Genomic DNA, 72,089 nt, shown 5'->3' with positions numbered 1-72,089 from the left:
AATAAACATCTGTCCCTCCTGGTGTCAGGGAACTATGGAGGGCACGTGGGGGTAGAAACAGAGGGTAAACACCTCCCTGAGACATGGAAGCCCCAAACTTATCCTTTAAAAACTATTTCAGATAATTGAAGGATAACTGAAGCTGGAAAGACTAGCTTCTTACCCTGCTTGGAGCTCACAGTGACAGCGAGGCACATAGTTTTCTGGAGCTAGCCTTAGCAGTCTTGATGTGAGCAGAGTGGTCTGCTAGAGGGGCATAATTTGGTGTTCTTGAATTACCTTTGTTTCTCTTTGGTCATGAGACATCTAGAGAGTCTTTCTTGTTCAAAATGTAGAGGGAAACTGCAGGTAAGTGAGGACTTTTGGGTATCATGGATGACCAGAGCAAAGGCTGCATGAGGATAGGCTGGGTACTATCGACATCTGTGGGACAGGGAAGAAAATGATATATATGGTATTTCAACTGCTAAGGATTGGGCTCAGCCATGCAGAGATTCTCAGTGAGATTCAGTTGATGGAGACAGCATCTACCAGCCAAATCTAGGAAGAGACTGGATAGCATACTGCATAAGCACAGGAACCTGAGCTACAATGCCTTAGAACTGTCAGCCTGTAGACACAAGAACAGAATCTGCACAAAGTAAGGAGCTTTGCTTATAATCAGTCTTCAGTAAACATGGGTGTCCTATTCCAGTAACATGAATAGAGGGGAACATTATTGAGACAGATAAGAGGCCATGCTTTAATGGAGAATAAGGTATAAACATTGAACTATGAAAAGCAAGTTATAACGTTGCCTATTCCCCTATTCAGTATGACATGGGCCACTCAGAAAATAAAATCAGTTATGAATAAAAGAAGATATACTTTCTATTCACATTTAAGTGCAGTGTACATAAATTTGTGACCCCATTAGAATTACCTGATAGCTTTTTGTCATCAGCTCTGTATCTACCAGTGGGATATGAATGACTTGAGGGTGTAGCAATGTTTTATTTTTCCTCAGTGTCTATTGTGGCTAGCATAATGCTTTGTGTAGGAAATGCTAAAACAATGTTTATGAGATTGAAATCAATTTATTGCCGGTAAGAGCATTTGCTTTGAAACCAAATTTCCCTTGTGTTTGGGCTGAATAACCATAGACTACAATTCTGGTATTTTACCAGAGGATTTTTTTGTTGAACCAAAGATATTTGCATAACCTGATAAAAATGGGACATGCAGTGTGTTTGCAAAATAGTAAGCTATCCAGATTGGTGGGTGTTTATCATTATTAGTGTTAAATTTCATTCATATTATTGACAGTTACAACTTACTAAACACTTTTACTATCAACATTCCACTGTGCTTTTCAAAAAAAAATTGTTTATTTATTTAAAAGAGAGATAGAGACAAAGACAAAGGCAGATAGAGGGAGAGAGAGAATGGACACACCAGGCCCTCTAGCCATTGCAAATGAACTCAGAAGCATATACCCCTTGTTCATCTAGTTAAGTGGGTACTAGTGATACAGGAATTTTGTATTCATTCTATACCAATGCACCAATAATTTGGGGTGTTTCCAGTTCCTCATCCTATTTATTTGAAGAATGAAATCCACAGTCTCAAATGTGGACTTTTTATGGGGAGTGGCTATGTGAGGAAGACCAGTTTGGCTGGTTACTATCGACTATGGACAAAGACCAGATTTCACAGTTTTGCCAGTAATCTTAGGTAAGGATCAGAGTTTTTGTCTTCTAGGAAGGGTGCAAGCTTAATCTAGAAACCTTTCATGGAGTGTGTAACACCCAGATTTCTGCAAGCTTGGGGACATTTCCTACTTTCATTCAAGAAATACAAAATCATTTCTTTTGGGGTTCTGTTACCCTGACTGCCTAGCCATTTTTTTTTTATCCCCTATCACTGAGGAATTGAACCCCAGGCTTTGTAGGCAAGTGCTTTAATCAAAGTCATCTCTCCAGCTCCCCAGTGTGTTTTTTTAATTTTTTTGTTTTATGTTTATTTATTTATTTGAAAGTGACAGACAGAGAAAGAGGGAGGGAGAGAAAAAGAGAGAGAGAGGTAGAGAGAGAGAGAGAGAATGGGCACGCCAGGGCCTCCAGCCACTGCAAATGAACTCCAGACACATGTGACCCCCTGTGCATCTGGTTAACGTGGGTCCTGGGGAATTGAGCCTCAAACCGGGGTCCTTAGGCTTCACAGGCAAGTACTTAACCACTAAACCATCTCTCCAGTTCCCCACTATGCTTTTTAATGTGTTTTTGAATTAGTGAAAACTCTTGTCAGTGGATAATACTTTTGTCTGAACCAGGTTCCAGTTAGGAGACAAATAACACAGTAATTTTAGCACAGCAAGTTAAGTATACAGGATTATGAACTATCATAGGTAGATGGCAAGTAAGGTGCTGGGATTAAAGAACTGAAAAGTAGCAGGCATAGAGACAATCGTTTAGCCCTGGCTACTTAGCAATCAGGAAAGAGGCAAATTTAGACGAAACTCCTCTCATCCAGGAAGGGTATGTTTTTATTTATTTATTTTTTGTTCATTTTATTTTATTTATTTATTTGAGAGCGACAGACACAGAAAGAAAGACAGATAGAGGGAGAAAGAGAGAGAATGGGCATGCCAGGGCTTCCAGCCACTGCAAACGAACTCCAGACCCGTGCGCCCCTTTGTGCATCTGGCTAACGTGGGACCTGGGGAACCGAACCTCGAACCCGGGTCCTTAGGCTTCACAGGAGAGTCCTTAACCTTTAAGCCATCTCTCCAGCCCCAGGAAGGGTATGTTGATGTCTCAACATATGCTGGAGAAGCTAGCTAGTGTCCTGCAAAAGCAAAAGTCGATGGGAATTCATTTCTTGCAGTAATGGTGGAAGGTGTTCATGAACAGTCCTGGGTCTTAGAACTGCATATGAGGGAAGCAGGACAGACAAATATGAGGGGAAAGTAGGATCCTCTGCAAAGGTGCTGCAATGAGTGCTGAAAGAAGCTGCACGCTGCTTACAGTAAGGGGCTATTCACTTACCAGCTACCACCTGCTGCCAGCCACTGTACTCGGAACCATGGAAGTGGGAGGAGCCAAAGGGAAACTCCGCCTCGCCTCCTAAACCAGGAATAGCAAATGGCCCTCTATTACCCATTACTCACGTAATGTAGTAGCTGGCCAAGGAGACTTCTAGGACAAGGAGCATGCAGTGAAAAATGAATCCATGACTAAAAATAAAATGTAAAAACCAATAAATAGCTGGCTGATTTATTTGGTTGCTCATTGCAAATCAGTAAATAGAGTTCCAGACATTTTGTTTGGAGGGGGGGGATTTCCTAGCACTCAATGGGGCAGAAAAGTTGAAATTCAAATCCTTGTATAATTTTCATTATATATTACTGCTTAAAAAAGACCCATCTTGCAAGTGTATAGGACAGATTGTGGGTGGAGTGAAGCTGAGGCATGAGTGTCTGGTGTGAAACTCTTGGAGTGAGTCAAGTTGAAGAAAGCAGGGACTTCTAAAATACCCAACTTAAACAGATATTTCTTGAATGGTTCCTTGATTTTATCCCCCAAGCTTAGCTTGTAAAAATAAAAATTCGTAATTTTTCAATTTTTTCTCAGTGAAGAAACTTATAGAAACATGTCAGTGAGCTCAATTTCAAAATATGCTTGTGATTTTTTACATTCTGAGAGCTTAGCAATGGGGAAGTCTAGAACAATCACCTCCTCTTTTAAATATATTTTTGTTCATTTTTAATCTATTTATTTGAGAGCCACAGACACAGAGAAAGACAGAGAGGGAGAGAGAGAGAATGGGTGTGCCAGGGCTTCCAGCCTCTGCAAACGAACTCCAGACGCGTGCGCCCCCTTGTGCATCTGGCTAACGTGGGACCTGGGGAACCGAGCCTGGAACCGGGGTCCTTAGGCTTCACAGGCAAGCGCTTAACTGTTAAGCCATCTCTCCAGCCCACACTTCCTCTTTTAAAAGTAGCTGAATGTCTTCTAGATAAGGCATCTTATGTCATGAAGATCACAACAGGTCTTTCAGCATCGGGCTTCCATTTCTTTCATGGGATTTTGTACTCTTAGTGTCCATCTCATCTTCTGTGGAGTCCCTGACTGCTTAGGAGAGGTCAGTTATGATTTACATTTGCAGCAGTCCCAAGGCTCTAGTAGTCAGGCCTACCTGAATTGTCTTTAAAAGAACTGTATATTATGTTAATTTGTAACGGGCCAATATTTTTTTTTCTTTTTCAATGTGTGTTTGTGTGTGTGTGTGTGCGTGTGCGCGCATGCACATGCGTACAGATGAGAGATCAATGTAGGTGTCTTTTTCAATTATTCTCCACCTTATTTATGGATAGGGTCTCTCAGTGAACCCAGAGCTCATTGATTTGGCTTGTTTCTGTAGCCAATTTGCCCTGGGCACCTACCTATTTCCATCTCTTGAGTGCTGGGATTATAGGTGAATGTTGACACACTCTGCATTAATATGACTGCTGAGGGTCCCCACTCAGGCTTTCACACCTGTGCAGCAAGCAAATCTTGATATAAACATCGTCTTGGCCAACTGGTTGACTTTCAAAGATAAATCATCTAGAACATAATTCTCAATTAGCAGCATCTGTAAGGATTTCTACAATCTGTATTGTACTGTACTTTGCTCATATTCCCTAAATTCATCTTAAAACTTTGCAATAGGACTGCTTTTTCTGATTTATCCTGCTGTTTCTTTTATACTAGTGGACAATACATTATGGTATTTAGAAACGTGTTAGCACTCTGGAGCATGTGCCATGAACTTGTGATAGGGACAAAACTCAACCAAATGCTGCATTTGGAATATGTGGCTGTGTATATACCTGCGCAGCAGAGTGATGAGGGGTAGCCAGTCCCGGAAGATGGGAAGCTCTTTGAACAGTAGCTTTGGCCCAAGTGCTCTATTGGCGTTGCCAAACATTCCTTAGACTGTTTTACTTTCCCAGAGACTTCCATTTAGTCCCTTTCATTGTTTTCACTTCACTGACCTAGTGGCTTATATAGTGGCATGATAGTTTGTCTGGCTTCTTTATTTCACCATAGCCATTTTTCTCAAATAAAACTCTCATATTTTAAATTCTGTCTTATTTAAAGCTCTTGAACTAATTTAGTTCTAGGTTCTGATCAACATGTCAAATCTGGGCTCTACCTCATGATGGATGCTTGGCCTGTGTGCTATTTAGCCTCCTGCCTCACAATTTATTCATATATAATATGTGGATAGCAATGGTTATCTACTGTATATAGTGGTAAGAAATAGCAAAATTCATCTATATGAAACCTATGTACTTGATATCACTGTATTATATGCTCACAGAAACACTTATAGTATAGAAATGTAAATGAGAAAATACCATATAAACTTCAAAAATATTTTTCAATATATTTTCTGAGGAACCTTTGCAATATAAAGTGGCAAAAAAGATAGACTCATTATATCTAAGAAACTTGAAGAGTAAAAGCAGAAAATAAGATTAATATTCATGTCTTCCATATATTGGTATTCCTGTAATTAACATAAAATTTTTCTACATGCATGTGCAACTTAAGAAACTCAATTTAATATAGTAAGCCACTTTAATGATAAAAGACAATAAATAAGAGAAGTCAGTGGGACACCATTGAAGACTATCTGAAAGGTAACAGGGAATATTAAGCAGACATCTACTTTCCAGTTTCTTATATGTGATTACCTTTGAAGCTGATATTTCACAAGCATATTTGAAAAATATATTAATTCTAGTTAATTGTTTTCTTAGTAAAATTTGCTCTGGGCACAATTGTCATGGAAAAATTTATCTTAAAATCATTGATTTCCCCTGTATTATGTTTTATAGTTTCTAAAGCATTGTTGCAACAATGCTTGTAAAAATGAGAGGTAATAGAACAAATAATTTTATATTATATCAAAGTAAATGGGTGAATGAACTTGTTCTGACCTTGTAGAGGATATGGCAGTTATTCCTCCTTAACAGATTAGATCTTAGATCTTATCAGGAATTGAATATGTTTTGTTAATAGCTCAACAGTAGGGTTTTGCAAAGAAACTTAGAAATGTCCCAGAGTTTTACAGAGTCTAATTTTCCTAATCTTTCTACAAGAAAATGGATTCCAGAAATGAGAACATTTTGAAAAGATTTTGATATTTTGACATTACTTCAAAATAATTGGTCAAATCACTAGCCTCCATAAGTCTGTATATCTTCAGCCTATCACTTGGTTCCCATCAGGATTATGTTTAAGAACAACAGTAAATGGACCACATGTTTTCCAGTCTCCCATGTTGGGTGAAAATACTTTTTGAGGACACAGCTGAGTTTCTTGATTGTCCAGCACATATGGAATAGATGCTAGCCCCTGCTGGGTCTTGCTATACTAATCTGCTTGGTTGTAGCTTGTGATGTCATTCTTATTTGTACAAAGTGGGCAGATTCCCTGGTCTTTGTAACTCTAAAACATACTGTGGCAGTTACCTTCTTCTCATTGATGGAAAAAATATGCAATCAGAAGCAGATTACAGAAGGAAAGGGTTTACAGCTTATAATTTCAAGGGGAAGTGTCATGGCGGCATTAAAAGCATGGTAGAGCAGACATCTTGTCACATTAGCAGGTAGGGAGCAACCAGAGGGAGCTTTTTGGCATAATAACTCCATACAGAAAAAAGGAAGCAGACTAAATACTGGGCTTGGAGCTGGGATGTATTACCCTAAAGCTAGCCCCCCGTGGTACATCATCTCTAGCAAGGCTACATCTTCCAAAGGCCCAACAACTTTCCCAAATATTGCCACCATCTTGGGAACAAGTATTCAAAACACCTGAGATTATTCGGGCATTTTACACTCAAACCATCACATTTACCTTTCAAATAAACTTTGTCTTCTGTCTTAAACTGGGGATATTTTACAGTATCACTGATCATAAATTTGAGGCCACTCTAAACTCTGTCATGAATTGGAGCCTGCTCTACAAAGGAAGATTTAAAACAAACAAGCACAGGCATGGCGTTATACATCGGTAATACCAGCATTGGAAGGTAGAGGCAGAAGATCAAGAGTTTAATGTCAGCCGCAACTACATAGGGTGCTTGAAGCCAGAAAACTGGCTACATAAGACCCTTTCTCAAAAATGAGTGAATGAAAAACAAAATGACTGAATGAATGGATAGATGAAAGAATAATGCAAGTATACAAGTATGTCAAAGAGGATTTTTCTGCCTCAGTTTTAGCTAAGATTCAAACAATATGGTTGGTAAATATATTCACAGTTCAAGTTGTGGTTTTAGAACACCTAATCAAAACTAACAAATATTTTGAAAACAACTTTATGACTTAAGAGTAAATAATTGCATCCAGCCAAATAAAGGCAGATACCAGCTGAATTCTCCAGCATTGTACCATGGACACAGAAAGTCATGTTTTCTTCTACTCTATAGCACAGGGCTTGGATTCTTCAAAATCATTAAGAAATCCTCATGAGTATTAAGAAGCTTTAGTTTTTATAATAATTATAACTTTCTATAAATGATATATTTAAATTTTGAGCATAAACTCAATGGCATCATGCAATGTGTAGTATGTTGTGTCCATTTTATTTTATAATGTAATTATTTTAAGGTTCAGTTATGTTGTAACATATATTACTTGTTTTCCTTATTTGTGTGCATTTTTTTCATCTAATGCATAATTCACCTTTTTGATTATATTTACCAGTGGATGGATTCCTAGTATGTTTGTACTTTGTGGTTCTTTTGAATAATGCTGCTAAATCCTATGTGTAAGCCTTTGTTGAAGACATTTGTTGTACCTTTCTTGGGTAGATACCTAGAAGTGGATTTGCTGAGGCATATCTAGTTTCCTTTATTCTATTATAGGAGTATTCTGTTCCTCCCACAACTTGTCAAACTAGTGTTGCCAGTTGTTTTAACTGAAGCCATTCTAGCTGGTAGTCATGGTGTCACACCCCATTCTAGTTGGTAGTTATGGTATTATGCCATGTGTTTAATTTACAGTTCCACAAGGAATACTTATGTTAACATATTGTATTGGGCTTGAAACATTATCAAATTATTTGGGCTATTCTAAAATTTCTGCAGTTCGTATATGTTTTAGAATCAGCTACAAAAAGATTCCTGATTTTTAAGTTTTTAATCACTGATTTTTGGATAAACAAGTTTATTTGTAAATTTAGTCAACATACATACATAATTCACCTAAAAACTTCAATAGGATATAAAAGCGATTTTCCCAGTACAGTTACCAGATATAACCCTAACCCCATACCATCTTAAGTGGCAGAGGTCCAATAACCTGGAGCTATGCTCATCCCTAACAGGTTCACATTAAAACTCCACAAGGAATCTTGCATTCCTTAGAAAGGGGGAAAAATAAACAAAACCCCTCAAATCTAGCTATGAGACAACAACACAATGAAAAGCTGTACTAACTAGTTAAGAATATTAGTAACAGATGCTGGGGTGAATAATTTATTTATTCTAGAGCCCTTATAAGTAAAATTTCCCTATTAGTGTATGCATTATCAGCTAGAGATTTAGTTAACATATGGTAGAATGAGGATTTATGCAAGGTATAACATGCATAGCATTTTTTTTTAATTTATTTGAGAGAAAGAGAGACACAGAGAGAGTGAGTATGGACACATCAGGGCCTCCTGCTTGTGCAAATGAATCCAGAATCATGTATTACTTTGTGTATCTGGTTTCGACATGATGGATAATTGAACCTAGTCTATCAGACTTTGCAAGCAAGCATCTTTAACTGCTGAACCGTGAACCCAATCCACTTCCTGAATTTTCATAAGGTTGCATTAGATTTATATGTTAATTTAGTCGACTTTAAATAAAAGATTGCATTTGAGTAAAGTTTAGAATTTTAAATAAATGTTAAGCAATAAGGATTATGTTAATGATTAAGCTAAAATGCTTTTGTGTGTATATGTCATCAATGAACATTCAATACCTATGAGTCACTAAGCAGTGATGGGATTGCCACTGAATCTCACCTAGAAGAGAGCAAATCCTATCTCACAAAGTGGGTTTCTAGAGGCCAGTAATTAATAAAGATCATGTCACAGGATACCTGTCCTTATTGGGCTTGTTTTAAAAGCTTATTCATTGAAATTTATTCAGAAATTTAATCAGAAATTCCAGTTGAGGACTGGAGAGATGGCTTAGCAGTTAAGATGCTTGCCTGCAAAGCCTAAAAGCCCATGTTCTGCTCTCCAGATTTTATGCTAGTCAGACACACAAAGGTAAAGCAAGTGCAAGTTTGCACATGTCTGATAGGTGGTGCAAGTATCTGGAATTTGATTGTGGTGGCTGAGACCCTGACACCAATTCTCTCTCTGTCCCTCTGTGTCTCTCTCTAAAAATAAAATAAAAAACAAACAAACAAACAAATAAAAAGCACTCCAGTTGGTACTTTTTCTTAGTCCAAATAAAAATAATTACTAGGGCTGGACAAATAGCTTAGTGATTAAGTGCTTGCCTGTGAAGCCTAAGGACCCCGGTTTGAAGCTAGATTTTCCAAGACACACGTTAGCCAGACGCACAAGGGGGCACATGTGTCTGGAGTTCATTTGTAGTGGCTGGAAGCCTTGGCGTGCCCATTCTCACTCTCTCTCTATCTGCCTCTTTCTCTCTCTGTCACTCAAATAAATAAATAAATAAAATAATTACTAAATAAGCTACCTGTAGAAGAATAGGGAATAATATAAATACCCCACATTTGCATATTCACCAATCTACATTTTCATTTTGTGATTATCTGTCAAACCAACAATATCCAGAAAGAACCAGAATTTTAAATTCAGCTAAAATCAGTCTTTAACAAACCTCAAGAAGTCACAAAGACACCAAAAATACCAAAGTCAAAGTAAAGGGAGTGTGAAAGTTTTGCTCTTCATATTCCTGGAATTGACTCTGGAAACATCAAGACCTTTAACTGTTACTTCCCAAGGAAATGGCATTGATTTAGTCACCATAGATTCTTAGGGAATGCATAGAAACCATTATTTTGATGATGGCATAAATCATCATATCTAAGCACAGTAGAATACACATATCAAAAAAAGAACATAAATGAAAAACAAAAATAAGTTTAATGGCATCCAGTTATGTTAGAGAAATAAGGCATAGGAACTAAAATAAGGGGCATTGTACCTATTTCAATATTTATTCATTTAGTTAGATAAGAAAATTGATAAGATGAAGAGAGAAAGAAGCATATAATAAGTGGATGGCATTTGGTTTTTTTTTTTTTTTTCTGATGCTATTGGTTTATTTTCTTTTAATCGTCAAGATGCCCATTTTTTACTTCTGGGGTACAGTTGAGAAGGAAGTTAATCAAGATCTAGTATTCAGAGAAAAATGAACTCTCCTTAAAGATGACCAAAGATAGCAGATAACTGTGTTGTTCCTTTTACTTCTGGAGGGCACGAGGTCTTGTCTCTGGTGGCAGTAAGTACTTTAGATGATTAACCTGATATGCAGTTTTTGCTTTATTTGTTTCGATTACAATATTGCAAGAGAATAGTATCTCCCTGGGAATACTTGGGCTTGCTTTTGTAGTCAGTGAAAGGTTTGCTAAGGACAGCAGAAGAGCTGTGAATAGTAATTAATTGTTTGAAAGCTAGTTAACTTCTCAAAAGATGGAGATAATAAATTATGGATTGTAACTTAATTTAATAGTCACAGCTCAAGTGGACACCACAAAGAAACATATGCCATTTAACATGGTTAATATACTGTTGAGGTTATGAAACCTGTCATTTTTCTTATCCATCCAATTTCTTTTTCGGTCTTAATGTGCTTTACTTTCTAAATTCCTTCTCTTCTCTCTCTCCAACAAAGTATCATCCCATCCTATATCTATAGTGGTCAGTGCTACAGCCCCTTCCTTGGTAGCATTCCAACTCAATACCATTCAGAACAACATTATTGATTGAATGAGAAAGCTCATCTGTAACTGCCTTGAAAGTCAGTAGGGACTTGCTAAGATTTTCTTTATTTGAAAAATTGGCAAGAATCATGGCTGGACTATAATTCAAGGTTGGCATCATAAAGCAAAGGAATGATAAGCACGTGATGAGGATACAATACAATTAAGTTCTCTGTATTCCTCCAGGAAGACCTGAAACTCACATATTCTGTGCATTTGCACATGGGGGGGGGCAGCAGGCTCAGAGCTGTTTGTGATCTGTTTTCTCCCTCTGAGAGGGGCACACAGAGTAGTATATTTCTTAATAAAGAAAAATTCAGCAATATATATATATTTTTTAATTTTTATTTATTTATTTATTTGAGAGCGACAGACACAGAGAGAAAGACAGGTAGAGGGAGAGAGAGAGAATGGGCGCACCAGGGCTTCCAGCCTCTGCAAACGAACTCCAGACGCGTGCGCCCCCTTGTGCATCTGGCTAACGTGGGACCTGGGGAACTGAGCCTCGAACCGGGGTCCTTAGGCTTCACAGGCAAGCGCTTAACCGCTACGCCATCTCTCCAGCCCAGCAATATTTTTAATCAGGAGAGAAATTAACAAAATTCTGCCTAACAGATTTTAAGAGGATTTGTGGTTTTAAATTTTCGTATTGCACTCTGTTATGATAATTGTGATATAATGGGGAAATGATTATTCTACTTTCCATTTTTTCAGTATTATGAGTGAATATTTGATAAATTCCAATGATAATTTATAACTTTAAAAGTAGCATCATAAGTCGGGCGTGGTGGTGCATGCCTTTAATCCCAGCACTCAGTAGGCAGAGGTAGGAGGATCGCCATGAGTTTCAGGCCATCCTGAGACATAGTGAATTCCAGGCCAGTCTGGCTACAGTGAGACACTACCTCAAAAAACTAAGAAAAAAAATAGCATCATATGCTTTATTTCACATAATTGTATATCACAGTTGTTATTGAATCAATTCCATCTCTAGGCAGTGAAGACTTGCTCTTGAGTTAGCTACAGCACACGTATGGCACCACAAGTCTTCTTGGTAAAGCAGAGCATCTTAGACACTCTTAGACTTTATGCAAGCCAGACTGATGCTCGCTGATTCTCCCATGAGCCTTGATTCCTTTCAGTAAAGAAGGTATTATTAGAGATTCTACAGTCTAGAAGTTGCCTGGTGTTTTAGCTGCTTTATTATTAGATAAGAGAACAACTGGGAGGAAATGGCCATGAGATCAGAGGACAGAAAATGGAACAAGAATGATGGCCATATTATTTTTAAAAATCTAGTTTTTGGGTTATCTTGAATATGTTTTTAAAACAATTTATCCATTTGTATTTTTATTAACATTGCCTCACTCATTACCTATCTAAACTAAGTATTACTATGTAGTATTATCTATTTTACTTGTTTACTGTCCTGGGAATTAACTTTATTAGCTATAAAATATAAAATTGCTATTATGAGTGACTTGAAAACACAGTCCAAGACGAAACTTTTTTAAGGTGGTTTTGTAATGTGCTGGGCAATTTGGGGATCTATATTCAGGCTGAAGATATGGCTCATTAATCAGCCACTATATTTCTCCCCCTAGCTAAGCAGTAAAGCTCTTGTTGATTAAATTGATGGACAGTGAAAAATACTTAATGAGTACTTCAGTTTTGTTTTACAGTATTAGATAACCAAAACAAATAGAGAATTGTTGTATTTTAAAGCTATTAGACTATACAAGTTCATTTTCTTACTTTACAAATAACAAACTGGAGATCCAATGAGATTAGATAATTTCAACAGACACCTGATTAGTGTAAGAAAAGAAAAATCCAACTTTCATTTAGATGGATTTTCCCTCTTGCACACCAACATTCACTTTACCTAAGAAAATCAGAACATTAAGTTTTGTTTCAAACTATGCTTAAATGAAAGAAAAATAAATATATAAGTCTCTACTTCAAATAAGTATGTACTTATATATAGATAAATATAGAGTTTAAATCAATTATGTAGTATTTTCCCCATGGAGTTCCTTTTAAAAGAATGTTTAGAGAAAAGAAAATATAGTTGCAAAATATTTATGTGACAATAGAAAATGCATCCATACTCAAATGACAGTTTGATTGTATGTAGCCAGGAGGGGTAGTACACATTTGTAATCCTAGTTAGAGGGAAGCTGAATCAGGAGCATTAGCCTAACTGGACTCTCAAGTGTAGGCAAGCAAATAATCAAACAAATGACAAACATGTGAAATCACAACTTACAGGTAAATTTATCAGTACTTAGAATGTTTTATCCTTCTATTTTTAGATAATATCAAGGTGATAGTTCCATTTTATGGAACATACCTATATGTTGTGTAAAACCTATCTAAACAAATACTATAACAAACAATGCAGGAGATACCAAGCAAGTAGATCTTGCCATAATTTCCCATCCTCCCACATGAAAAATGCATTTATCCTTTCTCAAGACCTCTAAAATTAAGATTTTAAATTCTAATGTGTTTCGCATGTAGAAATGTTGCTAAAAATTATGGTTAAGTATACAGTATGGTAGACTTAACATGACCCTAAATTCTTATATGTTTTCACAATCAGACATTGGAGTGGCTTTGTGACTCACATTACTTACTGTAATGCAGTTGCATTGATTTGTAATTTTCAAAGTTTTGGTTGGGAGAAAACTCACAGATACTTTACTTCTTGGAATGCAGCTTTGACAGCACCACATTACTCAGTCACTCTTGCCACTTTGACCATGGAAGAGCAGGCTGAAGCAAATAGAAGCATACCAACTGTAGCTATCACAAGCTGTCAGATGCAGATGACACTATTGTGACTTTCTTCCTGAGTTATGCTTTAAGTTGACCCAGAAATGAGTGAAGGCAATAATGAGCAGAGGCATCTCCTAGGTAATCCTCAGAAAAATGATGAGCAATAGTCACAACTGCTGTGATTTACTAACGTTTGAGGAGGGGTGGTTGTCCCAAAGTGATGAGAAACAAGACCCAGTGTTTTATACAATAGCAGTTATTCTCTACAAAGAACACCTACATTCATTTTGTTACAAGTGTGAAAATGGTGAAGGACATGATGCTTTGATTTGTTCTATATGATGTGCATGAAAAATGAGTTGAGGACAAGTAGTAGAACTTTAAGGTCAGTGTGAGACATTAATTTCCCCTCAGAAGGAAGTGGAACACTGTCAGGGGTTGTTTAGGGAAGTGGCATGAAGCCATGGCCATTCTAGGAACGCAAACAGGAGCGAGATCGTCGGAGGCAGTTTATCAATGACTGTTAGTGAGTAATGTAAACATTTTCTAATCTATCAGATATCTCAATCTATTGAAATCTGACTTAATATGTCTATTGTACTGTGAGAAAGTGACACTATGCACCAGAATATGTCAATTCATCTAAAGGCCTAAAAACAGAAGTGGAAACAATTTCTTAATGTTGAACACAATCTGGATATTGACATGTTTTTATAAGCTGTGTGGAAATGATTTGAACAGAAATATCAAATGTGTCACAGGTTTACACATGGCCACAGGGAACCTTATGATACACAGTATACAAGTGGAGAACATTTGCTTCCATTGGTAATCTGGTTTAATTTGTATCACAAATGCATCTTTTACCAGCCTGCTCCCATACTTATGGGCTTGATGCATGGCATTGTTTAGATCTTGATATTTTTTATCTTAACTTTCTCTGAGACATTGAATGTGACCATTCTGATTGATGGCTAGTCTCAGAAGGAATGACCTTACCAAGTGTGGGTATGGACAGCTTTATGGTGCATGGCTCTCTGGGAAGGTTTCCTGCCACTTCCATTTTGTTTCCCCTTTTCTCTGTGTGGAAGAGGGAAGTCAGCTAGCTCTCTTACTTTATATGACTTTGTCTTATAGAGTATGACTCTCAAGTCTGGATTTCAGTGACTATTCTTTACTGAGCTTGTCTTTGTGACATGGAGTAGGCACTTTGCATGGCCCTGTATATGTGTGATTGTCATTGCTTGTGTCTCCTGCCTCTCACGGCTTTAAGTTCTGCAGTGCATTATTGGGCATGCTCACTGCATCTTGGTTGTACTAACTGGATGCTGTCACACAAGTGTGTATACTCAGAGATTTTGTTGGTATCACAACGTGCTCTGCTTTAGGCTGTGCTATCTGAATTTACTGAATTTGAAGAATCCTCAGTGGTAATTTTTACCACTACATTATTCATTGCCTAAGCCCCAGCTCATCAAAACTGTCCATGTTCTCTACTTACATAGGATGAAATCGGTGCTCTGCCAGCCAATAGGTGGAGCAAGTCAGTTATGACCTAGAAAAGGACCAAAAGCTTTTGACTTGTCATAGTCCTAAAATCTACCTTTTTTATTTCTCCCTCCCTTTCTTCCTTCTTTCCTTTTTCTCTTCCTCATCTTGTATTCTCCACACAATTAATGTTGAATTACTGGTGACCTAAGTGTTATAGCGCCACTAAAAATTAGTTTGATTGATCATTAAAAAAATACTCCTAGGTCAACCCCTCCTCCACAGGGACTACCAAACTCAGCTTTCTTCAAAGTTTCTCTGCACCTAAAACCAGACACTAAGTCATATTCACTATTATATAATCGCTATGTTGCCTGATAGTAATTTCAACCCCATAACAGTATCAGTATTAACAAAATGGGGCCAATCTTGACTTTGCTCTTATCACAGATAATGAAATTTAATCCATCTTCCCATTGATGCTTGGTAACTACATCTATGGTCTCCTTACAATTCATCGAAATGAGGGAGCCTTCATGATTTTGGATTTCTCCACCCTGTATGGTTTCTCATTGTGCTTTGCTAACAAGAAACATTTCTGCTTGATTAATAAGGCTTCAGGAGGGAGAAGTTATTATTCTCTGAAAGAAGTTTCAGTCAGATGCTGTGTAGATGATAGAGTCACACTGGCTTCCTGGTCAGCTCCTGAGAACTACCTTTACTAGTGCAGACAGAGTCAATGGGACATTCTTTCCGCAGAGACATTTATCGGACCAATAACTGTGGGCTAACTCCACAATGCACGACCCATTTACATCAACAATGAGGGTCAAATGGGAGGGGGTAGATCATGGATGAGCCTAAACAATGGTACCAAACTGCCTGTATTTGCTGAAAAGAAAACTAATAAATTAAATTTAAAAAAATTACATACAGAGTCAATGGGAGCTGGTGCCTATTCACAGGAGTTGTGACAGCTTCCCTGAGAGCTTCTGAGAACTCTTAAGGAGTGTTTAATTCTGAGAGCATAGGGCTGCCTTTCCAAATCTCCACTTCTTCCTCTTCCATTGGTCAACTAATTCTCTATGTTCAATCTTTCATGCTCACACTACATAAAACAGCTTAATCTTCCTAGCCTAATTCTAATATACAACTCAGACTTGTGTTCTTCAGATAAAGAAACTGAGCTCATAAGTGTAGTGAGGATAACCTGTCCTCTGATATCTGTGACTCTCTGCCTCCCTCTCTCTCTCTCTCTCTCTCTCTCTCTCTCTCTCTCCATATATACAACACACACACACACACACACACACACACACACACATATGTATACACACACACACACATATATATGTATGTATAACTTTGTATGGGCACATCACATGTTGATGCCATCATTTTCCTCCTCCCTGCCCAGATTCTGCTGAGGACCCTCCTCAGTGGGATTGCTGTTAATCACCATGGAGTTGTGTGTTATGAGTTGAGAGAGTAGCTGTCAGTCCTTGGTGGTGGTGGGGAAATGCCTCTGGATATTCCAGCCTACCCTGTGGCTATTACAATCTTTCTACCCTTGCTTCACAGAATTCTCTGAGTTTTGGTGGGGTCTTAAGTCTACTTTAGTGTGGAGCCATCTTTTCTTGTCTTATTGATAGAGGCACATGCAATATAGCAGCTCAATTTGTAATAGCTAAGAGCTGGAATCAACCCAGATGTCCGTCATTAGAAGAATTGAAAACTAAGATGTGGTAAATCTACACAATGGAATTCTAAAAGGCATAAGAAAAAATGAATGGAATATGAAGAAAAATGGTTGAACCTGGAAAATATCATTCTCAATGAACTTACCCAATCACAGAAAGATAATTGCCACATAGTCTCACTCATCTACAGCATGTAACCTGAATCTACCCAAGGGAGGGGAGGAGAAAGAAGGGGATGGGGGACACAAAACTAGACCCAAATGGCAATGGTACCATAAAGTTGTACATCCTAAAAGGCAGACCAAAATGGTTTAACCTTCACTAGGCCCTTAGAAGGAACACCTGAGTCACAAGGCAGTGGAGAGGGTATGATGAAGACCAACTTTAATCTACAGCTTTTCTCTCTCCTATCTAACTCTTTTATATTAGTTATCTTTTACTGTAACTCCAAGTACCAGCAGGTGGCTATCATCCACAATGAGCTTTTGATAAATGAAACCTACAAGGTTTCCTAAAGGAAAGACATATTTTTGTAAGAGTTCTTAATGACCCACCAAAGGTTAGTGGTAAGACCCTACTGCTGAAGACACCCTATGCGGTTGACATGTAACATGGAGTGACGTGGCTAGAAGCTGGAAGAGAGCCAGTCCCCAGTCAGTGCCTTTTAGTGCCAGCCAGAAGGTGCTACATGGGTGACTGGGGGGAAAATGACCAATATCTGTCCAAGTAACTCATGATCTAACCTACTTAACAGCAAATAACATGTTGTGATGCTCACACAAGTGCAATAGTTGTGCACAACCATGGTGGGAAACCAACTGCTCTTGCTTTGGCTAACTGTTCTGCTCAGTGGAATAGGAACCATAGTTGGAGCTGGGAATCATGTCAGAACCATATCCAGACATGAGCCCACTCTCCATTATCAAGCTACCACAGATCAAGGGCTACAAGAGGGCCTACACCTATTAAGTTATCTATTAAAAATGGGTTATCCCATTTATCTGGTGCTAACTTTACTCTTCATTGGAGAATCTGCTCCTCTTTTTCAGATAGACACACATACTAAGGAGAGAACCACCCCATCATACCTCAAAAGGGCCCCAGCTGAAACTAAAAATAATTGGTGAAACAAGCAAGGGTGCTATTTTCTTGGTTAACCCAGTACCAACACAAAGGGGAAGGAGATTGACACAGAGAACAATCAACTCCTACCAAATCAGATATCCAGAGACACAGTGGCTCCCAACACCTCATCATAGAAGCAGACCCAAAATGAACCCAACATTGCTCAGGGAAATTTTGAGGAAGAGGGGGCAGAAAGAATGTTAGAGCCACATTTGGGGCCATGATACACAGAGACATTTATTCCTACCCCTAAATTTGGGCTAACTCCACAATGCATGACCCATCTACCTCAACAATGAGAGGCCAGGGGGAGGGAATAGGACATGGACAAGGCTACCAATGGCACAAACTTGACTGTATTTACTGAGTACAAAACTAATTAATAAAAAAATAAATAGAAGAAAAGAAAAAAAAAACAAGCAGATTATACAACAGAGAGTGAGTTCAGATTAGGTTAAAGAGGATAAATATTATTAATTTAGAGAAATTCTGAGAGGTGTAGCCTCCCTTGTTGCCAAAGTCTAGTGGGATCTTCTCATTGGGGGTTCACAATCTTGGTCTCCATAGGATTCTGACTTGGTTCTCAGTTCAAGCTATGAGTTTCTTTCCATTGAGCAGAGAATCTTTTTCAGCCAATCAGAAAGCCATTGTTTACCCATATACTCTAGGCGTCACCGTTATGCAGGTGTGTACATCTTGTCAGGATAGTTATTTCCATATATCAGTGTCCCCTACTTGCTCATAACTTTGTTGGCTATTTTCTGCCCTTAGTTTATGTAGTGCTATTCAGCACTGTACAGGCAGACAATCTGGGAACTAGCTTCCTTCCAAATTCGTCCAGATCCCCCAGTGTTCTGTGCCATCCATATGTGGTACCTTCAGCTATTGGGTCTTACCTTTCACCACAAGTAGGTAATCAAGTGCTTTGACAGAAGCCTGTCTTATTTTGGGGAGCTCATATATCTCACTCACCAGCAGCTCAATGTGGGTTGTATCTGATTTTTGGTACTGGGAGTTACAAGACATAGCCAAATGTTTTTGGGATAGGCTTCACTGCACCCTCTCCAGGGCCCCTCTTAGCAGACGATGTCCCTCATACTCCTATTGAGGGTATTTTCTTTTTATTATTCTACTGTCCAGGAGGAAAGGTTTTATGGTACCAATTCATTTTGTATTTAGTTTTGTATGTTTGCCTCCACCCTTCCATTCCCCTTCCATGAAAATCTTAACTCCTTACTATATGACCAGAAAGTTACCTGTCAGGTATAACTGCAACTCAAGGTGTTCCAGGTTAGGGAACCATGGATGAGGGAGAACATAAGGCACTTGTCCTTCTGTGCTTGTGTGAGTTTGCTTAGTGTGATATGTTCTAAGTCCATTCATTTTCCTATAAATTTCATTATATCACGTTTCCTTACTGCTGAGTAAAATTCCATTGTTTATATATGTACTACATCTTCACTGTCCATTCATCAAATGATGAGCATGTGGGTTGATTACAATTCTTAACTATTGTGAAATGAGCAGCTATAAATATTGTGGAACAGATATCTCTGTAGTGAAGAGTGGAGTCTTTAGGGTAGATGCCCAGAAAAGGAATGGATGGGTCAGTTGGTAGTTCTATTTTCAAAAGCTTCCATAATGATTTCCTTAATGGTTGTACAAATTTTCACTCCCACAAGTAGTGAATAAGGGTTCTTCTTTCTCCACATCCTTCCCAAGTTATTGGTGTTAGATGTTTTAATGAAGGCCATTGTGACTGGACTAAGGTGGAATTGCATAGTTGTAATTTGAATTTCCCTGATTTTTACGATGTTGAATATTTTCTTGAGTATTAGTCATTTGTAGTTCTTCTCTTGAGAATTTCCTATTCTGTACTCTGATCGTTTTTTTTTTTTGAGGGGATTGTTTGACATTTTTATTGATTAGATTTTTGGAGAATCTAGATATTAGGCCCTTGTGGGTAGTCTGTTGGCTCTGTTTATGGTACGTCTGTTATAGTTTGTTTGTGCAAAAGCTTCTTAGTTTCATGAGATCCCAAGGGTTGAGAGATTATTTAATTTCCTGGGCTATTGGGGTATTGTTTCTATTTTTTATTTTCCTGTCCTGAGCCCTGAATATAGAAACTAAAGGGTATTCCTTTTATTTGTGTTCTAAGAATAAGGAAACTTTGCTCCTATTTTCTAACTCCTGAAGATTTTACAAAATAGTGAATCTTCCCTGAGGGAAATGGCTTTCATCTCAAGCCTCATGGCTGATGGTAGAAATAGGATGATGAGTTTCTTTCCTGCCAACAGATGGTTTTCTTTTAGGTAAGCAGTCTTAGCATTTTTATTTGGTATGCAGATTTTGTACTCATGATTTTGAGAATCTTTTACCCTCTTTAAAAAAAAAAAGAATCAGGGCTGGAGAGATGGCTTAGCGGTTAAGCACTTGCCTGTGAAGCCTAAGGACCCGGGTTCGAGGCTCAGTTCCCCAGGTCCCACGTTAGCCAGATGCACAAGGGGGCGCACGCGTCTGGAGTTTGCTTGCAGAGGCTGGAAGCCCTGGTGCGCCCATTCTCTCTCTCTCTCTCCCTTTACCAGTCTTTCTCTCTGTGTCTGTCGCTCTCAAATAAAAAAATTAAAAATTAAAAAAAAGAACCAAATACCTGAGATTATTTTTTTACCTTATCGTATTTTTTATAGTATAGTATTTTTATTTTATAGTATTTATGACTATTGTTCCCTCCCATATCATTTTACTACATTGATCTTATTAACTGGTGAGAAAAAAGAAAATTTTTAATGTTTTCATTTATAGTATGAATTTCAAAACCTAATGATGCTGCTTTTAATTTTCACTTTGTGACTTTCTGTATAACTAATTACTCAGGGCAAAAGTCTATATATTTATAGTGAACATTTTAACTAAGGCATAAATTTGACATTTTTGATAATGTCATAACTAACACATCAAAGTTATCCAATTTTTCTTGTCAAAGATTTAAATTATGTGTCAGTTAGCTGAGAATTAATTGCTAAATGGCAATGCCATTGTTCTTTAAAGATAAGTGATTTATGAAAAATGTACAACAGGGTTTCAGTATGTATTGCTTTATTTTACAGGGATTCACAATTAAAAAGTGGTTTTATATCAATTATCATAGGAGAATAAGTTAAATGAACTCAATTAACAGTCACTTTTGAAGTTTCTGTTTTCTCATTTTGACCTATGTGCTTGTTAACTTAGCTTGATTTCCAAAGAAATAGTAGTGATTTATTTAAGGATAACTTTCATTAGTGTGAATAGTGAACATATTTGACTATGTCAAGAAAAGATAAAGATATTTTGCAAAAAAAGAATCATTGTTGGACTATGATAAGCATAATCTGCTATCATGGGGTCATACAGATGCTTTACAAATACCTATATTTCAACAAGCTGCATATAGCCCAAGAAGAAATAGTTCATTTAATTCCCTCATTTGCACTTACTATCACTCACCAGATTTTAAATATGTTTTGAAGCTTTATCTCATTGTTTACTTTAGACCCGTCACAAATGTTTGTTTTAAGTTGTCAGTAAAGCCACACCTCAGTCTCCCAAACAATATTGTCTTTTGCATCAAGGATTAGTATGGGCAAATACGAATAGTGACCAACCACATAAGAAATTAGAAAATCTTGAAAAAGAGATATGATGCCTTCAGTAACTATGGGATAAGTTGCCATATTTGGTTCAGTAATGTACTAAGATCATGTGTAAGAGCTAATATATTGGCCAGGAGTGAAGCAGTATGAACAAGAATTTCTTGAGCACAAGAAGTGGGCTAGAAATTTGACTGAAAAATAGGAAAATGAGTACCAAGCACAGAGACAGGTGCTATACATAAAATGTCAGAAATAACAGCATGATCAAATTATTCACAAGTTTCATATTTGACACTTGTAGTCAGATTTAATTTAAAACAATATACTCATAATTTAATATTTTATCAGTAAAATGGGTTGCTTTGGAGAATATCTCCTTAAGTGAAAGCTAGTCAATGCTGTTTTCAAACTAGTTAATAGAAACATAAATTGGATTATTTTAGGGTTATTCTAGAAATTCTTCCTGTCAAAGACTAATTATACCTTCAAAGATTGGACAAGAGATTGATTTAATTTCAGAAGAAGGGTTATTTCTTTAACAGAGAATATGTATGTGGAAGCTACATGGGTGCCTTTTCTTGTCATGCGCCCAGTCTGTTTGATACATAATCCCATTGAAATAATGAGGTGTTAATGCTTCTTTACCTCACACTAAACCCAGAGGACTTATAAGATAAACTAGTGCTGACACTTCCTAGCAAAATGGTCTTGAACAACTTATTTTATTTAGAAGATCAACATTTTTTTTTACCTGTAAAATAAAGGTTACAGTGTGCAGCTGGATGTAAACATGAAATAATACACTTAGGGAACATAAACTACACAGTACTTCGTCAGTGTCCTAGACATTGCCAGCTCCTAGCTCTTCATGACCATGAGAAATGAGCAGCAAGAAAGGACAGAAAGAAAGCATAGGACACAGAAGTGAATCAGACATTGCCAGGTATGGACAGGGCTTGTATCTGATGTCTCTGGATTTAGGGTTCTTTCCAGTGCAGAATGTTGGGCTTCTTTGTGGTTTTGCGTTAGATAAATGAGCCCACAATATTGCTGTGTTAACAGTTTTCAACTAAAAATGACCACTTAGGGAAAGTATATTTGTGGCCCATCTGCTTTCATTGAGGGAGCTGTAAATGTAGAAGGAGATAAATTACTTCCCATTAATCCATGCCTACGAGTGCATTTCTTTTAAAGTTCTTGGAAGTATCTGTCATTTCATACTTAACACTATACTAATTCACACTAATGATTTGAGAATCCCTGAGAGATAACTAAATTGTGCAAATGAGCAGTGATGAACATTAAAATGCAACATTATAAAATCAGGGATGTGCAATCCTAGATGTACTTGCTTTATTTATTTTGACAAGGGCAGTTTACTTTCGGTAACTCATAATAAAATACTACTGTAGAGTAGTAAATGTACTAAAGTTGTTTTATTAAAGTCATAAAATCTGGAAGGGAGGCTTCACTAAAGCCCACTTTACATCGTTACTAAATAGTGAGTCAATGATGCTGGTTATTGTGCTTTCAAATTTTCTGTGCAAAATTCTAGTTAGAATTGCACAGATTCCAGTGAAAATATGGGGTTTGGTGGCTACTCTTTTTTTCCCTACTTGTCTTTAGAATGAAAGTATTTGTCTATCTGAGCAATTTCAAGCAGATTATCTATTTAACTAGGATATGACCAGTTCACAGAAAAATTTTATGCCTTGTATACAAAACTGGAACTCAATGAGATCAAATCTGAGGTAGAAGAAATTTTAGGCTTCAAAGATGAATTCAAGGGGGGCCCTAACATCTGTGTGCACGTTCACCACTGAGCTCAGTGTGGTCACAAGATTCTAGTGGTCAGAGCACATATCTTTTGCCTGCTCAGAGTCCACACAAGGCAAATTATTACACATACAGAAGCTGAATGGATGCTGTTGATAGTAGTAATTTTATCAATTTTATTTTTCACAGCTAGCAGGGGAACCATATTTTCTCATTGTTCATGTGGGTACTGGGGAATTGAACCTAAGTCCTTAGGATTCACAGGTAAGAACCTGAACTGCTAAGCCATCTTTTCAGTTCCAGAATTTTCTTTTACTATTTCTCCCTGAATGAAATACCACTATGCATAAATAGGGTTGTTATTTGTGTCTCAAAGCTTCCAAAGGGCCTTAACTCATAAAAAAAAAAATCAAAATAGCAAGCCCACAATATATTTTGAGACCAGTTTTTCTCCTTTTCTTTTTGTTGTCATGGAAATAATAAAACAGTGGAACCAAAATATATGCTTATGGGTGTGTGCTTCTGTTAATAGCAAATTTTGTTTAACCTTCTTTTTGCTAAATTGAATGTATTAGTAAACTGCAAATTTTGTTTCACCAAGTTACAAAGAGGGGCCATAGCAGATAGAAATGAAATACAGTGAGCTGATGTAATACATTTCCTCCATGTGCCTTGCTTTGGCCTCATCACCATCTTTTTTTGATTGGTCTGGTTCATTGGGTATTAGGAATTTAAAAGTTGAAGAAACAAGCAAAGGTGCTATTTTCTTGGTAAACCTAGTATCAGCACAAGGGTGAAGGAGATCGACACAGAGAACAATCAACTCCTACCAAATCAGATATCCAGAGACACAGAGGCTCCCAACACCTCATCACTGAAGCAGACCTAAAATGAACCCAACATGGCTCAGGGAAATTTTGCAGAAGAGGGGGCAGAAGAATGTCAGAGCCACACATTGGGTCATGATATGCAGAGGCATTTATTCCTACCCATAACTGTGGACTAACTCCACAATGCATGACCCATATACCTCAACAAGGAGGGGCCAGGGGGAGCAGGTAGGACATGGAGGAGGCTAACATTGGTACCAGCTTGACTGTATTCACTGAGTACAAAACTAATTAATAAAAAAAATAATAAATATTTTAAAAAGCTGAAGTACATTGGCAGCTTCTAAATTTTGAACCTGAGAATGAAATCTCAATTGCCATTTATGCAGTGTGAAGGAATACAAGGTAGCTAGGAAAACAAATGCCAAAGTTCACAGGGGAACAGATTCCCATGCTCTGTTAAGTATGAGCTGTAGGATAAGTGATGAGGCCTGAAACATCCCTCTCTATAGTTAGATTGTCATGGTCTCAGGCTCAAACCTATCTGAGGTCCCCATCTGATTCAGACTTTTCCCTTGGCCAAGGTTTTCTAGTCCTTGCAATACAAGATGCCTGAATTCCTATTGTAGTTCATTATTTATTACATATGTATTCAGATATCTTAATGAAACACTTTCATCCTTAGTTTCCACATTATTTAGATTAAGTAAATAAGCATACAGTTTTCTAGGAAGCATACTGGAGACTGTCAGTTATAATTGAAACTCAGATGTTAGTATATTTTAAGTGTTCACAAAGTCTCATTAAAGCTATCAGTCCTTCACATGCAATGTAGGAAGAAGCCATGTTGTCTATGCAAGCATCATCATATAATCTATACTGAAGTCAGCTAGTGAACAAGGTACAAGACAGATTTGGGCTGGTCTTTAGTCACTGCTGTTGTGGTGTTTGGGGTCTAATAGGGAAAGTAGATATTAGGAAACTCATTATATATATATATATATATATATATATATATATATATATATATATATATATACACATATATTTATACACATGTATATGTGTGTGTGTGTCTGTACTCATATCTATCTCTATATTTACCTAGAGATGATAGAAAGACTGTATCACTGTGGCCAGAGGAAGAAAGAAAAATGTAAGTTGACATAAATAATACAGAGAGGCCTCTTACAAAAGTGGTGCTTATTCCATGTAGAATACAAAGAATGAATCAAGAGAAGAGTCTGTGGTGTTCTGAATGTTCCTGTAAAACTAACCTGCCAAAATATGTCCAGCTCTGTGCTCAGTTCCTACAACTGAATAGAGCTGATGAAATACTGAGCACTTTCTCTATGGCCAGAATAGATTTCTGTTGGATAGGCTTAACTCTTACTTTTTGAAATATTGTATGTATGTATGAGAGAGAGAGAGAGAGAGACAGAGAGCAGAGAGAGAGAAAGAAACAATTGGTATGCTAAGGCCTCTACCACTGGTCCACTGGCTTTACATGGATACTGGGGAATCAAATCTGAGCTGAAAGACTTTGCAAGCAAATGCCTTTAACCACTGACTCATCTCTCCAGCCCTAAACACAGCTTTTATTTGTGTGTATGTTTAAAATACTTTTTAAATTTTTTAAGATTTTATTTTTATTTATTTATTGGAGACAGAAAGAGGGAGAAAGAAAGAGACTTGGGGAGAGAGTGACAGCGAGAGTGAGAATTGGTGTGCCAGGGCCTCCAGCCACAGCAAACTCCAGATGCATTGTGCAACTATGTGCAACTGGCTTAGGTGGGCCCTGGAGAATCAAACCTGGGTCCTTAGGCTTCACAGGCATGCACCTTAAACACTAAGCCATCTCTCCAGCCCTGTTTAGAAATTATTATGTGTTTCTTCGAGAGGGAGGAAAAAGAATGGGTCTCTTTCCATTGCAAACACATTCCAGACACATATACCACTTTATGCATCTGGCTTTATGTGGGTATTGGGAAATTGAACTCAGGTTGGCAGACTTTGCAAACCAGTGCCTTTAACCACTGAACCACCTCCTAAGCCCTGGACATAGCTTTTAAATAGAAACATTTTGTGACATTTATATTGTTCACAAGGGTATAGCAACAGAAAAGGAATCCTCTTCTCTCTAATGTATAACCCTGAGCCAGCTATGAGCTCCCAAGACACCATTGGTTCCTTCTTCCTGAAAGCATTAGCACTAAAATAGACACAAACCACTACAATAATTGTGTCTTCTTTTATGTGCATGAAAGTGTGTGACACTTGTCACCATTGAAAATTCTATGTCATAAGCAAATACCTAGTGAATACTCTGTCTTGACTGTGGCAGAGGACATGCTTTGTATTTTCTTTTATTAATTTTTAAAAACACCGCATTTATTTATTTATACTTATTTATTTTTGAAAGGGAGTTAGAGAAAGAGAAGAAGAAGAAGAGGCAGATATATAGAGAGAATGTGAATACCAGGCCTTCCAGGAAACTCCAGATACATGCCCTACCTTGTGCATCTCACTTATGTGGGTACTGGGGAATCAAACCTGGGTCCCTAGGTTTTGTAGGCAAGTGTTTAACTGCTAAGCCATCTCTCCAGTCTATGCTTTCTATTTTCTATGCCTGATCAGAAAATTTACAAAATAATCCATTTTTGTTGTCATATTGCTATGGAATTGTCATGTGGGGTTTAGAAAAATGTTGTTTTCATGTTGTTTTTCTAAAAACATTATTTGCATATCAACACTGAGGTGAAAGGTCCAGAGGAGCTATTAACTGCTACATAAAGTGGTAGGACACATTGCTATGTTCAAATGCCAAGGAAGTGCTACACAATTTTAATTTTCTTAAGGGTGTGATTCAATAACCAAGAAAAACATATGTTCATATCATTAGTGATCTAAATTGCTATATTTTATACTAGTATCTACTTTTATGTTTTAGTATGTATTTATTGATAAATTGATTTGCAAATTTGTGTATATGGGCACACCAGTCTCTTCCTACTGCAAATTAATGCCAGACACACATACTACATTTGCAACTGGCTTTATGTGTATAATGGGGAATTAAACCCAGGCTTGCAGGCTCAGGAGCAAGTGCCTTTAACCACTGAACCATTTACCCAACCCCTTATATCTTTTATTCCATTTTTAATTGTTGGGCTTTTCTAACTTCTTTATATGATCACAAATTTAAGATAATTACATCTGAAGTGACAGTGGAATTTCTGGAGAGTTCTATGGCTTGAGACATTGAAAAAAAACTTAATCCTTATATATCTCAATTTTCTAATGATTCTCAGCATTTTGATGGTGAAGATTCATTCAGGCAGCATTTACCATCAAAATGCTTTCTTATTCTTGAATGTCTCTTCTGGGAAATTGCTCTGAATTCTATGAGAGCAAGTCTGCATTTCCAATGTTTATATTACTAAAAGGAGGTAGAAGAGTCAAGAGATTCTATTCATAGAATTCACTATATACCTAATACTAAGGTTAAAAGCATGACTAAAATACTCTTATTTATAGATAGAGATCAGTGCTATGAAGTTTCTGTAGGTATTATATATACATATTTTCACATATCCTCATAAATTTTTTGAGTGACTTCCCCCACCCCCAGCTTGTATTTCTCTTGTCATTCTGGCCTTTCAACCTCCCACTAGCATGCTTCATTAGACTCTTGTTTCAGTACTCTAGGATTTCTCTAGTTCCGTAGCTCCAGCCTCTTTTGCTTTCCTTCTAGAGTCCAGTTCTAAAACCCTATGAATAACATGGACAAGTTTATCAAAGCAAAAGTCCCTCTCCCTGGCATTCTGCATTAGTTATATTTCTCTTTGCTGTGACATAGCATCTGAATAAAGCAACTTACAGGAGGGTTTATTCTGGCATATAGGTTGTGGTTACAGTCTATCATGGTGGGGAAGTCATGTCAGTAGGAATGTTAGGTGGCTGGTCACACTATAACTATAATTAAGAAGCAAAGAAGAATGAATGCTATCGCTCAGCTGACTCCCTGTTTTATTCAGTCTGAAACCCTAGCCCATGGGATAGTGCCACCCACATTCAGGGTACGTCTTCCCTCTTCAGTTAATGCCTTACTGGAAACAACCTTTTAAACACACTCAGAGGTATGTTTCCATGGTGATTCTAAATCCAGTCAAGTTGACAGTGGATATTAACCAATACAATTGGGTATTAAGAAAACATACTGTAGGAAAATTAAAAACATAGCAAGATAAAGGCATTACGAATCCCTGGGGTGGGGAAGGGGTTGCGATTTTAGGTGGAAGGATACAGGTGGGTTCATCAAGGTATGATGTGAAGGGAATGAGAGATGGAGACATCGGATATCTGAGGCAGAGACTTCTCGATAGAGAATAAGCATTTTAAAGCCACCATGGCCCTGCCATGTGCGTGATTATCTATTTCCATTAGCAGGCCTAAAAAAGAATAGGAGATAGGACTAAATAGGAGACAGGGGCCTTTTTTTGTGATAGAACTTGGGAGGTCATTTTATAATCCCCAGTGAGCCTTAAAGTGAATTCAGAACTAACTTTCCTAGATTTTTACAGTGCTTTTTTTCCCCTGTTACCACTTCTTTTTTTTTTTGTTTGTTTGTTTGTTTGTTTTTTCGAGGTAGGGTCTTACTCCAGCCCACTGACCTGGAATTCACTATGGAGTCTCAGCGTGGCCTTCAACTCACGACAATCCTCCTACCTCTGCCTCCCAAGTGCCAGGATTAAAGGTGTGCGTCACCACGCCTGGATGTTAACACTTCTTATATTTGATTTCATGTCTTCTGATCTACCTCACCTTATTGTCCCAAGAAATATTTTTTTCATTCTGTTCACTTTTTTATTTGATTAGATTTATCTAGTTTTGTACTTATTGCTAAGTGGAATTATTTTGTGTATGTGTTATCTGTCATCTGCATGTTCACAGATTTGCATCACTAGGATGCAAAATCCATGGGGACTTGGCTTCTGTCTTTTCCATTTCCATAGTTCCAGATCTCAGAACAGAGTTGTCATATGGTAGACAAAAATATTTACTAAGAGCATGGCTCTATTGAAATGGTAAATAATCAGCTTACACACATGTGTTACCCAGAAGGATTCAGCTATTCAGAACCAGGCTTAGTAGAATAGCAAGTAATGGAGCCCACATACTTCAGGATTTTGTGTTTGAAGGTAGATAGGTACACACAAGAAGACAATGTTTCAATTCCTTCAGCTCAAAAATTTACTTTTTTTTTTTAGTTGTTGTGTTAAATTATTTTGTTATAGCATTATATTTGGTTGTATTTTATTGATGCTTATTAAATTTATTTATACAAGTTATTTTACATTCTCCATCCAAGAATTTTCTCATACTGCTCCTGCTCCATTGACTGAGATTGAGGACAAGGTGACAGAGGCAGTCTTTGCCAGTTGGCCAACTGCAAGTAAATGTTGTATTTGAACTTGGAGTGCCAAACATGGGAGATGAGATATTTGTTACGATTCATCTTGTTTGTCAAATTTACAGAACTTAGAATCACCTGGGAGTCACACCTTTACAATATCTGTGATGACTTTTCAGAGAAATTTAACTGGGATGAAAAGACCCATTCTTAATGTAAGGAGTGCAATTTTATGATCTAGGGACTTGAGCTGAAAAAAAATGAGAAAGAGAGTGGAGACCCTTTCTATGCTTCTTGACTACAGATGGAATGTAGCAAATGACCTCATTACCATGCCTCCTGAGCCCTCTTACGCTGCATCTCTCAAACAGTGAGCCCAAATAAACCCTTACTTCTTTACGTTATTCTTGTCAGATATTTTATCACAGCAACAAACAAAAATTGGTAACTTTGGAGTGGGGCCCCTATTGTGACAAATCTTTGGATCTGGTTTGCAGGAGGAAGGTGGATGAATTTAGAGCTATATGCTAAAGGAATACTAGAATTCTGTAAGCAGAACTTAGAGGCCATTCTGTTGAACTTTTTAAAGAAAGAATGATAAAAGAAGTGTGCATAGTGAAGGTCCTGCTATTGAGGTTTCATTCAAAGGGGAATAAGAACTCTAATAGGAGCTGGCATAGAGGACAATCATGTTACATAATGTTAAATGATATGTATTTATTTGCCCTGTGTTCTGAGAAACCGAGTGACACTCAATTTAATCTAATGGACTAATCCCTTGTAGAGGAAATTTCAAAACAGCATAGTGTTCATGGTGTATTAAGGTTCCTGCTCACTGCTTTTGCCTAGTTTTACAAAGAGAGAAAGAGAAAGGAGAAAGACAGATGGACACACACACACACAAACAGGGAAGGGGGGAGCAGGTGGAATAGAGATATCTGAAAAGTATAAAGTTTGGTGAGTAAGGGAGCACTATAGTGATTAAAGGATCAGAAAAAGAGAGTGCAGAGAAAGCAGTGTAATTGTATACAGTTGAATATAATTAAAGAAAAATTATACACTCTGGACACAAACATGAAGAAAGGTACCATGAATATCAAAAACGCTGGTTCACAGCTGGAGAGATGGATTACTGGTTAAGGAACTTGCCTGCAAAGCCTAAGGACCTGAGTTCTGTCCCACAATATACATGTTACAGTCAGATGCACAAAGTGGCACGTATGTCTGGAGTTTATTTCCAGTGGATAGAGGCCATGCTATGCCCAATCTTTCTGTCTCTTTCTCTTCTCACACCCACTCTTTGAGCATGAAGCATATATATGTAATTTCAAATTATATATATATATATATATATATATATATATATATATATATATGATTATATACACTTTTCTAATTGTATGTTTTCTTTCAATATTTATATATATGTTTATATATAATATGAAACAATAATTAGGATCATAAAAGTACATTAACTTGAAAGAGAGATTGAACTAAGAATACCATACAAAAGAAGTTTGTACTTGAAAACAAACTTCCAGTAGTAGCCAAGTTTGAGGTCTCATATTGAGGTCTTTGATCCATTTGGACTTGAGTGATGTGCATAGTGAGATGTGTGAATCAAGTCTCAATTTCCTGCATATAGTTATCTAGTTTGTCAAGCACCATTTGTTGAATATGCTGCCATGCTCCCAGCCTATACTGTTGGGGCCTTTATCAAATATCAAGAAGCCATAGTTGATTGTCCCAAAGACCAGATTCTTGATTCTATTCCATTGGTCTATACTCCCATTTTTACACCAGTACATTCCATTTTTATTACTATGACTTTGTAAGATAGCTTTAGATCAGGTATGGTGATGCCTCCAGAGGTATTTCTTTTGCTGAGGATATGCTTGGATATCTGAGGCCTTCTGCTTTTCCATATGAACGTTGAGAACATTTTTTCTTTCTCTGTGAAGAACAATGTTGGGATTTTAATTGGAATTGCATTAAATCTGTATATTGCCTTTGATAGGATTGCCATTTTCACAATGTCAGTTCTGTCTATCCAGGAGCATGGAAGATCTTTCCATTTCCTCAAGTCCTCCTCAATTTCTTTTTTGAGTGTTTTTATGTTTTCATTGTATAGATCTTTCACTTCCTTATTCCAAGGAATTTTATTATTTTGTTGTTATTGAAAATGAGATGATGTCCCTTATTTCATTCTCTGTATCTTTGTTTATTTGCATATAAAAAGGCTACTGATTTTTGTGAATTAATTTTGTATCCTGCTAATTTGCTATACGAGTTAATCACCTTCAAGACTTTTGGGATAGAGTCTCTCAGGTGTCTTATGTTTAGAATCATGTCGCCAGCAAATAGAGCTAACTTAACTTCTTCTTTTCCAAATTATATCCCTTTTATTTCCTTCTCCTGTCTTATTGCTTGAGCTAGGACTTCCAGTACTTTATTGAAGAGCAGAGGTGAGGTGGACACCCCTCTCTTGTTCCTGATCTCAATGGGAATTCCTCCAGTCTCTCTCCATTAAGTGTTATTTGGGCCTTAGGAGCTTTGTAGATTACCTTCATTATGTTAAGATATGAACCGACCATGCCAATTCTCTCCAAAGTTTTAATCATAAAGTGATGTTGTATTTTGTGAAAGTCCTTTTCTAGGTCTATTGAAATGATCATGTGTGTTTTGTGTTTAACCTTGTTTATGTAGTGTTACATTGACAGATTATGTATGTTGAACCACCCCTGCATTCCTGGGATGAATCCCACTTGATCAAGGTGGATAATGCTTCTGATGTGTTGTTGGATTCGGTTTGTATGATTTTGTTCAGGATTTTTGCGTTTAAGTTCATCAGGGAAATAGGCCAGTAGTTTTCTTTTCTTGTGGCCTCTCTGCCTGATTTTGGAATTAGGGTGAAACTAGCTTCATGGAAGGATTTGGGGAGCTTTCCCTGTTCTCCAATTGTGTGGCACAGTTTGATAAAGATTGGTTTCATTTCTTCCATGAAGGTTTGATAGAATTCAGCTGAGAAGCAATCTGGTACTGGACTCAACTTTGGGGGGAGGATTTTGATTACCTTTTCAGTCTTGATGAGTGTGATAGGTTTATCTGCTCTGAGTTTAGCTTTGGGAGACGGCATGTGTCCTGGAATTTATCTACTTCCTCCATATTATCCAGTTTTGTGGAGTAGAGGGTTTTGAGATAAGTCGTGATGATTCTCCCAATTTCACTGATGTCTGTGGTGATCTCTCCTTTTTCATTTTGAATTTTGTTAATTTGAAGTGCCTCTATTTTTGTGCTTGATCAAATTGGCCAGGGGTTTGTCAATCTGGTTTATTTTTTCAAAGAACCAGCTCTTTGTTTTACCAGTTTTTAAAAATTTATTTCTTAGTTTCCAATTCATTAATTTCTGCTGTGATCTTAATTATTTCTTTCCATCTGGAGCTTTTGGGTTGAATTCTTCTTGCTTTTCCAGTGTTTTTAGGTGGATGGCTAGGTTATTGATTTGGGATTTCTCTGTGTTTGTTATGAAGGCATTTAGTGCTATGAATTTTCCCCTGAGAACCACCTTCATTGTGTCCCATAAGTTTTGGTACGATGTGTTCTCATCATCATTCATTTCCAGAAATTTTGCAGTTTCTTTTTTGTTGTTGTTGTTAATTTTGTCCACTATCCATTTATTGTTTAAAAGTGTGCTTTTCAGTTTCCAGGTGCTGTTGGGATTCTTCGTGGGTCTTTTGTTGTTAATTTCTAGCAATATAGCATTGTGATCTGATATCATGCAGGGAATTATTTCAATCTTCCTAAATATGTGGAGGCAGGTTTTATGACCCAGTATATGATCTATTTTAGTGAATGTTCCATGGGCTGCTGAGAAGAATGTGTAGTCTGTGGATTTGGGATGGAATGTTCTGTAGATTTTCATTAGGTCTAAGTGATGTATGGTTTTGTTGAGCTCTCTTACTTCCCTATTGAGTCTCTGTCTGGATGACCTGTTAATTACTCATAATGGTGTATTGAAGTCACCAACTATGATAGTGTTGGTAGTTATTTCTGTTTTATCATCAAGTAGGTTTTGTTTTATGAACTGTGGTGCCCTTGTGTTTGGTGCATAAAGATTTATGATTGTGACATCCTCTTGATGAATCATTTCATTGATAAGTAGGGAGTGGCCTTATTTGTCTTTTTTGATTATTTTTGGTTTGAAGTCTATTTTATCTAATATTAATGTAGCTATGCCTGCTTGTTCCTTATTCTCATTTGCTTGGAATATTGTTTTTCACCCTTTCGCCCTGAGAAGGTGTCTGTCTTTAGTGGTAAGGTAGGTTTCTTGAAGACACAGATTGAGGGGTCTAATTTTTTTTTTTTTTGCTTCAAACTTCGTTTAATTTCAGTAGAGTCATGCTTTATGAAAGCATGGACAATAGTATTTTCACACATAGATGACCATTCATTTACTGATTAAGATGCGTGTTTGTAATCATGTATGTATTCTCAGATATAAATACCTGCAAATAAATCAAAACTACAATGAGATATCACTTTTCCCAAGTTAAAACAATTGCTACTGTCAAAAAGGCTAAAGACAAATTTAAGTTAAGGCATTAGGGGGAGTGGTAAGACTTGTCAATTCTTGGTGGGACTGAACACTTGGGGGGACATAATGAAACAATATGGAATCTTCTCAAACTATTAAAAATAGAGCTACATTATGATCCAGAAGTCTAAGAACATATTATATAGAGTAAGGAAGTGAAACCAGTATTTCAAAGTGGTACCAACACCCCCATGCTCATTCCAGTATTTTTCATTGTAGCTAAGATATCAAAAAACCCAACTGTCCATCTGCTGGTAAATGGATAAAGGAAGTGTGGACAAAAGAAATAATGAAAAATGGTATAATATTCAGCTATTAAAGAATTAAACCCTGGGAAGGAGAGATGTCTTAGTGATTAATGTGCTTTCCTGCAAAGCCAAATGACCCACATTCAATTCCCCAGGACCCACATAATCCAGACACACAAGGTGGCACATACATCTGGAGTTTGTTTGCAGTAGCTGAAGGCCATAGCATGCCCATTCTCTCCCCCTCCTCTTTCTTTCTCTCAATAAATACAAATTAAATAATTTAAAACAATTATTATGCCTGGTATTTACAACAACATGGAAGGAGCTGGAGTTCAGTGTGTTAAAAACAATATGAAAGATACAAAAAAGTGAATATGAAACCTGGTGTGGTAGTACATGCCTTTAATCTCAGCCCTCTGAGACAGAAGTAGGAGGATCCCTCTGAGTTTAAAGGCCACACTGAGACTACACAGTGAATTCCAGGTCAGCCTCAGCTAGAGTGAGACCCTACCTCAAACAAACAAACAAAAAAAAGTGAATGTGAATATCTCCTGATCTCTCTTATCTTAGGAATCCAAAAGTGCTGAGGTCATAGAATTTAAGAGTAAAATAGTGGTCATTAGAGGCAAAAGGGAGAGGGAATGTGGAGAACAACTGATACCAATTTACCGTTACATAGGAGCTGTAGTTTCTAATGGCTACTGCACAAGAGGGTGACTACAGACACCCATAATGTACCATGCATCCCAAGAACCTAGAAGAAGGACTCTTAAAGGTTTTGTTTCTTTGTTTTTGTTTTTCAAGATGGGAACTGGTTCTACCCCAGGCTGACCTAGAATTCAGTATGTATTCTCAGGCTGGCCTCAAACATACAACAATCCTCCTACCTCTGCCTCCCAAGTGCTGGAATTTAAGGTATGCACCACCACACCTGGTTGAAAGTTTTAATCATAAACAAATAATAAGTGTATATATAATGAGCATGTAATTAAATATTTTAATTTATTCAAACATACAATATATGCACATTTATTTGTTCGCTTTGCGTCACCATGACCAAAATATATGAAATAAGTAACAAAAGAGAAAAAAGTGTTATTTTGGATCACAGTTCCAATGGGTTCAGTCAAGGGTCACTTGGCCGCTTACACTGGGGCAGAACATGATGGTGGGAGGAGCTAATGGTGGAAGAGAGTTGGTCAGTTCAAGGCCCACCAAAAGGCAGCATGTGATAGTAGTTCACCAGTAATAATTGACCTCAAAGAGTAGATCCCACTGTCCTCCCTTTTCTAGGTAGGCCCTATCTGCTGAACCTTTTGTAAATTCCTAAAACAGCACCACGAGGTAGGAACCAACCATACAAAGCAAGTCTGGCAATATTTCATACTTAACCATACAGTGTGAATTGATATGGTATAAAGTAACCAATTTATATGGAGGATTTTTTAATAACATTCTTTTTTTTGTTCATTATTTATTTATTTATTTATTTGAGAATGACAGAGAGCAAGAGAAAGAGACAGAGAGAGAGAGAGAGAGAGAATGGGCACACCAAGGCTTCCAGACACTGCAAACGAACTCCAGACGCATGCACCCCCTTGTGCATCTGGCTAACGTGGGTTCTGGGGAAATGAGCCTCGAACTGTGGTCCTTAGGCTTCAGAGGCAAGTGCTTAACCGTGAAGCCATCTCTCCAGCCCTATATGGAGGATTTTTATGCTTTTAACATTTACAAAAACATAAATAAATAAAATTAAAATAATCTACATTTTTATCATAGCAATATATAACACATATTTAAACATTTGAATAGCATAAATATACTTTATGAATAGTATATGTGTGTGTGTGTGTTCAGTGTGATATTCCATAAGAGTAATTTGTATATTTATACAAAATTATTTTTGTATACAGAAGATATTATATACTATGCAAAGATTAATTAATATCTGTTGGAAATTTCCCATCAAAATTTTTTTTAATTTAATTTATTAGTTTTCTTTTCAGTAAATACAGGCAGTTTGGTAACATTGTTTAGGCTCATCTGTGATCTATCCCCTCCCATTGGACCCTCCTTGTTGATATAAATGGGTCATGCATTGTGGAGTTAGCCCCCAGTTATTGGTATGATAAATGTCTCTGTAAATCATGACCCAACAGGTGACTCTGACATTCTTTCCGCCCCCTCTTCCGCAAAATTTCCCTGTCCATGTTGGGTTCATTTTTGGTTTACTTCAGTGCTGAGGTGTTGGGGGCCTCTGAGGCTCTGGCTCTCTGATTTGGTAGGAGTTGATTTTTCTCTGCGTTGGTCTCCTTCCCCTTTGTGCTGGTATCCAGTTCACAGGTAAACATCACCCTTGCTTATTTCGCCAGTTGTCCTTAGTTTCAATTGGGCCCCTTTTGAGGTATGTTGGGGAAGATCTCTTCTTAGGATCTGCATCTATCTGGAAAAGAGAAGCAGATTCTCCAACAGAGAGTAAGTTAGCACCTGGAAAATTGAGATAACACTTACTTTTTGATAGACAGTTTGATAGGTGTAGGCCCTCCTATACCCTGTGATTGATGGTAGCTTGATATTGTAGAGTGGGCTTGTGTTTGGGTATAGTTCTGACTTGTTTCCCAGCTCCAGCTATGGGTCTAGTACCACTGAGTGGATCAGTTAGCCAAATCAAGAGCAATTGATTCCTCACCATGGCTGTGTACCACTATTGCACTTGTATGGGTATCACATCCGGTTAATTGTTGCTAATTAGGTTAAACAATGAGTTGCTTGGACAGATCTTGGTCATTTCCCCCAGTGGCCTTTGTAGCACCTTCTGGCACTAGACACTCTGACTGTCTGGGGAATGACACTCTCCTGGCTTCCAGCCATGTCATTCCATTTTACGTGTCAGCTGCATATGGAGTCTTCAGCAATAGGGTCTTACCACTGGCCTTTGGTGGGTCATCAAGTACTCTGACAGAAGTTTGTCATTGTTTTGGGAAACCTTGTAGGTTTCTCTGATCAAAAGCTCATTGTGGATGGTAGGCCCAAGCTGGAAGTGGGGGTTACAGGTCAGTGTCCACTAAGAAATTGAGGAAGAACATAACTAATATACAAGAGTTTGAGAGGAGAGAAATAGAGGGGATAGGAGGAGAGGGAGGGAGGGGAGATGTAGGAGATTTAGGTTAGTCTTGATCCTACCCTCTCCAGTGTCTTGTGGTTCAGGTGTTTCCTGTAAGGGTCTAGTGAAGGTTCAGCCTTTTGGTCTGTCTATTAGGAAGTAGAATTTTATAGTACCATTGCTGTTTGGGTCCGGCTTACTGTTTTCCACCCTTCGATGCCCTCCCCGCCCTCCCATCCATCCTATTGTCTAGTCCATGAGGTGCTTGCTGGGTATGTAAAGTATCTTGGGTAGATTCAGGTTAGGTGCTGTAGATGAGTGAGACTATGTGTCGATTTTTTTTCTGTGATTGGGTAAGTTCGCTGAGAATGATCTGTTCCAGTTTCAACCATTTTTCCTCAAATTTCTTTATGCCATTTTTCTTACTGCTGTATAGAATTCCATTGTGTAGATATACCAAATCTTTGTTATCCATTCTTCTAATGATGGACATCTGGGTTGATTCCAGTTTTTAGCTATTACGAATTGAGCCGCTACAAACATGTTTGAGCAAATCTCTCTGGCCTTTGGTTGGAAGGTTTTAGGGTAGATGCCCAGTAATGGTATAACTGGGTCTGTTGGTATTTCTATACTCAGCTTTTTCAGGAGTCTCCATATTGCTTTCCAGAGTGGTTGTACCATCCTGCATTCCCACCAACAGTGAATGAGTGTCCCTGCTTCTCCACATCCTTGCCAGCATTTATTTTCATTTGACTTTTTAATGTTGGCTATCCTTATTGGGGTAAGGTGGAATCTCATAGTTGTTTTAATTTGCATTTCTCTGATGATTAGGAATGATGAGCATTTTCTTAAGTGTGTGTTTGCCATTTGTATCTCTTCCTTTGTGAATTGCCTGTTCAACTCTGTGCCCCTTTTTGTGTCTTCTTATTGTTTAGACTTTTGAGTTCTTTGTAAATTCTAGAGATAAGGCCTCTATCAGTTGGATAACCTGCAAATATTTTCTCCCATTCTGTGGGTATTCTATTGGCTTTGCTTATTATATGCTTGTGTGTAAAGAAACTCTTCAGCTTCATATGATCCCAATGGTTGATTGACTGTTGAAGAACTTGGGCCACTGGGGTTTTGTTCAGGAAGTCTTTTTCCATTCCTATATCATGGAAAGTACTTCCTAAATTTTCTTCTAGTAGTTTTTGAGTTGCTGGTCTTATGTTGAGGTCTTTGATCCATTTGTATTTGAGTGTAGTGTATGGTGAAATGTGTGGATCAAGTTTTAGTTTCCTGCATGTGGTTATCCAGTTTGTCCAGCACCATTTGTTGAAGATGCTACCTTTTTTCCAGTCTATATTGTTTGGGCCTTTGTCGAATATCAAATAGCTATAGTTGCTTGACCCAAAATCCGGGTCTATGCCATTGGTCTATACTCCTGTTTTTATGCCAGTACCATGCTGTTTTTATTACTATGGCTTTGTAATATAGCTTTATATCAGGTATGGTGATGCCACCAGAGGTATTTATTTTGCTGAGGATATGTTTGGATATGCGAGGCCTTCTTCCTATCCATATGAAATTTGAGATCATTTTTTCTATCTCTGTGAAGAACACTGTAGGGATTTTAATTGGAATTGCGTTAAATCTATATATTGCCTTCCATGGGAGGTCTTTCCATCTTTTCAAGTTCTCTTCAATTTCTTTTTTGAGAGTTTTTATATTTTCATTGTATAGATCTTTTACTTCCTTGGTGAAGGTTATTCCAAGGTATTTTATTTTTTTTGTTGCTATTGAAAATGGGACTATGTCCTTTATTTCTTTTTCTGTGTCTTTGTCATTTGCATACAGAAATGCTACTGATTTTTGTGCATTGATTTTGTATCCTGCTACTTTGCTATAGGAGTGAATCACCTTCAGGAGTTTTGGGATGGAGTCTCTCGGGTCTCTTACATATACAATCATGTCATCAGCGAATAGAGCTAACTTAACTTCTTCCTTTCCAAATTGTATGACCTTTTATTTCCTTCTCCTGCCTTATTGCTTGGGCTAGGACTTCCAGAACTATATTGAAAAGCAGAGGTGGGAGAGAACATCCCTGTCTTGTTCCTGATCTCAATGGGAATTCCTCCAGTCTCTCTCCATTAAGTATTTTTGGGCCTTTGGAACTTTGTATATTGCCTTTATTATGTTAAGATGTGAACCAGCCATGCCGATTCTCTCCAATGTTTTGATCATGAAGTGATGTTGTATCTTGTCAAAGGCCTTTTCTGCATCTATCGAAATGATCATGTGGTTTTTATATTTAAGCTTGTTTATGTGGCGTATTACATTGACAAATTTTCGTACGTTGAACCACCCTTGTGTTCCTGGGATAAATCCCACTTGGTCAAGGTGGATAATGCTTTTAATGTGTTGTTGGATTCGGTTTGCAAGTATTTTGTTGAGGATCTTTGCATCTATGTTTATTAGGGAAATAGGCCGATAGTTTTCTTTTCTTGTGGCATCTCTGCTTGGTTTTGGGATTAGGGTGATACTAGCTTCATAGAAGGAATTGGGTAGCTTTCCCTGTTCTTCAGTTGTGTAGCACTGTTTTAGAAAGATTGGTTTGAGTTTTTCCATGAAGGTTTGATAAAATTCGGCTGGGAGTCCATCTGGTCCTGGACTCTTCTTTTTTGGGAGGTTTTTTTTTTTTTTTATTTCTTTTTCAATATCCGTGAGTTTGATGGGTTCATTGAGGTGATTAATCTGCTCTGAGTTTAGCTTTGGTAGATGATATGCATCCAGAAATTTATCCATCTCTTCCACATTTTCCAGTTTTGTGGCGTAGAGGTTTTTGAAATAAGTCCTGATGATTCTGCCAATTTCACTCATGTCTGTTGTGATCTCTCCTTTTTCATTTTGAATTTTGTTAATTTGGAGTCTCTCGCTGTTTTGCTTGATCAAATTGGCCAGAGGTTTGTCAATCTTGTTTATTTTTTCAAAGAACCAGCTCTTTGTTTTGTCAATTGCCTTAATTGTTTCCTTGGTTTCCAATTCATTAATTTCTGCTCTGATTTTAATTATTTCTTTCCTTCTGGAGCTCTTTGGGTTGGATTTTTCTTGTTTTTCCAATGCCTTTAGGTGGATGGTTAGTCTATTGATTTCGGATCTTTCTGTCTTTTTTATGAAGGCATTGAGTGCTATGAATTTTCCCTTGAGGACTGCCTTCATTGTGTCCCATAAGTTTTGGTATGATGTGTTCTCATTGTCATTCAATTCCAGGAATTTTGCAATTTCATTTTTTATTTCATCCACTATCCATTTATTGCTTAAGAGTGCGCTATTCAGTTTCCAGTTGCCGTTGGGGTTCCTGTTGGTTTTTTTGTTGTTGATTTCTAGGAATATAGCATTATAATCTGATATCATGCAGGGAATTATGTTGATTTTCCTAAATATGTGGAGGCTGTCTTTGTTACCCAATATATGGTCTCTTTTAGAGAACATTCCATGGGCTGCTGAGAAGAATGTGTAGTCTGTGGATTTGGGATGCAAAGTTCTGTAGATGTTTGTTAGGTCTAAGTGCTCTATGGTTTTGTTGAGCTCTCTTACTTCCCTGTTGAGCTTCTGTTTGGGTGATCTGTCTATTACTGATAATGGTGTGTTAAAGTCCCCAGCTATGATGGTGTTGGTGGTTATTTCTGTTTTATTGTCAAGTAGGTTTTGTTTTATGAACTGTGGTGCCCCTGTGTTTGGTGCATACAGATTTATGATTGTAATATCCTCTTGATGGATTGTTCCCTTTATAAGTAGGAAGTAGCCTTCTTTGTCCGTTTTGATTGTTTTTGATTTGAAGTCAATTTTATCTGATATTAATATAGCTACAGCTGCTTGTTTCTTATTCCCATTTGCTTGGAATATTTTTTTCCACCCTTTCACCCTGAGGAGGTTTTTTCATTAGTGGTAAGTTGGGTTTCTTAAAGGCAGCAGATTGAGGGGTCTAATTTTTTGATCCACCCTCTTAGCTTGTGTCTTTTGATGGGTGAATTAAGGCCATTAATATTTAGGGTGATGACTGTGAGATTTGATTTGATCCCTGTCAAGTTGTGGTGGTAGAGGTGTGTTGGTATTTCCATGGAATTTAAATTTTTTTTCTGTCTACTCTGGATTTGGTTGCTGTGATCTGCTTCTTGTAGGCATTTGTGTTTGGTTATTTGTTTCTTCTCTGGGTGAATTAAGGCCATTAATATTTAGGGTAATGACTGTGAGGTTTGATTTGAGCCCTGCCATATTGCATTGGTATATGTGGTTTGCTGGTATCATGGACTTTTTTTTTGTGTGTGTGTGTGACATTCTCTGATTTTGGTTATTGTGATCTGCTTCTTGTAGGCATTTGAGGTTAATTATCTGATTCTTCTGTATGGAGAATTTCCTGAAATACTCTTGGTAGGTTTAGTTTTTTGTTTATTTAATTGTAAAGCTGAGTTTTGGCATGAAAAGTTTTTCTTTCACCATCTATACTGAGGGATATTTTTGCTGGGTAAAGTAGTTTGGGTTGGAAGCCATAGTTTCTTAGAATTTCCAATGTTCCATTCCAGGCCCTCTGGCTTTCAGGGTTTCCATAGAGAAGTGAAGTAATTGATGACTGGGAATAAATCACCCTATTTGCTGCAGGAGCTGCTTAAAAATGATTACATTTCTCTTGGTTTTAGAAAGTGTTATCACATAGAAAAATATGCTTTCAGAAGGTCTACTGAATCATGTATATGCATTTCTAAAATATGTCAAAGAAGGAATATTGGCTGATGTGTGTGAAAGCAGAGAAAAACATGCAAAAATATGTTTTTCTATGTTATAGAACACAGGCAAATATGACATGTTTTGAATATGGTAGTTCAGGGTAATTTTAGTAAAATCATCTTTGTAAATTCAGTGAGTCATGATTCTATGAGAAAAGATGCCATAATTGTGTGACTATGTGAAAAGGCAATAACATCTAGAAAGCTTAATATAGAAATGCTCAAGCAATCTGGATGGAGTCCAGTCATGAGAATAACATCGTCTCTTTAAAATGTGTTCTTTGCCTAACTCACCTGACTTTTCAGACTTTTTGTCAAACATCATGCCCTCTCCATCTAACAACCAAAATGGAGATTTTAAATGTGTGTCAACCTGAAAATAAAATTAGCTTACTTTTTATGTAGCTGCTACTATTAGATTTTACTTTTTTTCAACAGAAAAGAGATTACTCAGCATTCTGGAGAAATTGCTTTAGAACTGGGATACTGAAAGCTGAGCATGGAACATAAGGTAAGGAGAATGACAGCATTGCCTGTCAGATCAGAGAAACAGAACTTAAAGATCATGGGTAAATACTATTTTTTTCTCCCACATTTAATTCCCCAAATAGAAAATGTTAGTGTCCTATTTCTGTTTTTTTTTTTGAAAGATTTATTTTTATTTATTAGAAACAGCAAGAGAGAGGGAGAGAGAGACGGGGGGGGGGCGGGGGGAGAATGGGCACACCAGGGCCTCTAAGCCACTGCAAACAAACAGCAGACACATGAGCCACCATGTGCATCTGGCTTATGTGGGACCTGGAGAATCAAACCTGGGCCCTTAGAATGTGCAGGCATGCACCTTAACTGATAAGCCAACTCTCCAGCCCTAGTCTCCTATTTCTCAGAATCCAAGTGTTTAGTAAAGCAAATTTATACATGATGATTCTCATGAAATAATTAATTAATAATAAATAAGATAATTTAAATAATAAAAATGTTGATACTTAAGGGATATAAGGAGACCAAAAGTGACAAAGGACAGCATTTCAAAAGTGCCACAGCTTGATCTGTGAAGGATCTTGGCTCTGTTTGATGCATCCTAATGCAGATACACCTTTTTAGTGGGGCATAGAAATTTTGCTTTACTTGGACCAAACTCTTTAAAAGGCCTAGAGAACCAGAAGTAATATTTTTAATGATAGAAAACTATAGGAGGTAGGATAATATTAAAGTTTATTTTCGGTTACTTGGAAATGTACTTTGTGGGAGAGATTTTTCTTTAACAGAATGAAGTTTCTGGTATTGAACTGAGCACTGTAGGGCAATGCTCATGGTTTACCCTTTTAAAATACCGCTCTCACTTTGGGACTTTTCACCCCCATTAATCTATTCTTCTACTTACACATATACAGTACCATCCTATTAAGTACCCCCTCCCTTCCTTTCTTTATATCTCTTTTCTACTTTACTGGCCTTTGCTACTGCGTTTTCTTCGTACTCGCACAGAAGTCCTATCATCTGTAGCTAAGATGCACATATGAGAGAACATGCAATGCTTGGCTTTCTGGGCGTGGGTTACCTCATTTAGTATAATCCTTTCCAGGTCCATCCATTTTCCTGCAAATTTCATAACTTCATTTTTCTTTACTGCTGAGTAGAACTCCATTCTATAAATGTGCCATATCTTCATTATCAACTCATAAGTTGAGGGACATCTAGGATGTTTCCATTTCCCAGCTATTTGAATAGAGTGGCAATAAACATGGTTGAGCAAGTATGTCTAAGGTAATGAGATGAGTCCTTAGGATATACGCCTAGTAGTGCTATAGGTGGGTCATATGGTAAATCTGTTTTTAGCTGTCTTAGGAACCTCCGCACTGATGTCCACAATGGCTAGACCAGATTGCATTTCCATCAACAGTGTAGAAGTGTTACTCCTTTTCCACATCCTCGCCAGCATTTATAGTCATTTGTTTTCATGTTGGTAGCCAATCTGACATGATGGTTGAAATCTCAACATAGTTTTAATCTGCATTTCCCTGATAATTAGGATGTAGAACAGTGGTCAGAGGAAGCAATTGAGTAAAGGAAAGGTGGAGGGAGGGCTAATTAAAATCTAAGAGGATATAAACAAATCATAGGGAACCCTACTTTTTTGGACAATGGAACACTCAGGAGCAGTAGATTGTTGCTAGAAAATTTTCAGTGCTAGGAATGGGATACCTTCTAGTGAGTTGTTGGCCAGGGAAGTCCCTGATGCCCCCAAAACATTATATGTCATTGCCTAGGCCCTTGGTTTCCCACCAGGAATAGATGGTAAGACCCTATTGCTGAAGACTCCACATACTTGGGCTGCAAGGCCACTGAGAAATCCTGCTGTAACTGAGCAGATAACCTGCTCCATGTAGACCAGCTGACAGAAAGCTGGAAGATGCCATTCTGCATGCAGTTCAATGGGAAAAAGAGAAATCACCAGTGAAGATATTCAACAGTGGACACTGCAAGCCTTATATTTGGCCAGCCAGACCAATGAACCAACAGGTGCAACAGTGGCACATCTGTCATGGTGGAAACCAACTGCCCTCTAATTGGACTGGAGGCCTGCTCCATGCTGGGGGTGGGGGGATACATCCCTGATACTGAAAACTTAAAACAGGGGTAGTTGTGTGCCCTAGGGGTGTAACATCTGCTGCTGTCTGGCTAAATGTATAGACTAAGCTTATCAAACTGCTCAGTAAGCACTTCTCTTAATGTTCATACCCTTATATTAATGCTACCCTCACTTTTGATAGAGAATCTTCTCTTTTCAGATGGCAGTGACCTTGGGATGACGCAGAAGGCATCATGGTGCTGGAAAGAAGTGACTGGAGTACTCAGTACTGTAATATCTCTATCACACCTTCCAAGGCTCAGAGTCTAATGCGGAAGAGGTGGCAGAAAGAATGTAAGAGCAAATGGAAGGGTAGGACTCCTTTCAAAGTGCTCCCCCAGACACAAAATGGTATGGATATCCATTACCTCACAGTGCCTTACCCTACCTCCAGAAGACCATCATAAGAGGAGGAAAAGATCATGATGTCATAATAAAAGATGTAAGTACAATGATTGAGATGGGGAGGTAATATGATTTAGAATGGAATTTCAAAGGGGAAAGTGCAGAGGGGGAGAAGGGAGGGTATTACTATGGGATGTTTTTTGTAATCATGGAAAATGTTAATAAAAATTGTGAAAAGAAAAAAATAATAAAAATAAAAATTAAATTAAAAAAAGAGACTGATTGAGATGGGGAGGGGATGTGATGGAGAATGGAGTTTCAAAGGGGAAAGTGAGGGGAGGGTGGGTATTAATATGGGATAATTTTTATGATCATGGGAGTTGTTAATAAAAATTTGAAAAAAGTACTGCTTTCATTATAGGTAGCATAATAAACATTTTCAGTGTTTGCCATACCTACATCTCCCTCATTGAGATAGCATTCTTTTCTACTCCAGAGTGTTTATTCAGTCTATTAGTCATAGTACTTTTGTCCTACATGGATGAGAGAACAGATAATAGTGTCAGGTTAGCCATGCAGAGGCAATGTCTAAAGAGAAACTCTACTACATTTCTCTACTTAATGTTTCCTGATTGTTTTTCCTGTGGGCTGTGGTTTATCTTTTGTGGTTCCATGGATTAGTCTATGTATTCAGCACTTGTTATTTCACATGCTGTAGTTATCAAATGCTCCTTGGAAAAGTAATGAACATTAGGATAATCAGAAAATGCTATTGTTTTTTGAGAGTGGCCAGATCTTAGGAAAGGGCTCAAATCTACTTATGATACAGACTCACCTATAACCTGTTGGCTCTATCAAGTTACTTTGGGATTTGCTGTCTGAATTGCTCATGATCAATTTATACAGTCATTAGGACATCTTGGTTCACAATTCTTCTGAGAAGGATACAGAGTATATATATATTCTTTACTAAAATTATACTTTCTCTATTGAAGCTGGTGTTCTGTAATGCTAAGATCACACTTTTACCCAATGTGTGCGATTATCTACCACAAGATCTGTATAATTATTGAATGGATAAATCCATTCCAAGATGTGAACTTTAGAGTTTTTTTAGATTCCATCAAACATTACTGTTTGTTTCCCCTCTCATATATGGTAAATTGACATTTATAATTCAGACTTCTTGCCAAGGGAAAGTAGGGTTATTGACTCAAAATTCTTTATGTATACTTTATTATATAAAATCAGTAACTTTCTGTGGCATTTCTTACTAATATTTCCTCACAAAGTGAGGCATTGTGTATTGCTTTGGCTATATAATATCAATATTGGAACCAGGCTCTCAATTTTTCTTCAGAGTTTATTTAAAAATATTTAACCACTAAGAAATCTATCCAGCCCATCTTCTATAACTTTTTAAAAATTATTTTTAATTTTAGTTCTTATTAAGTAAAAGGCACAGAGAAGTGGTGGTCTTCTACAACTTTTAAGGGGTTTAAGTACTTGTCTACAGGTTTAGCATAATGTTCTATGTACTGGAAGATAACTTGTGTAGTCTTTCTCAGCATCTACTTCCTCTCTGGACTTAATATATTTAGAGTTATTGGCTTCTCTAAGGAATATTCCTTGAAGTCATCCTGCGTGATTGGTCTGGTTTTCAGTTGGAGGATGAACAGGACACAGTGTTTGTGAGAATGGGAGTCATGACTGAATACAGCACAGAGTCCATCATGGCACTGCAGGTAAAATAAGCATACTGTCAATCAAACATGTATATAGCCCACATATAAGGAATTAGCAGGTGTGAGAGAAACATTACATAAGGAGGAACACTTCATATTTGGAAACAGAAACTTGATTAAAATATAAAGGTTACTGGGTAGACTTCTGACTTTATTCCACAGTAAGAGAATGGTGGGGAAATTTGTCCTCTGTGATTAAGGACTAAATTACTCTTTCTTTTTGAAATACTTTCAAGTATTTTTATTTATTTGGAAGAAGTGACAGAGGAGAGAGAGAGAGAATGGGCACACTAGGGCTTCTTGCCACTGCCAACCAACTTCAGATGCATGTGGCACTTTTTGCATCTGGATTTACATGTATAATAGGGAACCAAACCCATGCCATTGGGCTTTGCAAGCAAGTTACTTTAACTGCTGAGCCATTTCTCCAGCTTTAAGGTACTCTTTCCTTTGAACTCATCAAAGCAAAAAATCATAAGTTACAGAGATCTTAAAATTAATAGAAACTTATAATACATCACCAAGGCTCAGGGAACATTTCATAAGAGGCAGGGGGTAGCATGATTGTAAGAGACACAGGGTAGGAAGGAGGACTCTGAGGTACTGCGCCCCCTAGAGAGACTGACTGATGCATTTATGACCACAGAGTGAGTACCAATAAACCCTCAGTGGAATGGAGGTGGGGGAGAGGGGATGTAAGAATATAATCCAATGGGAGCATGACTAACATGCAATATGTTCATATGGTAAAGTGCATGTTAAATGAAAAAGTTCCTCTTTATTCAGATTTCAATGACTTTTTTTCTGTCTTATGGTTTTACTCCACTTGATTTGATATGGAAGGATAATTTTTAATAAAGTGTTATTTACTGTGTGTTTACTTCATGCTAACATTGTGTTCAGTTCTGGGAGCATAGATTCAGGAAAATATGACCCAATGTCTTCCTTCTTAGTTATTAGAATTTTAAAAAACATTATTCATATTACATACTTCTCAATAAAAACATAAACAGTCCTAACTTTTCCACGAAAAGATGAAGAATGAATGAGTGAATTAAAAAAATGTGATTTGATTGTTTGCTGGATCTAAAAAGCTCATTTCTCTGTCAAGGATAAGTACAGAAAAAAAGTGAAAAGATAGAAAGTGATAGTTTAGTCAAATATAGTCAATGACTAAGTGGGATTGGCTATCCTAATAGCTAATAAAAGACATTCTCATTCTCAGAATTAGGCAAAAGAGAAATGTCATCAGTAAATACTATTAAAGGGAACAATCAATCAGGAAGTTATAGTGATCATAAATAGATAATTAAAGGACACTCCCAAGTTAACAAAATAAACACCACTAGCCTTACAGGGTTAGATATTCATTCTGGGCGATTATAACAGGCATCTTCAATACTCCATTCTTATTAATGGATATAACATTCAAACCAAAATTTTCAATAAAAATAGTTTACAGTCAACTGCAGCATAGATCAAATGGATTTAACAAAAATCTACAGAATGGTCTATAAAATTAACACATAATACACATTTTTCTCAGCTTCATGGTTCTTGCTCCATAATATATCCCCATTTAGACCACAAAATAACTCTAAACAAATAAAAAATGAAATTGTATGCATTTTATCAGGCTATAATGGACTTAATGGAATAAAAGTAGAAAACCATAACAAAAATGACTAAAGGAGACATATTTATAGTTATTGTTATTAGTCCACCCACTATGGGAACCAATGGAGAATTTCATCAAAATGCTAAAAGAAGAACTACCATCTAATTTATCCGCACAATACCAAAGGATAAGCCAGAAAGAATCTAAGCAAGCATGTATACAGACACTACCCGTCCATGCTTATTGCAACACGATTCATCATAACAGCCAAGTAACAGAATCAGCCCAGGTGCCTTTCAACAGATGAATGAATGGATGGAGGAAAAATGTTTATGTTTTTTACTCAACCATAAAAGTCAATTTGTGTCATTTGTATAAAAGTAGGAGGAATAAAATCCATATTTTGTAAAGCCAGACTGAGAAAAATATTACATGCTTCATCTCAGCAGAATTTTTTTAAGACATGAATGCATAATGTGAACTATCTGTGAAGAAGAAGAGTATCAGTGGGAAGTGGGGGGTGAGAAAAGAGGGTACTGGAAGATTGAATAACATCAGAGTAGGCTATATATGATAATATCATAATCACATTTGTCAGTTTATGTTATTAATAAAAGTAAAGAATATAATTCAGATCAGTTTTTTTAAAAAAAAACTTCTCAAACTGATCTGTAAATAATTCTTGACAAAAGAAAGATGAGAGCATATTAAAAGAGTTATTTTTCTGACAAAGAAATTAGGTTAAGACTTCTCAGAATAAATTTTCTGAGAAACTGAAATGTGAAGAATTTTGGGGGATGAAGGATGCTGTTTACATACTAAAAATGTCCTTAACTAATAAAAAAATATATTTTAAAAGGAGTATTCCAGGCAGTGCAAGCAGAACAGGCCAGGGAAACATGCAGGCTGGAAGGATCTACTGATCTGACCGAAGGTGTCAAAGTCCAAGTGGGATGCGGGGAAAGAGGCAAGGGAAACATGGTACCAGGTCACATGGGGCTGGTAATGACTTGAAGAAAGGGCACTGTGGACCTTTTGGACATGTTGTAGAATATAGATTTACCCCAAAAATATTGAGTGTCTGTCAAAGTAATTAAATAGCTGGGTGAAAGAATAAGATTTTTTTTTAAGTTTAGCCTCATTGTGAAGTGTGACCTGGTATCAGAGTAGGCTATATATGATAATATCATAGTGACCTTTGTCAGTTTATGCTAATGCTTAATAAAAAGTAAAGAATATAACTCAGATCAGGTTTTTCTAAACTAGTGGATGTGTTAAAGATATCTTGCTTTAATACTCTCCTAAAATGTGAAATTATGACTATAAGTACTGAGGGAAGTATTCTACTTCAAGGGTTCTGTGGCTTTCTATCCCAAGCATTCGTAGCTATATTTTTTTCTGCTGTGGTCAGCATTTTGGACTCTCTACATGAGTTACGTCAAATATTACAATAAGCACATAATGCAACAACCATTTCTCCTATGTGTCCTAGGGAGGTTATAAAATCGACCTTAAAAAAAGTCATTGTAGAAACATTGCTGTGACATTTGAACACATTTTCTACCCAGTTTTTAAATGCTGTCTTTGTATTTATGTTGTGCCTTAAAAGACAATTTGCATATCTATACCTTTAAACATAAAGCTGGCTTTTCTATAGAAACAAGCTTTTCACCAGGGCTTCCAGCTACTCCAAATTGAACTCCAGATGTGTACACCACCTTCTACATATGTACAATCTTATATGCTTGCATCACCTTGTGCATCTGGCTTATGTAGGACCTGGAAAGTTGAACATAAGCCTGTAGCTTTCACAGCCAAGTGCCTTAACTGCTAAACCATCTATCCAGCCCAGAAATAATGATTTTCTTAACACATTGGCCAATAAAATTTAAGTAAAAGAAAGAAAAATAAAATAAGATATACCAAAAAGATTAAAAAGCCGGTAAACTAATAGCAAGAAGGCGATTGGTTATTAGGGGAGAAATTAATGTGAGTTTGAAGTGAATTTTAAGGGGGAAAGGATGCAAGATACTAGTCTGGTTTACATGTTTCTTACTGCTGCTAGTGCTAAGTCATTACTCATAAAAATTTTGGAGAAAACTCTAGTAGGATTCACCATTTTATCTGTATCTGATGAGTAGAAACTCATGTGATCATCTAGATGATGGTCATTCAGGGGAAAATATATAACAGGATAATCAGCGACAGAAATATGTAAACTACAGTGGACTTTTTGATAATTTCGTATGAAATTCTCCTCCCTCTCTGTTACTCTATGGTAGAACTGGTTACAGCTCATGTTTCTACTATTTCTTTTCCCATCTATGGCAGACAGCAAAGGGCCTCTGAGGATCTCCTGCATAAGCTCTGTTGATCATTTCTATTTGAGATGAAGTCTCAGCAGCACATGCTCAGTGGAAAAACAAAGTGAAGCCTAAAGGCATGTGGCAGAAGCTCCTGTTAGGCTGAGTCTATTCTGTGTCAATTCGTTTAACAAAGCCTAGGACAAAACACAAATTCAGGAAAAAAAAAAAATCCACAGTAGTGACTGCTTATACCCAAATCTCTCATGATACTGCAGGAAAATCATGATTTGCAACACACAAGAAAGCATTATAAATAAACTGAAGGAAGTTTTCAAATGAGGTTCAGATAAATTAGGAACAGAATCTACAACTACAACTACATTTGTGGAGGTGAACTATATGAATAAACTGTGGGAATGAAATATGAGAATGACATGTGAGAATGAACTTGGGGAAATAACTGGGAATATTTCTTTTTTTTTTTTAAATTTATTTATTTGAGAGCAACAGACACAGAGAGAAAGACAGATAGAGGGAGAGAGAGAATGGGTGCGCCAGGGCTTCCAGCCTCTGCAAACGAACGCCAGACGCGTGCGCCCCCTTGTGCATCTGACTAACGTGGGACCTGGGGAACCGAGTCTCGAACCAGGGTCCTTAGGCTTCACAGGCAAGCACTTAACCACTAAGCCATCTCTCCAGCCCCAACTGGGAATATTTCTTGGCATGGAATGTCCTTATTTCTTTGTCTATTTGAATGGATAACTTTGCAGGATAAAGTAACCTTGGTTGATAGTTGTTATCTTTCAGAACTTGGAATATATCATGCCAAGCCCTTCTGGCTTTAAAAGTTTGTGTTGAATAATCTGCTGTAATCCTGATGGGCTTTCTTTTGTAGGTAACTTGATTTTTCTCTCTAACTGCTTTCAATATTTTTTCTTTGGTGTGTGTGTTTGGAAGTTTGATTATAATATGGCGAGGAGAGGTTCTTTTTGGATTTTGTCTGACTGGGGTTCTAAAGGCTTCCTGTATCTGCATTGGCACCTCTTTCCCAATTTGGGGGAAATTTTCTTTTATGATTTTGTTGAAGACGCCTACTATGCTTTTGCAGTGGATTTCTTCTCCTTCTACTATGCCCTGAATTCTTATATTGGATCTTTTCATAGTGTCCGAATATCTTGAAATTCACACTCATACTTTTCTATAAGCTTGTCTTTCTCTTTGTTGGACTGCATTAGGTCTGCCACCTGGTCTTCTAGCTTAGATATTCTGTCCTCTCCCTCATCCATCCTACTGGTGAGATTTTCTACAGAGTTTTTTATTTCATTAACTGTGTTCTTCATTGCTAGTAATTCTGACTGGTTTTTCTTTATTATTTCTATTTCCTTATTTATGTCTTGTATTGCCTTCTTTATTTCATTAAATTGGTGTCCTGCATCTTATTTGATTCCTTTGATTTCCTCTTTGATTTCTTCTTTGTTTCTTTTGATTTGTTCTTTGACCTCTTTGAACATATTTATAATCATTCTTTTGAACTCTTTCTCAGGCATTTCCTCTAACTCGTTCTCGCTTGAGGACATTTCTGATGCATTAATACTTTTAGGTGGATTTATATCGTCTTGCTTTTTAGTGTTTCTTGTGTTATAATGTATATATTTTTGCATCTTGGATTAAGTTAATGCTTGGATTTTCTAGCTATCTGGGCATTCTTAGCTGTATCAATTGATTTGATGTAATATATTTTCAGGGTAGGAGCTTAAGGTATTAGGTGTGGCTCTTAAGACTCTCAGAGTATCTACAAAGATGTTCCTAGGGGTTGAGTTTCCCTGCTATAGGAGTATTCAAGCAGGCTGAGTGGAATAAAATACAGGTAGATTCTAAAGTTTAACTAAACACTGTACACATTCAATCAAAAACAGCCTCGAGTATGTATGCAAGAGTAGTTATTATAACGACCAGATCCTCTATCAACAAAGAGGTTAAGATTTCTGGTCTGTTGAGGGATCCAAGTCAGCTTGCAACCAAGTGAGACCCTTCCCTGGTGCAATCCCAGTTACCTTGGATGATTTTGGTCTCAGTCAAGTTTCTGCCTGGGTCGTCGGGCTGCTGTTCTGATTTCTGGAGCTGGGCATTGGCTTTTCCTGCAGGGCAAACCGAGCCTAGCAAGTGTGGCCCTGCAGATCAGCACCCCCGCTGCTGGAACTGCTGCTCAAGCTGCCGCTGCTGGGTCTGTAGCCGCTGCTGCTGAAGCTGCTGCTGCTGGACCCACTGCTGCTGCTGCCTCTGCTGCTGCTGTAGCTGCCACTGCTGGAGCCACCAATGCTGCTGAAGGTGCTGATGCTGTGTCCACTGCCACTGCTGCCACTGAAGCTGCTGCTGCTGGGTCTGCCGCTGCTGCCACTCCTGGGTCTGCTGCTGCTGGGTCTGCCGCTGCTGCTGCGACTGGAGCTGCTACTGCTGGGGTCGCTGTTACCAGTGCCGGAGCCACTGATGTTGCTGCCGAACTCTGCTCCTGCTTGGGTCCAGCTGTCTGCCCAAGTTGGCGTGGCCGGGTCCCGGGACCGCTGCTCTGTTCGCCAGAGCTGGGCTCAGGCAGTGGGGGAGGGGAGGAAGCTGCAGCTGCTCTGGTTCTCTCACTGCTCCATGTGTTCTTCTACCTCATGGTCTGCTCCTCCATTGGTCACTGCCACACTCCCTTCACGTTTCCTGAGTTGCAGAGAGTGCCAGTGTGAGGGGAAGCTCCCGCACCTGACTTTTCCTGTGGCTGAAGCCGAGCCTGGCAGCTTTCTGGTGCGTCGCCGCCGCAGTGGTTGGCTGAGCTGCCAGAGCCGCTTTTCCCGCCTGTGCAGGCTCTGGATGCTCTGGATCTCTTCTACTTCTCCGCTGCCACTTCAATTTCCTATACACCTCACTTTTTAGTAAAAGTGTATATTTTGCTGAGTTTTTTTGGTCTTTTTCCCCCCCTAGGCTGCTATGGCGTGGTACCTACACCACCATCTTAACCAGAAGTTTCTGGGAATATTTCTTATGGACCTTACAAAAAGCTTTTGTGATATGTGTGTGGTAAGATGCTAAATTCCTTACTTACAAGTTGTTCTGAAGTTAATCTTACAACTGTGTAGCATACCTGCTTAAAGTAAGGTGACTAGGTTTCCTCTGACTTAGTATGTCTTTGGTCTCAATAGCACAGATAACCAAATATTGACAAATAATGTTTAGAGATGCTGGCTGATCTTAAGATATGTTCTATCCTCCCTTCCTCAGGGTTCCGGTTGTACTCTCAACTCAGAACAAACAAACATGCATAAGAAGTGCTGACGATAATGTTGAAGATAATGAGGTCAGTAACTATGGGTCCATAGATTTGTTGAAGGCAGCAGTTGGGCTTTATGTGATTGCTCTCATGATCAGAGTATATGTGTGATCTGGATAAGCAGTTCACAACCCTAAATCCCTCCCTTCAACAAACATTTAGGGATTATCCAAAGTCAAAAGTGTCTTACACTTTGCACATACAATGTACTAGTTGTTCAGGTGTCATTGGCTTAGTCTGTTCAGTAGACGTGCCAGTTTGGAGTAGCTGTGTGCAGAAGAGAGGAAGCCACAGTCACTTAAACATCAGAGCAGCAGTAACAGCAGATTTAATAATGGTTTATAATAAACTCGTCAGTTTGTTTTTCCATCAGGCTGCTGCTAGAGACAGCTAGCCCATTGCTAGGAGGCGGCACCGGGATTAGCTTCCCCACCTCTCAGGCTGTGCTCTTCAAGGCTGTTTGCCTACTTCCGTATAGTCAGATTCCAGAGGTTGTCTCTAAATTTAGAGCTATGCCCCCCACATAGGGAAACAACATTGTTGGTTAAATTAAGGAAAGGACCAACTTTCTTTTGATGAAATTTATAGTAACTTTGGAAAAAATATCTCAACAGAAAAGTAAGTAACCAAACAAAAATAATCATAGCTACAACAGAACCAAGTAAAATATCAGTACAAATACACACTATGAATATGAGTAGGCTAAAATCTCATTGAAAAGACAGGGTCCATAAGAACAGAAGAAGCATATAGATATGAATAAAGTGTTAGCCATGTAAGTATATGGGTCCCCAACGCCCATGTAAACCAGATTCTGTAGTGTTATCTGTCATCTTAGCATACTGAGAGCAAGAGGAAGAGACAGGAGAATCAGTTAGGAGTTTGCAGGCCAGCTAGCCTCATGTACTCGGTGATGAACAATGAGAAATCTGCCTCAAATAAGGTTTTATTGTTGTTGTTGATGATGTTATTGTAATGTAATCTTTTTTGAGGCAACTTCTTTCTCTGAGCACAGACTGGCATGAAACTCACTTAGTCTTTAACTTCACGAAGATCCTCCTGCCTCAGCTTCCAAAGTGCTGAGATTACAGGCATGAGGTACAAAACACTATATAGTGTTTTTATTTTATTTTATTATTTTATTTTTTTAAAGTTTCATTTATTTATAAGAGAGAGGTAGAGGGAGGAAGATAGTGAGAGAGATAATAGGCACACCAGGGCTTTTAATCACCGTAAACAAACTCCAGATGCATGTGCCACCTTGTGCATCTAGCTTAAGTGGGTCCTGGGGAAGCGAACTTGTGTCCTTTGGCTTTACAGGCAAGCACATTAACCATTAAGTGATCTCTCAAGCCACTAGCCCTGTTTTTTTTTAAAATATTTATTTAGTTGCAAAGAAAGAGATAGGAGGGAGGAAAGAAAGGAGAGAGATTGAAAGAGTGCAAGAGAGAGAGAGAGAGAGAGAGAGAGAGAGAGAGAGAGAGAGAGAGAGAGAGAGAATGAGCCTTTCAGGACCTCTTGCTACTGCAAACAAATTCCAGATATTTATGATACTTTCTGCGTCTGGATTTACATGGGTAATGGAGAATTGAATCCAGGCATCCGGGCTTTGCAATCATGCAACTTTAACAACTGAGTGTCTTTTTTGTTTTATAATAATACTCAGTACTGAAGTTACTGCTTCCCGGCATCACTGAGCATACTCTATATCTGAGATTAAGAGGTACTAGCAAGATATAAAGTCTGCTGACTTGAATTCAATGGTGGGCAATGTAGTATACACCTGTAACCCCAGTGTTGGGAGTGGATTGAGGCAGAACGATCCTTGGAACTTACTTTCCTTCTCTCTTTTTCTTTCTTTCTTTCTGTCTTCCTTCCTTTCTATTTTTTTATTATTAGATAGGGAACTATTTTGTACTTAAACATCACATGTTGGTATCATCCTTTCCCTCCTCCCTGCCCCTTTTCTGAAGAGGTCTTCTTCATTGGGGATGTAGGTTGTGGTGTTTTGATTCAGGTGTGCCCCATAAACTTCTGAATGCTAGGTTCCTAGCTGAGGGAGATTTGGGAATTAATGACTCCTGGAGGGAGTGTGTTGTTAGAGGTTGGCTTATGGAGGTTATAGCCAGTTTCCCCATGCCAGTGTCTGGCACACTTTCCTGTTCCTGTTGTCCACATTATGTGGGCCAGGTGATGATGTCCACCCTCTGCTCATGCCATAGTTTCCTCTGCCATCATGGAGCTTCTCTTCGAGCCTATAAGCCAAAATAAATCTTTTCCCACAAGCTGCTCATGGCTGGGTGATTTCTACCAGCAATGTGAACCTGACTGCAACATAGGTACACCCCATAGGGATTGTGGGTCATGCATTATGGGGGCAACAATCAGTTGTGGGGGAGAGGCAATGTCTTTGTAAAATGTCCCAACTTGTGGCTCTAATAGTCTTTCTGCTATCTCTTCTGCAAAATTTCCTGAGCCATGCTGGGAGCATTTTAAGTCTACTTCAGTGATGGACACTTAGGAACATCTGGATCTCTGCTTAGGTAGGTGGTGAATGTCTTCAGTATCTTTCTCCATCACCCATGTGCTGATATCAGCTTAACTAAGAAAGCAGCATTCTTTCTCAATCCCTGTGGTTTCAGCTGGTCCCTGGGTGGAGGAGTGTGCTGGGTCATTTATCTCCTCAGGTCCAATTCCCATTTGAAAAAGAGAAGCATATTCTCCAATAGGGAGCGAAGTCAGCTCCAGTTAAGTGGGATAACCATTATTAACTCTTATACTCTAAAGTTAGTGGAAGCTTGACAATGAAAAGCAGAATCAATATGTGTATATGATTCTAATTTGACTCCCAGTTCCAGTATGCTTTTCTTTCCACTGATTGGATCTGTTAGCCAATCCAAGTGCAGTTGGTTACCCACCATGGCTGTGTGCCACTATTGCACTTGTGTGAACATCACATCAGGTTGTTTGCTTCTGAGTCACTTATAATTTGAGTTGCTTGGACAGCTGCTGGCCACTTTCCCCTGGTAGCTGATGTAGCACCTTCCAGCACTAGATGGGATAATTGTATGGGGACTGGATTTCCTTCAGATTCCAACCAGGTCTCTTCATAGTCCATACCAACAGCATTTGGTGTCTTTGGCAGTACAGTCTTACTTTCAATCTCTGGTAGGTAACCAAGTGCTCTGACAAAAGTCTGTCTTGTTTGTTTCAGAAGATTTAGTAGGTCTCTCTAATCACCAGCTCATTGTGGATATAAACCACCTCCTGGTACAGGGAATTACAGGCCTATTCTTTTTAGCAGCCCATGTAACCTTCTCCAAAATTGACCAAATTTTGCATGCTTCATAGAGACAGGTAAATTATAGTAACATCCTGCATCATGTCTGATTACAATGTTTTCAATCTAGAAATTAACAATAAGAGACTCATCAAGAACTCCACCAATTCCTGGACACTAAACACACTTTTAAACAAAGACTGAGTCATGGAAGAAATTAAAAGAGAAATGGTAAAATTCCTATATTTGAATGATAATGAAAATGAGCTTTTGATCAGAGAAACCTACAAGGTTTCCCAAAACAATGACAGACTTCTGTCAGAGTACTTGATGACCCACCAAAGGCTAGTGGTAAGACCCTATTGCTGAAGACTCCATACAGAGCTGACACGTAAAATGGAATGGCATGGCTGGAAGCCAGGAGAGTCAGTCCCCAGACAGTCAGCATGTCTAGTGACAGAAGGTGCTACATGGGCGACTGGGGGAAATGACCAATATCTGTCCAAGCAACCCATTGTCTAACCTAATTAGTAACAAATAACCTGATGTGATGCCCACACAAGTGCAATAGGTGAGGAACTAACTGCTCTTGATTTGGCTAACTGATCCCCTCAGTGGTACTAGAGCCATAGCTGGAGCTGGGAAACAGGTCAGAACCATACCCAAACACAAGCCCACTCTCCAATATCAAGCTACCATCAATCATGGGGTACAAGAGGGCCTACACCTATCAAACTCTCTATCAAAAAAGTAAGTATTATCTCAATTTTCCAGGTGCTAACTTACTCTCCGTTGGAGAATCTGCTTCTCTTTTTCAGATAGATGCAGATCCTAAGGAGAGAGCTGCCCCAACATACCTCAAAAGGGGCCCAACTGAAACTAAGGACAATTGGTGAAACAAGCAAGGGTGATGTTTTCCTGTGAACTGGATACCAGCACAATGGGGAAGGAGACCAACACAGAGAAAAATCAACTCCTACCAAATCAGAGAGCCAGAGCTTCAGAGGCCCCCAACACCTCAGCACTGAAGCAGACCAAAAATGAACCCAACATGGCTCACGGAAATTTTGTGGAAGAGGGGGCAGAAAGAATGTCAGAATCACATGTTGGGTCATGATTTGCAGAGACATTTATCATACCAATAACTGTGGGCTAACTCCACAATGCAGGACCCATTTACATCAACAAGGAGGGTCCAGTGGGAGGGGGTAGATCATAGATGAGCCTAAACAATGGTACCAAACTGCCTGTATTTGATGAAAAGAAAACTAATAAATTAAAATTTAAAAAGAAAAATGCAACCACCAAAACTTATGGGACTCAATGAAGGCAGTTATAAGGGAAAAATTATTAGCCCTAAATGCCTTCATTACAAAGACAGATCACCAATCAATAATCGATAACCTGACTATCCACCTAAAGGCAATAGAAAAACAAGAAGAATCCAATCCTCAGAGAAACAGTTAGAAAGATATTATCAAGATTAGAGCAGAAATTAATGAATTAGAAACTAAGAAAACAATTTTTAAAAATAAATAAAGAGCTGGTTCTTTGAAAAAATAAACAACATTGATAAACCCCTGGACAAATTGAAAAAGCAACAAAAAGAAGTGTCAAATTAACAAAATTAGAAATGAAAATGGAGAGATCACAACAGACATCAATGAAATTGAAAAAAAATCATCAGGGAATACTTCCAAAACCTCTACTCCACATAATTAAATAATCTGGAAGAAACTGATGAATTTCAAGACACATGCCACCTACCAAAACTAAACTCAGAGCTGATTAATTTCCTAAGCAAACCTATCACATCCATGGGGATTGATAAGGTAATCAAAAACTTCCCCCAAAAGAAAAGTCCAGGACTGGATGGCTTCTCCACTGAATTCTATCAAACCTTCTTTGAAGAGCTAAAACAAATTTTTTCTCAAACTATTCCACATAATCAGAGACCAGGGAATTCTCCCTGAATCCTATTAGGAAGCTAGATTCACCCTAATACCAAAACCAGACAGAGATGCAACAAGGAAAGAAAAATATAGGCCTATATTCCTAGTGAACTTTAGAAGCAAAGATGCTGAAGAAAATTTTTGCTAACTGAATTCAACAACACATCAAAAGCATTATCCACCTTGATAAAGTAGGCTTCATCCCAGGAATGCAGGGATGGTTTAACATATGGAAGTTGGTCAACATAATATACCACATAAATAAACTGAATGATAAGAACCACATCACCACCTACATTGATGAGGGAAAAGCCTTTGAGAAAAATCAAACACCACTTCATGATCAAAACACTGGAAAGAATAGACATGGAGGGTTTATATAACAACAAACTAAAGGCTATATATAAAGCTACTAAAGCCCAAATAATACTTAATGGGGAAAAACTCAAGGAGTTCCCAACTGAGATAAGAACAAGACATGGGTGCCCACTCTCACCACTGCTTTTCAACACAGTACTAGAAGTATTAGCCCAAGCAATAAGACAGGAAAAAGAAATAAAAGGAATTTAATCTATGATGTTGAACTCTATTATTTCGCTGTTGATTTTCTGTTTGGATGATTTGTCTATTGATGATAGTGGAGTATTGAAGTCTCTGACTATGATGATGTTGGTGTTTATTTCTGTTTTATTGTCAAGTATAATTTTTATAAACTGTGATGCCCCTGTGTTTGGAACATATATATTTATGACTGTGCTCTGCTCATGTTGGATTATTCCCTTGATGAGTAAGAAGTGGCCTTCTTTGTCCTTTATGGTTACTCATGTTTTGAAGTCTATTTTATCAGATATTAATACAGCAACACCACTTGTTTTTTATTTCCATTTGCTTGCAATATTATTTTTCAGCCATTCACCAAGGAGGTGTCTATCTTTAGTGGTGAGGTGGGTTTCTTGAAGACAGCAGATTGAAAAATCCAGTTTTTTGGTCCATCCTGATAAACTTTGTCTTTTGATGGGTGAGTTAAGACCATTAATATTTAAGGTTATTACTGTGAGGTTTGAATTAATACCTGTCATGATGAAATGTTTTATGGGTCGGGGGCTTAACTTGTTCTATTTACTATTCTGAGCTTGCTTTATTTTGGTTATTGTGATCTTGTTGGCTCTTGAGATTGGTTGTTTGACTGTTCTGTGTGGAGTGTTCCCTCAAGTATTCTCTGTAGGTTTGGCTTTGTGTTAATATAATCATAGAGTTGACTTTTTCACAGAAAGTTTTTCTTTCACCATCTATTATGAAGGATACTTTTTTCTGGGTAAAATAGCTTGGGTTAGAAGCCATAGTTTTTCAGACTTTGAAGTGTAAAATTCCAGGCCCTTCTGGCTTTCATGGTTTCCATTGAGAAATCTGATGTTATTCTAATGGGGTTGCCTTTGTATGTTGTGAATTGCTTCTCTCTTACTGCTTTTCACACACTCTCTCTTTGTTTTCACTGTTAAGAGTTTTAACTATGATGTGTTTTGGAGAGTTTCTTATTTGGTCCTGTCTGTTTGGTGTTCTGTGGGTTTCTTGTATCTGGATGGGCCTCTCTTTTGCAAGATTCAGAAATTTTTCGTCAATAATTTTGTTGAATATAATTTCTATGCTCTGGTCTGGATTTCCTCTCCTCCTGGTATACCTATGATCTGGATGTTTGGTCATTTTATAAGGCCCCACATTTCCCTCTTATTCACTTCACTTTATCTTTTGAACTTAGCAAAGTTTTTGGACTCCTGATCAATTTCTTCTTTTTTTTTTTTTTTCTAAATTTTTTATTTATTTATTTGAGAGTGACAGACACAGAGAGAAAGACAGATAGAGGGAGAGAGAGAGAATGGGCGCGCCAGGGCTTCCAGCCTCTGCAAACGAACTCCAGACGCGTGCGCCCCCTTGTGCATCTGGCTAACGTGGGACCTGGGGAACCGAGCCTCAAACCGGGGTCCTTAGGCTTCACAGGCAAGCGCTTAACCGCTAAGCCATCTCTCCAGCCCCAATTTCTTCTTTTTTATCTTCCAGGTCAGTGGTTGTATCTTCTACATGAATAACTCTGTTCGTGAATAATTCTAGAGAGGTTTTATTTTTTAATATTTTTTTTATAAACTGAATAAACTGATTCTAAAGTGGAAAGGAAAACATGTGCCTAAGAAGCAGAAGGTGATTGACAATATGTCTGAATGGGGACTATAGCTAAATGTGCGTGGTTTGATGGTAAAAGTAAATGGGGGCAGCAAAAGGTACTTAAAACTTTCTTTGGTGTTGTCAATGTCAACATTAGTTTCTTCTTAATATTTTTAATAATAATTACAATATTTTGAAAATAAAAGTGCAAAAGACTTATTACAGTTTATTCTGCATTGTCATATTTCTTTTTTTTATTAATTAGTTTTGTACTCAGTGAATACAGTCAATTTGGTACCATTGTTAGGCTCATTCATATTCTACCCCCTCCCCCTTACCCCTCCTTGTTGAGGTAGATGGGTCATGCATTGTGGAGTTAGCTCACAGTTATGGGTATGAATAAATGTCTCTGCATATCATGACCCAATGTGTGGCTCTGACATTCTTCTGCCCCCTCTTCTGCAAAATTTCCCTGAGCCATGTTGGGTTCATTTTAGGTCTGCTTCAGTGATGAGGTATTGGAAGCCTCTGTGTCTCTGGATATCTGATTTGGTAGGAGTTGATTGTTCTCTGTGTTGATCTCCTTCACCCTTGTGCTGATACCAGTTTTACCAAGAAAATAGCACCTTTGCTTGTTTCTTCAACTTTTAAATTCCTAATACCCAATGAACCAGACCAATCAGAAAAAGATGGTGATGATGCCAAAGTAAGGCACATGGAGGAAATGTATTACATGAGCTCACTGTATTTCATTTCCATCTGCTATGGCCCCTCTTTGCAAAATTTCCCTGAGCCATGTTGGGTTCATTTTAGGTCTGCTTCAGTGATGAGGTGTTGGAAGCCTCTGTGTCTCTGGATATCTGGTTTGGTAGGAGTTGATTTTTCTCTGTGTTGATGTCCTTCACCCTTGTGCTAGTACCCAATTCACCAGGAAAACAGCACCCTTGCTTGTTTCACCAATTGTTCTTAGTTTCAGCCGGGGCCCTTTTGAGGTATGATGGGGTGGCTCTCTCCTTAGTATCTACATCTATCTGAAAAAAGAGAAGCAGATTCTCCAATGGAGAGTAAGTTAGAAACAGACAAATGAAATAGCCCTTTTTTTTTTTTGTTGTTGTTGTTGTTTTACAGAGAATTTAACAGGTGTATGCCCTCTTGTAGCCCACAATTGGTGGTATGTTGATAATGGAGAGCAGGCTTATGTTTGGAAATGGTTCTGACTTGTTTCCCAGCTCCAGCTATGGGTCCAGTAGCACTGAAAGGATCAGTTAGCCAAATCAAGAGCAGTTGGTTTCCCACCATGGCTATGTGCCACTATTGCACTTGTGTGAGCATCACGACAGGTTATTTGCTGCTAAGTAGGTTAAACCATGAGTTGCTTGGACGGATATTGGTCATTTTCCCCCAGTTGCCCATGTAGCTCCTTGTGGCACTAGATGTGCTGACCATCTGGGGACTGACTCTCTTCTAGCTTCCAGCCAAGTCACACCATTTTACATGTCAACCACATAAGGTGTCTTCAGCAGTAGGATCTTACCACTAATCTTTGGTGGGTCATCAAGTACTCTGACAGAAATCTGTCTTTCTTTTAGGAAACCTTGTAGTTCTCTCTGATCAAAAGCTCATTGTGGATGATAGCCCCATGCTGGTACTGGGAGTTACAGGTCAGTACCCACTAAGAAAATGAAAAAGATAACTAATATAAAAGAATTAGAGAGAAGAGACAGAGAGAAAGAGAGAGAGAAGCTGTAGAAGATTAAGGTCAGTCTTCATCATACCCTCTCCTGTGTCTTGTGGCTCAGGTGTTCCCTCTAAGGGCCTTGTGAGGGTTCAGCCATTTGGTCTGCATTTTAGGATGTAGAATTTCATGGTACCATTGCCATTTGGATCTAGGTTTGTGTTTCCCACCACTTCCTTGTCCTCCCCTCCCTCCCCACCCATCCTATTGTCTATTCCACAAGATTCTTGCTGGGTATGTAAGGCATCTTGGGTAGATTCAGGTTAGGTGCTGTAGCATTGTCATATTTCTAACAATTTTTGTCAATTTATACACCTATGAAGGAGATATGTCAGTACCTATTTATCAAATTTTATCTTCATTTTGAACAGCTTTGAGAAGAAGAAAATATACATAGTCTTGAATAGCAATATAACATCTACTATCTCCTGAAATTTTAAATGGGTTTAATAAAATTTTCCTGAAGGATAAAGAAAACTACAAAAGAAAATTACATTTTAATGCGTATTGAAAATTTATCTAGTCATATTAAGTCTTTATATTTCTCCAAATCCTTCTGAAAAATTAACATAATTTCTCAATAGTGATGAGAAAAGTATTCAGCATATAAAATAAAGTTGATTATATCTGAAGCATTACTTTATTTCATGGCTGATAATAAGAAATGGAATTATTTTCTGCATAAGGTAAGATTTGTAAAAATGTGTACATCCCAATCATTTCATAGTAACATTCAGAATAAAATGACCACAAGGATAAAAGTTACATTATTCATGTTTTGTAACAAATTGTGCACTGTTAGTAATGTATGTATTCTTGGATCTCTTGAACTCATATACATGTAATTATGTTGACTACATATGCATCGATATTTACTGAAACATACTTTCAATTTTCACAAAATACAATCTAGTTGAGGGCAAGAAGAAATTGGCTAATGGTATAAATTGCATCCATTTTAACTTCCTGAATTTTTCTTAAGATTTCACTATTCTTGTCTTTTGTGTGAGCCAGATAAGTAGCGATCTGTATGTTTGTGCATGATCACATGCAGGTGCATGCATCTGTGTGTATAAACAAATGTGGTTTTGGCTGTAGGTATTCTATTTAAATTTTGCTTAAGATGTGCAATAATTTCTGCCAGTGAAGAACACTGGAAACATATTATGCAAAGATGGCATATAATTCTTCGGGATAAACAATGACAGAGAAAAAAGAGGGAAAGAAATCAGAAGCAAAAATGATTTGAACTCCAGGAGGGTGAAGTATACAGTGTGTTTGGGGCCTGTGTGCTTCAGGCAGGCGAGGTGCTCATCATGTCAGGGCCTGAACCTTTGGATCCTGTAAGGTCTAGGAATGTAAGGGTCACAGCATGTTTGTGGTGCCTTTGGTGTGCCAGCATGTTTGAGGCCTCTGCACTCAGGGCAGGTGAGGTGCATGTCATGTTTGAGGCTTCTGCACCCAATTCATTGCACCTGTGTGCCAGAAGTTCCCAGTCCCTACTTGGTGCCTCTTGCCTCAGCAAATCCTCTGGGCCATGGCCACCTCCTCTGATCTTGCCAAAGCTGCATGCCTTCACTCCCCAAGCCCTGTAAACCAGCCAGCTCCATGGACCCAAGCTCCAGCCTGGTCCATAGAGCCCAGTGCCCATCCCTTCCCACCTCAAGCCACCTACTGCTGGCATCTGCCGGCTTATGCCCCTTTGGGACATGGCTCCTACCTCACATGGGGAGCACAGGAATATATGGTAAACACCTGCCATGATATAAAACTGAGTCTTCTAGAACCTCATCAGCTTGGTGTAGTAGGGGAACAGGGTCAATTGTTACAGCCCCTGAGCTTCGTAAGCAAGGCACAACTGTGACTATGAGCTGAAAAGATTCTAATTGCCAAGCACAGCTCTCATATCAGACATAAGCCCAAAGCTACAGGTGCACTTGCAACCTCTCTGACCTCACATCTGTGCATACAATCCCAACCCATTCCAGTCAGTTCAAATCAAAAAAAAAAAAAAAAAAAAAACACTTACTAAAGATTATACAAGAGAAAATATTTACTTCCTCCTTGATAAAATAAGCTTTTACCACAAGATGGGTAGACCCTAATTCAAAAGCAACAACATAGACAATAGACTGAGAGATCTCCGCCAAGGTGTCTGAGTCCCACAAAGGACTCCAATGAAAACATGGAATAGACTAAAGAAATTGAATCCCAAAATGAAAGCACAATCAAGTTTTTAATTCTGACCAAGCAAATGGTTGAACTGGAAACAGATTATCAAAAAAATGAACAATCATATAAGTGAAAGTGAGAGGAATAATCTCTTCCAGCTCACAGCTTTTATCACTAGGTTTAACTTAATTGAAGAAAGCCATGAAGGCCGCAACATACAACAGCAATACCATCTAAATTACCTCAGGTTTTTCAATGGAAACGCCAAGAGCCAAAGGGCTTGGAATGGAGAACTTCTAAGTCTAAAAAAAAAAAAAAATTGACTTCCAGTCCAAACTATTGTACTCAGAAAAAGTATCCACGATAATAAATGGTGAAAGGAAAAACAAAATTTATATGACAAAAGCTAGCTCTCTGATTAGATGAACATAAAGCCAAATGTATAGAAAATGTTTCAAGGAAAACTCCACACAGAAGGGTCAAACAAACAACCTCTAGAGTCTACAAGTGGAAGAATAAAATAAAGCTAGGGCAGGCACAATATGTATAAAGCTCAAGGAAGCAACAAATCACATAAAATCTCCAACCAGGCAGGGATTATATCAAACTTCATAGGTATAACATTAAATATCTATGGTCTTAACTCCTTCATCAAGAGACACAAGTTAGCAAGGTGAATCAAAATAATAGACCCTTCCAACTGTGTCTTCTTGAAACCCAACCCACCAATAAGGATGAATAGCTCCTCAGGGTGAAAGGATGGAAAATTATTTTTCAAGAAAATAGAAATAAGAAACAAGTGGGTGTGGTTGTATTGATATGTGACAAAACAGACTCCAAACAAAAAGTAATCAAGAAGGAGAAAGAAGAACATGTTTTACTCCTCAAAGGAATGATCCAAGAAGGGGATATTATAATCATAAATCTTCTTGAAAACAAACCAGAAGTAAGTCCCAAAGCTATCATAGTAAGGGATTTAAATATCCCATTATCATGAATAGACATATCATCTAAGCAGAAAATCAACAGGGAAATAATGTCTTAATAAAACATAGATCAATTAGATGTAACAGTCATCTACATAACATTCCACCCTAATTCTGCAGAATATATAATTTTTCAGCATCCCAAGGAACTTTCTCTAAAATAGATCAAATATTAATGCATAAAGCATACCCCCATAAATTAAGAAAAACAAATGAGGTAACTTCCTGCATCATATCCAACTATAATGTGTTAAAACTAGAAGCTAAAACCAAAAAAAAAACCAGCAGAAATTACAAAAGCTCTTGTAGACTGAACATGATATTAAACAATGAATGGGTGGTGGAAGAAATCAAAAAAGTAATTGTAAAGTTTCTAGAACAGAATGACAACAAAAACACAACAAGCTAAAATGTATGGGCAAAATGAAGGCAGTGCTAAAGGAAAAATTCATAACACTAAATGCCTTCATAACAGAAACAGAGAGATCTCAAATCAATAGCCCAACCATTCACCTAAGTGTGTTGAAAAAATCAATAGCACTCCAATCCTAAGAGTTCCAGATAAAAATAAATAATTCAGATCAAAGCTGAAATTAGGAAATTGGAAACTAAGTAAGCAATGAATAAAATTGATAAACCAAGAACTAGTTCTTTGAAAATAATAAAGAAGGTTGATAAGTCCCTGGACAATTTATTGAAACAAAAAAGAGAAGTCTCAAATTAAAATATTTATAAAAGAAAAAGTAGTCACAACAGACAATAACCTAATTGGAAGAATCATCAGGATGTATTTTTAAAATCTCTATTCTACAAAATTGGATAATCTAGAAGAAATGTATGAATTCCTAGATATATACAACATACACAAACTAAACTCAGAGTTAATAAATCTACTAATCAAACCTACTAAATCCACTGAGATTGAAAATGTAATCAAAAACTTCTCCAAAAGGAAAAGTACAGGACCTACTAGACTCTCAGCCAAAATCCACCAAACCTTCATCAGAGAACTGAATTTGTTTTCTCAAGCTTCTTCACATATTCAGAGAACAGAGAATTCTCCTCAACTCTTTCTATGAAGCTGGCATTATCCTAATACCAAAACCAATACATGAAAAGAAAACTATAGACCTATTCCTTGATGAACTTAGATACAGAAATACTGAACAAAATCCCAGCAAACTAAATTCAAGCATACAACAAAAGCATTATCCACTTCGATCAAATAGACTTCATCCCCAGGGCCTAAAGGATGATTCAAAATATGGGAATTTACTAATGTAATATATCATATAAAGAATCACAAGAAACATAAACCATTTATGCAGAGAAGACCTTCAGCAAAATGCAATCCCATTTCAGTTTCAAAACACTGGAAAAACTAGGTATGGATATATCTCAATATAATACTTAAAGCTCAAATCATACTTAATGGGGAAAGATTCAAGGGGTTCCCACTGAGGTCAGGAGCAAGACGGGGGTGACCACTCTCACCACTGATATTCAGCATAGTACTAGCCAACCTAAAATAAACAATGAAACTGGAGAAATATACAAAAAAAGATACAAATTGGATAGGGAGATGTCAAAGTAACACTATTTTCAGATGACATAATCCTATACATAAATAACCCAAAAGATTTTACCATAAAATTTCTAAAGGTGATAAACTCCTTCAGTAAAGTGGCAGGATACAAAATCAACACAGGAAAATCAGTAGCCTTCCTATACACTAAAGACTGTCCTGTTTTCAATAGCCACAAAAAATGTCAAATATCTTGGAATAACACTCACCAAGGAAGTGAAAGACTTATATAATGATATAATGAAAACACAAAACCGCTCAAGAAAGAAAATGAGAGGGACATAAGAAGATGGAAAGAGATTCTGGTTATGGATATGTAGAATTTTTATTGTGAAAATGGCAAGTCTACCACAAACAATGCATAAATTCAATGCAATACCAATAAAAATGCTAGCATCTTTCTTCAGAGAGATAGACAAAATAATTTCAATATTCTTATGAATTATTATAAGGCCCCAGTTAAGGGAACACATCTGGTTGTATCATTGTATCAGATTCAACCTATAATACAAAGCCATAAAAACAAAAAAAAAATGCATGGGTACTGGCATAAAAACAGATACATTGAGGAATGGAACAGAGCTAAGGAGTGATCCTTAGTTCAAGTAACTGCAGCTACTTGATCTTGATAAAGGAGCCAACAATATTGACTGAAGAAAAGATAGCATCTTCAACAAATGGTGCTAGAAAAAGTAAATAAAAACATGTAGCAAAATGAAACTAGACTCATTCTTCTCACCAGTCACAAAGGTCAGCTCAAATGGATTAAAGACCTCAGTATAAGACCTGAAACTCCCAAAGCGCTGGATGAAAATCAAGGGGGAAATCTCCATGATTTAGGATTTGGGAAAGACTTCCTGAACAATAACCCAATAGCCCAGGAAATCAACCAATCATTCATCCAGTGGATTCCCATGAAGCTGAAAAGGTTATATACAGACAAATGTACCATAAATATAGCCAAAGACTTCCCAAATAATGGAAGAAAAGGAACCAAAGACTTCCCAAAGAAAGGAAGAAAAGGGATGGCTTAGCAGTTATTGCTTGTCTGCAAAGCCAAAGCTCAAAGATTCTATTACCCAAGACCCACATGAGCTAGATTCACAAGGTGGCATATGAATCTGGATTTTATTTACAATGGCTGAAGGTCCTGGCATGACTATTTTCTCTCTCTCTCAAATAAATAAAAATAAACCATTTTTACAATCAAACAATTTACTCCAAAAGTGGCACAGAAACCTTAATAGAAAATTGTCAAAGGATGAAATGCAAATTGCTAATACTCACCTAAGAAAATGTTCAACAACCTTAATCATCAGAGAAATGCAAATTAAAACAACTATGAGATTCCACCTTACTCCAGTCAGGATGGCAAGCATTAAAAAAAAAATCTACTGACAATAAATGTTGTCAAGGATGTGGAGATTGAGGAATCAACATTCATTGCTAGAGGGAGTGCAAACTTGTATAACCACTATTGAAATTGTAGTGGTTAGATTCAGGTGTCCCATAAAACTTATGTGTTCTGAGTGCTTAGCTGTTGGCAACTTAAATACTGTAGGTTTCTGGAGGTGAGGTATTATTGAAAGTGAGCTTGAGGGTGTTATAGTCAGCTTCCTCTTGCTAGTATTTGGCATATTCTCTTGTTGCTGTTGTCCATCTGATATTGGCAAGAGGGTGGAAATCACCCTCTGCTCATGCCATCATTTTCCCTGCCATCATGGAGTTTCCCCTCAAGTTTGTAAGCCAAAGCAAACCCTTTCCTCCCACAAGCTGCTCCTGGTCATATTCTTTGTGCCAGCAACATGAAGCTGACTGCATCAGTTAAAATTGGTAATGGAAGCACTGTCATTGCTATTAGCAACTTGACTGGTGGGTTTTGGACTTTTGGAACTAATTTTTGAGGAAGGAATGTGAAAGGATCTTAAATCTTGTCTTAAGAGGCTCTTTGCAGTGCTGTAAGTACAGATTAATGGGAAATTCTTGTCAGAGTTGAAAGATCTCAATGCAGTAAGAACTATGGACTTTGAGGTTTGGCTTAAAAAGGCAAGAAAGGGTGTTCCCGGATTGGACTAGCAGTTTGTGTGAGTGGCTTTGTCTTATGCTCATGTCCTAAGAACTTTTGCAGCATTGCATAGCTTAGAAATGGACTTGTGTGAGCAAAAGGATATGGCACAGAAATTCAATCGTTGGGCTTAAACTGCTGCCCATTCAACTGCAATTAGTTGAGAGATTACAACCATTGATATTGATCCAGCTGTTCAGCATTGACACAATAGGAAGAAATGCCAACTCTTGAAGGGGTCTGAATGCTGAAGGAGTGTCCTGTTCTTCCAAGTCTGCTTTATTGCCCCCGTATTGGTAGCATACCTGATACTATGGAGTATAATAAAAGAAGGAAGGAAAAGATCATTGTATTTGCAAGATGGTTTTGTTTTGTAGAAATGACCATGGGCAATATGAAGCTTGTTGCATTACCTGCATGGACACCCAATGGAGCCAGGAGGATGAGCAGTGGGTTGCAGAGGAGACCCAGTGGAGATGCCAGGACTATGGGATAACTGCCAAGGAGAATTACTTGTCTGGAAGAACTTTTGAGGGACTATGAGTAGCCTAGTAGGAGTGACAGAGTTGGAACTCCAGAGACTTATCACTGGTTAGAATTATCTGACTTAGAGAATTGTCACTGACTAGAGTTGTGAGACATAGAGCTACAGAATTTGATGTTCCTTTTATTTATTTTAAATCTTGCATTGGTTGAATATTTCCTTGCTATGCCCAATGCCATCTTTTACAGCGTGAATGTTTAATTCTGTGCTATCAGGAGGTTTCTATGGTATTTTGGCTTAGTTAAAAGATGTTGGACTATGAGGATGTTTGAACATCATTGGGATGGATAAAATATATGGGGACTTTTAAAAGTTGGGCTGAATGTATTGAAAATTGATTCATGGATTGTTATCTGTTTATTAGGTCCAGGGATGGAATGTGGCATTTTGATTCAAGTGGCAGAACACATAAACTTAAGTGTTCTGAATGCTTTGCCTCTAGTTGGTGGCAGTGTGAATATTGATGCTCTCTGTAGGCGATGTATTGTTGGGTGTGAGCTTGTGGGTGTTATAGACAGCTGCCTCTTGCCAGTGTTTGGCACAATATCCTGTTGTTGTCCATCTGATGTTGGCCAGGTGGTGGTGTTGACCCTCTGCTCATGCCATCATTTTCCCTTTGCCATCATGGAAGTTCCCCTTGAGTCAGTCTGTAAGCCAAAATAAACTTTTTGCTCCCATAAGTTTCTCTTCAGGTCCTTTGTCCCAGCAACATGAAGCTAACTGCAACAGAAATCAATATGGAGATGCTCGAAAATGATGAAAGTAGAGCTATGATCCAAACTACCCATCTTATATTAGGCATCTACTCTAAAGGCTCTACTCTTCACAACATGGATATTGACTCAACCATGTTTACAGCTGCTCAATTCACTATAGCTAAGGAATAGAATCAAGCAAGACTCCCATGGCTTAATTAATGGACAATGAAGATGTGGTACATATACATGATGGAGTTCTACTTAGCATTAAGGACAAATGATATAATTAAATTTGTAGGAAAATGGATTTATTTGGAACAGATAATACTAAGTGAACTCTCGCAAGCACAAAAAGACAAACACTGCATATACTCCCTCGTCGGTGATTACTAAATTGGAACAGCTTGCCTTGCAGGCATGCCCAACAAGCAACTCAAGGAACAGATAAAAGGGATGGAATGGTTTGGGGGTAGGGAAATGGGAGTGTGGCAAGGATTTATATAAATCCAAAATGAACTG

The sequence above is a fragment of the Jaculus jaculus genome, chromosome 13 (assembly GCF_020740685.1).
Source record: "Jaculus jaculus isolate mJacJac1 chromosome 13, mJacJac1.mat.Y.cur, whole genome shotgun sequence".
NCBI lineage: Eukaryota > Metazoa > Chordata > Mammalia > Rodentia > Dipodidae > Jaculus > Jaculus jaculus.
Note: the sequence above shows the minus strand (reverse complement) of the source record.